The sequence below is a fragment of the Saccopteryx bilineata genome, chromosome 8 (genome assembly GCF_036850765.1).
Source record: "Saccopteryx bilineata isolate mSacBil1 chromosome 8, mSacBil1_pri_phased_curated, whole genome shotgun sequence".
NCBI lineage: Eukaryota > Metazoa > Chordata > Mammalia > Chiroptera > Emballonuridae > Saccopteryx > Saccopteryx bilineata.
In genome coordinates this window covers 95,059,069-95,131,157 of record NC_089497.1, presented here as the reverse complement: position 1 = coordinate 95,131,157, position 72,089 = coordinate 95,059,069, and the positions used below count along the sequence as shown (strand labels likewise).

The following is a 72,089-nucleotide window of genomic DNA, read 5'->3' as shown; positions in this document are numbered from 1 at the left end:
TACCTGGTCTCCCATGCAAAATTCACTGAAAAAAAGGATTTCTTAGATTGTATTTTTTTCTGTAAGCTATTTTATAAAGTTGGAGAAATATATTATTGTTCAGACAATTATTACTTGATGAAGATAAGTGATCCACAGGTATGTCCCAGCTTGTTATAATAATTAAGATGAAGCACAATTTATTTTTTCCAAATGTAGTTTTGACTGGCTCAGGCTTTTGAATGATGCAGACAACATATACATATAGTGGGTTCTCAGGTCACAACAGTCTCAACATATGACATTTTGAGTTCACGACACTCACTCCCATAAAAATTTTTAAAAATTGAGATATGAGTGTTTTGGCTTATACTGTTAACTTTACACTTATGGACTATGTGGGCAAACTAGTTTAGTTGTGCATGGTGGAAGAATACACAGTAATGTGGTGTGTGAGTGAGGGAGTTGGTGTCCCCAGCTTCCCTATGCCTTTTTTGAACTGTTAAAGGTGCAAGGGTTCCATTTGTGTTGCTTTGTTTGGTGATTTTTTGGCCCTTACCATGGCTCTTAAACAAAAGTCAGAGTCTTCAGATAGTGGTGCTTCAAAGAAGTGGAAAGCCATTATGATAGATATCACAGAGCTACTAGCATCACACAGAGGAAAGCTATCTGCTGAGGACTTCATTCAACCGGAGAAGCAGCTGATTGAAAAGAAAGAACTAGAAATCCTAGAACCCAAGTGATTGCTACCAAGAGTTTGGCAGAAAGTTTTCTATGGTACAAGATGGGTTGGCAAAATTCCAGACTGAGGACCTCAGCAATGACAGATTCAGTAAGGTTTACAGAACTGTTATAAATGCCTTGCAATGCTATAGGCAGATTTTGGAAGAGAAGAAGTCACCAAGTTTCCAGACTAGCCTGGAACAATTCTTTAAGAAGGTAGAGAGGTCTTCACAGATTATGTACCATCTATATTAGCTGCTTCTTGAGAAAAAACACCTGTAATACAGGTAGAATCATCTCCAGTGCCTCCAGTGTGTTCCTTAGGCAATCCTGATTCACATGACGGTCCTTCATGGGTTTATGGCCTGGCAGCATCTTCTCCTCTTCAGTGATAAAAGTCCTCTGGGGCATTTTTTTTAAAAAAACAATCCTATTTCATCACAGTTGAACACTTCTTGGGTGATGTAATCTTCCTTTGTGATAAACACAGCAAAACGTGCAATGTATTCCTCAGCTGTCTTAATGTCAGCACTCGCAGCTTAACCATGCCTCACCACCATGTAGATGTCAGACCTCTTCTTGAAATTTTCAAACCAGCCATGACTTGCCTTAAACGTATCTTCTGCTGCCTCTTTTGAAGTTGATGGTTCTTCTTCAAGTCACCGTAAATAACACTGGGGAACAAAATTTTTGTTGCATCCACAAAAACACTTGTTCTTACCTAATTCAAGTGTGCTGATTTCAGATGAAACATTAGTTTTTTCTCTGTAAGCTACAGGTTTTTTTGCAATTCAATATTTTAGGTTTTTATTGTATTGTATAATTTTCAATTTTATTTTATTTTATTTTTTTTCCATTTTTCTGAAGCTGGAAACAGGGAGAGACAGTCAGACAGACTCCCGCATGCGCCCGACCGGGATCCACCCGGCACGCCCACCAGGGGCTACGCTCTGCCCACCAGGGGGCGATGCTCTGCCCATCCTGGGCATCGCCATATTGCAACCAGAGCCACTCTAGCGCCTGAGGCAGAGGCCACAGAGCCATCCCCAGCGCCCGGGCCATCTTTGCTCCAATGGAGCCTTGGCTGCGGGAGGGGAAGAGAGAGACAGAGAGGAAAGCGCGGTGGAGGGGTGGAGAAGCAAATGGGCGCTTCTCCTGTGTGCCCTGGCCGGGAATCGAACCCGGGTCCTCTGCACGCTATAATTTTCAATTTTAGTTTAACATAATGAAGTAGAATGTCTTCTTGGGCATCATCTTTGTGAAAATTCAATAATTTATATAATGCAGTAAATATACTAATACACTAAAAAAAATAATTGCATCAGAATTTGTCTATAATTTTGAACCAGGACATATTAAAACACTTATTTTAATCATAAAATTTGCACAAAACTTATTTAAATTCTATTCAGGCAAAAATCTGCATTTGTAGCTCTTGCGTTTGTGTACTTGTTGAGTACAATCTCATTTGATGCTCTAGCAGTAGTCTGCTCATCACTAACAGCTCCAAGATTTTCAGGAAACTTATCAAGCTGACTGTTCAGGAAGTGAATCTTAATGCTCATGTTACATCCAATGTTGTGGGAAGCCAACATCACCTTTAAACCAGAAGTTCATAGTTTTCTGCTTTTTGGTTCCCAAAGAAGTTTGTTGTAACTGCCAAAAAAGACTGCCATGCTGCTTTTTCCTCCTTATTCATTTTCCTGGCAAATTCTTCATCACATATGAGGGTTTGAATTCAAGGTCCATTGAATACACCTGCTTTTATCTTCTTGAAAGACAAGGCAGAAAAAAGCAGAAATAATATGTTTTTTTTTAATACAGGGACAGAGAGAGTGTCAGAGAGAGGGATAGATAGGGACAGACAGACAGGAACAGAGACTGATGAGAGCATCAATCATCACTTTTTTGTTGTGATACTTTAGTTGTTCATTGATTGCTTTCTCATATGTGCAATGCCCTTTGTAAGGATCAGACAAAAATAACAGTCACTGCTGTGATCCTTAGGTTCACGCCAAACCATGGAAATACCAAAAGGCATCCCTTTGCATTTTTCTTTTGTCCAGTCACAAAGCATTTTCTCACAATTATGACACAAAATATGAGGAGCCCAATTCTTGTCTTGATTGGCAAGGGAAACTTGAAAATAGGCAATATATGCATGGGCCACAAATGATGAAATATTGTGCCTTTGACATTGAAGTGTGTAACAGTCACATATATAACAGAAGGTGTCAGGATTATTCTTATATTTATGCCTACTTGAAGAAGCCATGATTCAATCTTAAAACAAAATAAGAGGGTGTTTTTATTAGATAATAATTTTTTACATTTAAAAACAACTACAATTATGTAAAAGAGTCATTGCCCTTTAAATTCAATTTAAAAACCAATGCATGTCATTAACTGTAACAAAAAGAAATTAAAATTGCATAAAAACTAGAGCATGAACCAAAAATGGATTTTATATTTGGAATCAGCAATGCAGAAATATATATAAAAATGTTCTAAAACCTCATGCAACAGAAAATGAAAAAAAATTGTTCCCCAGTGTAATACATGCCTTTTCACATATTACAGTCTCCATCACTGTATCTCCTGCCAGCTCTTTCTCTTTCACCCACACCAGCAGAAGCTTCTCCATTTTTTCATGGATATTTGTCCTTAATTGGGACAGAATTGTAGTTCCTTTTGCTATATTTTCAGTTTTGATGGCATCTTTTATTTAAGGATGGTACAAATTGTAGATGTATTGTGGTTGTATACCCTTGTCAGTTCAATCACTTGTACACCACGCTCATGTTTTTCTATTAATTCTTGCTTTATTTCAATTGACATAATTCTCTTCTTCTTCTCACCACTGTCCTTTATACTTACTTTCTTTGGCCCCATGATAGCACACAAATAAAGTTAGTAAAAAATGCAAAAATGATGCAAGAACAAGTACATTGCACAAGATTCGACTTGATTCTGGTGGTAAATCGTGAGAAAGAACGAGATGCTGTCAATACTGGACCTGTGCACTAACACACCACCTAGTGGCAGATTCCAAAATTATGATTCTTATCTTAGAATTTCACTCAGATTTCAAACAAAACTACGGACCTAGTTGCAGCCCATATCATAAGAAAATTTGTATGTTGGTCTGCTTATATCTCAAGGTACCACTGTAGTTTTAACTATAGTTACTATGCTGTACATTACACCTTCAGACCTTATTCATCTTATAATTGAAAGTTTGTACCCTTAAACCAAAAAAAACCCCAAAACACAAGTACCCAAAGCTGTAACTATGTGCAAAGATGAATATGTTAATGTTATTGTGGTAATCATTTTGCATATAGAATAATTATTTTCCATATACATATATGAGGTAAGGCAAAGTACATTTATAATTGTGAGTATGCAAATCAGTTTATTCTTTTAATATTCTTTATTAGTTATATTATTTTCTATATGATTAACTGTAATTCTGCTTTTGTCCTACTTACTGTACATGAAATCACTATGCTATACACCCTAAACTTATACAATGTTGTGTCAATTATAACTCAATAAAGCATAAATAAAAAGAAAATATATATGTATATATATTTTTGAAAATTTAGATAGAAAGCTCAATGATTACTTTTTTTACAAGTGGCATTTGTCTCCCTACTTTTCCTCAAACATTCCCAACACTTTCCTTCCTCATGATCTTTACTCTTCTCTTCCATCCACCTGCCTTATGTTTCCCTCAGATGTTTACATGACTTGTTTTCATCTTCTTTTAGGTCTTCACTCAAATACCAACATATTAGTGGCACTTCTTTACTGACCACCTAAGAAACATCACCTCTCTCCCTGATGTCTTCATTTTTTCTCATGCTGTTACCAATGTCAAAATCTCCATCTCTGTTTACTGTTTATTTGCTTTCTCCATTTGAATGGTCAGTCTCCTCTCTTGCTGCCTCCCACCATCTAGAAAAATGTCTAGCATATGATGGATCTTAATAAATATTGATGAGCAAAAAATAAATTTTCTCTCTCTTTTTCTGTATTAAGTTAATTTGCTTAATTACCAGTGAGAGCATTATAAAATAAAGAAATAAAAGAGAAAAAATAGAGCAAGAGAAACAATATTTAGTAGTGTCTCATTTTCTTGTCAGTATGATTCAAAATATATGAAGACAGCAGAATATAGTAACATGACAAAAACAAATGTTTTAGTAGTCAATAACATAGATTGTAAACTTTAACTGACTACAAATTTTTATTGTACTCCATATGGGGTGAAGAATGGGCAAGTTTAAAATTTTTTCCAGTAATTGCTTACTGATCTGTAAAATAAAAATGACTTAGCACACTTAGCAGAATAGTGATAGATCACTAGTATCCACTGATAATTATATTACTTGCTAGAGATTTTTATTGCAGATGAAATATAATGTTATTCTCTTAACATTTTGATGTTATTCAAGACTATTATTTGTTGGCTATTGTAAATTTTATTTCTCTTACTTAATAATAGAATTCTTAGCTGTGACTTTGTTGCCTGACAGTAAATTATTCATTATCTCTCTGATCTATATGTGTCCATGGGACTATATCTCCACCCTATACCCTGACAAGAAGAGTAGGAGCTAAGAAAACTGTAGAATCTTTGGATCATATTCTTAGTGAAACTAAGAAATTAATACCTTTCCAGTTCCTCTACTTTCCTTCCTCCAGTGAAATGCAGTCATTATAAACCGTGAGTTGTTACCTAGATACAGCCTGGGTCTTCAATTGTTTTTATTATAAATGTTTTTATTACAATTTACAAAATCTTGCATTTTTTACCCAGAATTTTATGTTAGAATAATATATTCTTATCTTTAAATGTCACTAACTTGGGGGTGGTCTCTTTATTCCAACAGCTTAACATATATACAAATAAATAAAACTGCAAACAATTACATGGTTGGAAAGATTTTGGTTGAGAGTGAGAAGAGATGAGTTGCTCAGATTCTTCACATCTAAAATAACAACTGTCACAGCCTTTTTACCCCTAGTGAGTCTGTATTCAAAGAAACAATAGAAAAATGTTTTAAAACTATAAGGTAAAAGTAACCTGTATATCAAAGTACAGATGTGCAAGGTAGTGTTCAAAGAATTTGTGGTCTCTACAGTCAGAAAGACTAGGGTTTTAATCCAGTTTACATTAGAGCTCTGAGAAAGTTACCTAACCTCTTGAAGGCTCAAGTTTCTCATCTCAAAAAGAAAAAAAACAGACAGTAAGTATACCCTTCTCAATGGCGTTAAGATGGTGTGTGAAACAATATATATATCATGCTAATCATAGCACCCAGCATATGGTAAATTTTTCATACATATTAGCTGGTTTAATTATGGTCCCAGGCATTTTTCATGCCCAGAGCACTTTAATTCACTGTGAATATTCACCGAAGGATTTTCAAAGGTAACCACAGATTTCCCAAAAGCATGGGTTATGGAACATACACTGGCATTTTTTTATCAATATATATTTTGGTAATTTAATGATTATATTGTGTTCAAAATTAAAATAATTTCAAAGTCACATATTTTATTGCTATTCAGCTAATATTAGATTTTCAACATCTTAGAAGTGTTTGCCAATAATTCTATTGTTAAAAATCCTTATTCCAAACAGATGATAGAGCATAAATGTGTGAAATTACAGATAACTTTGTTTAGTTGAAACCCTAAAATAATTCATTTCAGAGCAATGTAAAAAAAAAAAGCAACATTGTCAAATGTTTTAGTTAAAATGAATGCGATGGTTTACTCACTACAAAGCAACCAAACACTTCAGAAAAAAACTAAAATTTGCAGTGACAATAAAATCAATTTTGTATCATATAACCTTTCAATATGCCTGTCTTACTTGGGTTTGTCAAAAAGACATAAGATGCTATTATATGAAATAGTAAAGCAAAGAGGAAGTTAAATATAGGTCATATTATATAATCAAAAATAATTAAAAAGAATAAGCTCCTTTATAAAAACAGATAACTTTTGATTCTGTTAGTTGTCATATTTTCTTGAAAAGCATTTAAATAAAATATAGTCCTGGAGGCTGAAAGTCTAAGGTGTTGGCATAAGGTGTTCTGCTGATGGCTGCCTTTCTGCTGTGCCCTTGTCTGTGTCCTAGTGTTATAAAGACATCAGTAATAGGGGTTTGAGGCCATTAAAAAAACTCTGTATAATTTATTTCACATAATATAATGTCTATTTATGTTATTGAAAATGACAGTATTTTCTTCTTACTCATTGCTGAATAATAGAATAAAATTTTATTGTCTGCATGTGTGTGTATAATCCTGGGGGTACAGATATCTCTCTAAGATACTGATTTAATTCTTTCAGATATATGTGGGATTGCTGGATTTCATGGTACTTCTATTTTTAATTCATTGAGCAATCTCCATGTTGTCTTACAAAATGTCTTGAAACAATTTATGTCCCACTAACAGTGTACAAGAATTCCCTTTTTTCCAAATTCTCTGAAGTACATGTTATCTATCTTTTTGATAATAGCTATTTTAACAAGTATAAAGTAATATCTCATTGCAGTTTTGATTTCCCTTACAATTTATGATGTTGAACACATTTTTATGTACCTGTTGATAGTTTGCATATATCCCTGGGAAAAATGTCTATTCAGGAAGTTTACTCATTTCTTAATTGAATTGTTATTTTTTCTTTTTTTGCTATTGAGTTGTACAAGTACTTTATCTATTTTGAATATTAACTCTTTGTCAGATACATAACTTGCAAATATTTTCTCTTGTTCTATAGTTGCCTTTCTCATTTTGCTGATTTTTCTTTCTGTGCAGACAGATTTCTTATAGTTCTATCTTTATCTTTCTTTTGTTACTTGTGTTTTGGTGTTATATCCAAAAAAATAATTGCCAAGACCCCTGATAGAGAGCTTTTTGCCTGTATTTTATTCTAGGAGCTCATTTCTGTTAGTGCTCTATGATAGGGGTTTCAATTTCATTATTTCATATATGAACATCCAGTATTACCAACACCATTTCTTGAAGAGGCTATTTTTTCCTCATTGAGTATTTTTGGCTTCCTAGTCAAATATTTGTTGAACATATGTTCATAAATTTATGTCTGGGCTCTCAACTATGCTTCATTGCTCTATGTGAATTTTTTAACCAATACCATACTGTTTTTATTATTACAGCTTTGCATAGTTTGAAATCTTGAATGGTGAGAACACTATTTTTTTCTTTTCCAGAATTGTTTTGGCTATTCAGAATCTTTGTGAATTTAATTTTTTTTAATTTCTGTAAAAAATGCCATAGTAAATAAGGATTGCATTAAATCTATAGTATTGCATTAAATCTATAGAAGGTTTTTGCTAATATGAACATTTCAATATTATTAATTCTTTCAACTAAAGAACAAAGATATGTTTTCATTTACTTGTCTATTCTTCAATTTTTCTTTTTTATCAATGTCTATAATTTTCAGTTTACAGATCTTTCATTTCCTTGGTTAAATTTATTTCTAAGTATTTTGTTGTTTTTGATCAAAGCTTTTTTAAGTGGGATTTTTTTTTCTCTTTCTGATAATTCACTATTAGTATGCAGAAAGGCAGTTGCTTTTTGTGTATTAATTTTATATCTTACAACTATACTTAGTTTATTAGCTCTAACATTTTTTAGTTGATTTATATATATAATATCATGTCTCTACAGAAAGAGATAATTTTGCTTTGTCTGTTTCCACTTAAAGGTCTTATTTTATTTTCTTGCCTGATTCTCTGGCTAGAACTTCCAGTATTATGTTGAATAAATGTGGTGAGAGTGGGCATCCTTTTTCTGATCATAGAGAGAAGACTTTCAGGTGTCTATTATTGAGTATGATGTTAGTTATCTGACTAGGAAGCCAAGAATACTCAATGAGGAAAAAATAGTCTCTATGCTCAATTTGTTGAGAGTTTTTATTTGTTTATTTGTTTTTTTTATCATGAATAAATATTGAGTTTTGTCAAATATATTTTCTGCATCTACTGATGAGATTTTATGTCATTTTTCAGGATCCTTATTTATGTGGGGACAGAGGCTAATTTCAAAAGTTCAGCAGGACTACAGGGTTGATTCCCTGCCTGAATCAGGTTGTAGCATGGGCTTTGCATCTGTCCAGGTAGTATGGCCAGGCTTCCCAAATGAGCAAGACTAATAGTTATCAATCAGAAGTTAAGAGGGGCTCTAAATTTGTTTATATACCTGGCTGGAACAGTAGAACAAGATACAGGGCCAAGATAATCTATTGACAAGGTACTTAAATCAAGCAGAATGTTCAATTGAGCCCCCTAGAAAGACAGAGCCACCAACTTTGCTCTGCTCATAGGCAGAGATGCTGAGGTTCTTCCTTTTGTACTCTTACAAACACAAAAACATCATTCAAGAACTGAGTGCTGGTTACTCTAAGTACTGTCACATTGGCCATCACTACTCTTTTATCCTCAATTGTCTAATCTACTCATTTCCCATGAAGCAAGACCTGACTAAGCCTCAAGGAAAGAATCCCACAATACTGGGGAAGCTGGATGTCCATAATGAGCTCTCTGTTCCCACTGGCAAAACCAATGGTCAATAGGGACTCGGTTCAGTGCTGTGCTAGCCTGATGTAAGGAAAATATGGTCAATGTTTAGCTTCCCCTCTTACCTTTTTAATTAGTCTTTCTTGGTCTCTGTTGTTCTATGATTTTCAAAATGGTCTTAATTATAGATAATTGCAGGTTGGTCTTCTAGTAATGGAGTTTGTACTGTAGAATAACCTATGTTGCACCTTGATGGCATCACCTTTACCACCTTCAGTCTTTCTTTGACAATAAGAAAAAAAATAAATTCCTATTTGGTTTAATACTTTATTAGTGGCTTTTACTGTAATTGTAGTCCTAACAAATACTTAACTAAAAAAATTAGAATAGCCTGACCAGGTGGTGGTGCAGTGGATAGAGCCTCGGACTGGGATGCGGAAAACCCAGGTTTGAGACCCCGAGGTCACCAGCTTGAATGTGGGCTCATCTGGTTTGAGCAAAAGCCCACCAGCTTGAACCAAGGTTGCTGGCTCCAGCAAAGGGTTACTCGGTCTGCTGAAGGCCCGCAGTCAAGGCACATATGAGAAAGCAATCAATGAACAACTAAGGTGTTGCAACGCGCAATGAAAAACTAATGATTGATGCTTCTCATCTCTCTCCATTCCTGTCTGTCTGTCCCTGTCTATCCCTCTCTCTGACTCACTCTCTGTCTCTGTAAAAAATGAATAAATAAATTAATTAATTTAAAAAATCAGAATAAAATGATTATGTATCTAATGATTACTAAGTATAAAGGAAATATTAATCTGTAAGACAAATTACATAAAGAACAACAAAATAATAAAAACTAGTTCTATAAAGTGACTCAATATGAAAAATAATTTTAGGCACAATGTTTTGAGGAAAAAACAGATAATATAAGGCAAATAATATTAGGAATGAAACAAGAAATTGGGAAAATATTAGGTATTACAAAATACAAATAAACTAAGCATTTTTTAATAAAAATATCAATCAATACTGGGCAATGGTAAAAGTTTAGGCTCTCCATTTATCCTCCAATGACATCACCATAGTGTGGAAGGGAGAGGTGCCTCATTTCTGCCAACAATATCTTAACTAAATTCTTCACTTGAACTGTGCTGTGTATGAGTTTTTCTTCCTGTATATTTTGCTAAAGTAGATAATATATTGTAAATAATTTATATATTGCTAGGCTGCTACTTTTATGGTTTTTTTGGCAAGAGAAAAATGATTTTGGGGGGACCTGTTTTGTTGGCACCAATTAAAACTCTGGTTGTAAGATTTTTCAGCAGTTAGAAATATACAACAGACACAATAACCTCAATAATCTCACTATATTGTACCTTGACTCATAGTATCCTTGCTTTTCTACTTTTTCAACAGTAGTCTTTTGGACAAATAGAAAAAAAATCATCTACTCCTTATTTTTCAGAACTGAAAAAGATATTAGGGTTTTTTGTTTTTTTTTTTTGGTTTTTTTTTTTTTTTTTACAGAGACAGAGTTAGAGAGAGGAATAGATATGGACAGACAAACAGAATGGAGAGAAATGAGAAGCATCAATCATCAGTTTTTCATTGTGACACCTTAGTTGTTCATGAATTGCTTTCTCATATGTGCCTTGACCATGGGCCTTCAGCAGACCGAGTCACCCCTTGCTCAAGCCAGTGACCTTGGGTCCAAGCTGCTGGGCTTTACTCAAACCAGATGAGCCCACGCTCAAGCTGGCAACCTCAGGGTCTCAAACCTGGGTCCTTCGCATCCCAGTCCGATGCTCTATTCACTGCGCCACTACCTGGTCAGGCACGAGATATTAGTTTTTTGATTGCCTGGCTATTGTAATGTCATCAAATAGTCATTTTTGGTTGGTTTCTGATTATCTGATTTATTAAAATAACTTATATGAAGGGAAGCTAGATGACAGCTAAAGAAAGATGAGAAGTGCTTCTGCATATAGAATCCTCAGGTGTTCTTATCAAGGTGCTGCCTCTTCAGATATGTAATGGCTAGGGTCTTCTGTTTTTGTTGTAAACCTTTTTAAAAATGTTAAATGAGAAGTTCAAAATCTGGCAATCAAATCATTTATCAATCTGGTTTTGACTCACAAATAAAATCCATTTAATTTTGGCTTAGAACTGGTCATGTTAAAAGAAAGCTGATATCACATTTGCTTCAAAATTTACATTTGTGCAATGCGTTGTGTTGTTATTCACTTATCAAAACCTGCAGAATTGAATTAGAGTCCAATATATTTTTAGAGGAAAGACTTGCCCTGGCCAGTTGGCTCTGTGATAGAATATCAGCCCAGCATGTGGATGTCCAGATTTGTTTACTGGTCAGGGCACAAAGGGTAAGTGCCCATCTACTTCTCCCCTCCCTCTCACTTCTCTCTCTCTCTCTATTTCTCCCTCCCTCTCTCCCTCTCCCTCCTTCAGTCATGGCTCAATTGGAGCGAGTTGGCCCTGGCAGCTGAGGATGGCTCCATGGCCTTGCTTCAGGTGCTAAGAAGAGCTTCCATGTTGAGCAACATAGCAATGCCCCAGATGGACAGAGCATTGCTCCCTAGTAAGTTTGCCAGGTGGGTCTTAGTTTGGGTGCATGCAGTAGTCTGTCTCTCTGCCTTCCTTCCTCTCTCACTAAAAAAAAAAAAAAAAAAAAAAAAGCAAAGAAACACTCTGGGTAAAGCCTTCAAAAGATGTTGCCCAATATCTAGGTTTACCTAAACTACCTCGTTTCTATGTAGTTTGAAATCTTTTAAATATAACTCTAAGAATCTTTCTATCTAATTTTATTCAAAATTTTTTACCTGAAGTTTTATAAGAATATGTTATTATTATAGATTGTAAATTGTTGAATTGTATAGTCTCAGAATTTTAAAAATTTTAGGTACTACTTCTTAGCAAACAAAAGGGACCTGGACTTAAATGGAAACATGAGGATTTTTCTTGTTTCAGAGGGAGATTAATTTTAGGAAGTAATTAAGCTATGGGTATTCCTGGCCTGAGAAAATGAGAGAAAAGTGGGTCATAAAGAGAAGTATGAAAAATGTTAATAAAAGTACATAGTACAGAGTAAGAAGGATACTCAAATAAAGGTCATTATATTTAAGTTGTGATTTGAATCAAGGGTACAAGGATATAAAGCTTTTATGTTTTTAATTTTCTTTGGACAAGGAATATTTTATCAAAACTATTCTAAATTTCTTTAGAAAGCTTTCAAATCTTAATCCAAAATGCCAACTATGCCAATTTTTAAATTCATAATTTTACAACCCCTTTCTTTTATAGATACATTTCAAATGAATATTTTGTTAATTTGAAAGTTTCTCAAATGACCAATTAATTCTCAATTATCCTTGATGAAATTTTGCCATTTTTAAAGATAAGGACACAAATTAGGCCATAGGTTGAATATCATAAGAAGAAGTAATCAGACACAGAGTTACACTACTTACCATAATATGGACCTATGAGGGTCTGAAAATTGTTTATTGACTATGTTGTTGTGTGTGTACATTCATTCTCAGGCCCTTAACACAATGGCTGACTCCCTCTGTTATACACCTGACAAATTATCAATTTGTGGCAGAGAGAATTTTTAGAGAGGAAATTGCTTTAACACCAGACCCTTTGTGATGAAACAAGATGAGATGAAAAATTTCTCACAGGATTTTGATATTAGAACAACAAAAAATTGTAAAGTCAATGCTCTGTTGTGTGGAAAAGTCATGATGGGGGTGAAAATTACAGAGACGCAAAGACCTGACTCCAGGGACCAGGTTCAGTGAAACAGATCCACTTTATTCAGGAAGTAAGCTAGCTTATATACACCAGTTCAGCCTATAGGATGTTAAAGCGTGTCCTTCATAGCCAATAGCTGAAAAGATCAGGGAGTTGCATGGTTGGCGCTAAGTCACTTCCTTATAGTGGGCGAGCTCCCTTCCTGGGTATGCCCAGGATGCTTCTGGGAGCTGGAGTATTCTCACAGCATTACATCAGCCGCAGCTGCTAGGAATGTACTCTGTGCTCCACCCGCATTTCCCCCTGTTTTTTTTAATTAAGGACAATTGGACTTGATGAATGACAGCTTGCTGTTGTTTTAGCCTCTGAATGCTATGCATTATGCTACGGAACCCTGGTAGAACTAAAACAACTATAATACCAATTATACTATATGCTAATAGAATAGCTGGACTAAACAATGAGGCAAGCTTCTGTAATGTTTGACCAGTTAGGAAATAGAATGGGGGTCTTAAACAGGAGATTTCTCCTAGGGGTCGGGATGTCATTTCCCTCCCATTGTGTTACAGAAACCTTCTAGGTGCCATTAAACACAGTTCCATTTTGGATGAAAAAAATGGACATAGGTCCATGCATGCCCCCTTCCCACAAAGGTCCCAGCATCCAGACACAGAACGAATGGCTTGCCGTGGGCTGCGTACTGCATTTGGTTGCAAGAAACATTACACAAATTACAACAACATGACAAATCATACAATTGCAACAATTACAAAGGTAACATTTCAACAGTCTCTGAGTACTTTGCCAAAAGCACCAAATGTCCTTGGCCTTCTTTTTAGCCGTGTGAAAAGCTTCCCAGGGCAGGTGAAGAGCTTCTAGCAAAGCCGCCCCCCAACCTCAGCAGGGTATTTCACATTGTCCAAAATCTGTAAGTCCATCCAACAAAGGAGCCAGTGCTCACTCAGGTTGTAGTCCATAAAATCAGTCCACACACATGAGGCCTCAGAAACCCACCTCATCCCTGTCTTCCTGGCAGGTCTTACACTGTCCCAAAGAGGAGCACATGGCAATGGCAGTCAGCATTATTATCTCTGCTCTGGAGAGCATGATGGCATTCACCTTTATGTCCCAAAATGTCAGCAAACCCACCAGCGGCTTAGCAGGCACTACCTGCCATTCCAGTGGCCACTTGGCAATGCAAGTCTGGCTTCCATTCATCTTCCTGCCGCAGCTGCTGCCATTTACCTTCTAGAGCAGTGTTTCCCAAACTTTTTTGTGGCATGTCCCACCTTAATCTTTCTAAAATTTTTATGTCCCCCCTGTGTAACGTACATAATTTTTAACATTAAAATTTTGATTTGTTCACTTAATAAACATAAATGATAGGTTCTAGGAAGAAATCACTATGAAATTGTTAACAAAACACAGTAAGTAAAATTTCAAAACATATAATGAAAAACAGAAATTTAAATTCCAAATAATTTTAATACTTATTTTTCTATATTAATTTATTATTTTAATTTAGTGTGATCCTTGTGCTTGATGCTTGCTGCACAGAGATTTTATATTAGGTTCCAATTTGGTTAGCTTTAGTCTCAAGTCTCCACGTTGTGTTATATCCAGCCAATTTCTTTTTTTTTACCAGTAAATCATTTACAGCACTAAATCCACATTCAGCTAAAAATGAAGATGGAAATGTTAGCAATAGTTTTCTTGCACATTTGGTTGAATTTGGGTATTTGATTTCTGTTTCCTCACAAAGCCATGCCATTGCTCCTTTGATATTAAATAAAGCTTTAACTGATTCAACATTTTGCAATTCTGCAAGTTCTTCTTGATACTGCATATTTGATATATCAGACAAATCCACTAATATTGGCTGCATCATCCATGTTGGGAAATCAATTTGTTTTAAATCAAAAAATCTTTCTTTTACATCAGCCGATAGAATATTCAAATGATTGACAATAACAAGTAAAGCAGTATCAGTTACTTCACATTTTTGGAGCCAATGAAACTGTTTAAAGTTTTTGTTGTTAATATATTTCTGACATAACTCAATATTGGTAATGAAACCAAATATCTTTGTTTTTGCATTGACAAGAGTTTTATTTGTTCCTTGAAGTTGCTTATTTAATATATTGAGTTTTTCAAAGATATCAGCTAAATAACTCACAAATGCTTTACCATCTATTGTTAACAGATACTTCATTTCGGGTTTGTCGCTTAAAAAATCACTAAGAGTATCAAACAGTTCCATAAATCTTTTCAAACAGTTTCCTTTAGATAGCCATCTTACTTCAGTATGAAGTAAAAGTCTCACGTGGTCTTCATTTTGTTCTTCACAAAATAGCTTGAAAAGATGCTCACATTTGGCACTAGCTTTAATAGCATTAGCACACTTTATTACTGTATGTAATACTTCATTCAGAACAGGCGAGATGTTTTTAGCTACCAAGTTTTCCCTATGAATAACACAATGCACAAGAATCATTTCTGGATTCGCATCTTTCATCAATTTTAAGCAGCCATTTTTCTTGCCCATCATATTGGGAGCACCATCTGCAGCACAAGATGTTATATTTTTCATTGGTATATCATTGACATCTAAGTAGTTTTTTAGCTTATTATATATATCTTTGGAGGCAGTGGTACTTTCTAATCTTTTACAGAACAACATTTCTTCAGCAAAATGTCCTTTATCAATATATCTTAAGTAAGTTATCAATACTGCCTCACTGTCTCTCAAAGTTGATTAATCCATTTGCAAGGAGAATTTTCTTGTTTTCAGCTTTTCAATAAGTTGTTTTTCAATATCCTCACTCATTTTGTCTAATCTTCTACTATCAGAATTGTTACTGAGTGGCATAGCTTTTACATCTTTGTCATCTTTGTCAAAAACCATTTTAAGAAATGCTGATATTGATGGTTTTATTAAATTCTCTCCTATAGTGTGATTTTCTCCAGTTTTAGCGATGAATAAAGAAATTTGATAACTAGCCTCAAGAATACGATTATTAGTTGAAGTATGAGCAGTAAATAGAGACTTTAATGTTTTTTTCAAAATTTTTCTTTAAAGTTTTAAAGTAACTCAAATCTGAATTAATATGAGCACTATGTTTCACCTTCAAATGTGCCTCAAGATGACCTCATTTCATTGATTCGTTGGTCAAGCATTGCTGGCATAAAAGACAGAAAGGAATCCGCTCATCGTGAACAGTGGGTATGAACCCAAATTTTAAATATTCCTCCGAATATTGATGAGTGTTTTTCTTGCATACACCACTCATTTTACTATGGGATATAAGAAATAAAAATAAGATCAATTAAAAACTAATATTAAAATATGTGTTAAAATGTATTCAATGTGACATAGAGTAAACATATACTAGAATTTCATATTTATTTAAATGTATATAACACATTTACTACACTACCACCGCAAATCAAAAGGTATCTATATTTTTTCCACTTGACAAAATTTTCTGGAAAGTTATGCTTCTAAAATTAAAATTGTCGTGCATGCACTATTATAGCCCCAATAATATTTATAAAATATTAGTGCTTTCTAGCCCCGATGCAAGAAGTACTTAATAAAGAGTTTAATATTGATAAAAATAAAATCAAATACTTACCAATTATATCTATACTATATATATATATGTATATTTATTAAATCAACGAGCTTTTACAACAGTTTTGACTGACACTTATTTCAAATTAACACCAACTGAATGATGTGAAACACTACAGAAGTTGCGATGGGCCAATTAGGTGAGAATAACTGCGTTGTTTAGCGAGTTTTTAAAACATCTGGGGTTCCCCGTGGCAGACGGCACGCTCCGTGGTGAACCTAGGACAAAGTTTACTTGACGACACCAATCACTCAGTTGATATTTTGGTCTCGTCAAACGAAATTATACTTAATAATTATTTACTGCAATTATTTAAGAATTGCATTTTTTGTTAAATTTGGCACCGACATCTAGCATTGCATTTAAATGGCCCAGGGCGAAAGAGTTAAAGTCGTGTCGAGTCCATTTTCAAATTGCCCCCCTTAACTATCAAATTTCCCCCGTGTGGCGTGTGCCCCACGTTGGGAAACACCGTTCTAGAGTCTGTCAATCGCAACTCTGGCCAATTCTCCTAATTCTCCAAAGATGAACTGAAAACACCAGCTCGCGCTGCCAGGCTCGAGCCCTGGGCTGCCACCACCTGCATCTGGGTGTTAGTGGTTACTATAGCACACATAAGCAAGAACAGAGCACCAGGGCCTGGGGGCTCATCAGGGGCATTTCTCTGGGCCCACCTCGCCAAAGCCTCCACATTCCCCCAGGTGATGGGCATGCACGCTGGCCATGAGGTCTTCTTCTGGAGCACTGAGGACTTCCTCCCCTCAGGCGTAGTCGGTGTGGAGAAGGCCAGGGCCGTGGCTTTGGATGGGTGAAGACTGAACCACTTAGTGTGTGCCCAAGAAATCCTGTCAAGAAGGTTGGGGGGTTCCTGGGATCCAAACTGGCTGAAAAACAGAAGCATAACCTATCCCTTTCATTAGAAGAGGGTGTGATCCCTGCCACTGTGCCATGGCTGGGTCCTTCCAGCATCATTTCAGAGAGAGGGCGAAGGAGAGAGAGACAGTGAGAGATACAGAAAAGTAGACAAGACAGACAGACAGAAAGAAAAAAAGACACATGGGGGAATATAGGCTGCCCCATGGGTCTGCAGTAGGAACACGTGTTGGAGAAAATGGTGTCTGAGAGGCTGGAATGGGGCATTGAGCCCAGGCAGGAAATGAGGAAGTAGCAACATCTACTTTTTCTGGTGGCAGAGCTGATGGCGCAGTTAGCAATTCAGTTAGTTTCATTTCTGCACACTCAGCCGCAAACTCGGAGGCTAAACTACTTTTCCTCTTCAATGTAGGAGGGGAAATAGGGAGGTATGGGCTCCTCTGAGAGAGGAGTAGCCTGTATGACCTTAGGGACCTGCAGAGGGTCCCCAGCAGAGCACCGGCCAAGCAGGCATGTATTGCCAATAAGGCAGGAGTGAGGCCGAGAGGTAAGACCCGTCCCTCATGTACCTTGGCCTAATGAACACGTTGGAGAGCTTGGGCCCAAGTATCCAGGTCCTATAGGGGCACATCCTCAATTCAGGGATTGAGACCCTAGAGACTCTCCCAGTAAGTACAGAGATCCTTTTCACAAACTCAACTCGCCTACTCTGCAATAGGGCATGCAGGGCTCGAGCCTACGGGGCTCGAGAGTGGGGGAGAAGGTTTCCCATTGCAGAGGGTCACTCACCCATCCCATGGATGCTGGTTAGGTTTCTGCTTGATGTTGGGCGCCAGTTGTGGACAAGTCCTGCTGGGGGTGAGGACAACAGAGACGCAATGACCCAACTGTGGGGACCAGGTTCAGTGATGCAGATCCACTTTATTCAGGAAGTAAGCTAGCTTATATATACCAGTTCAGCCTATAGGGTGTTACAGTGTGTCCTTCATAGCCAATGGCTGAAAAGATCAAAGAGCTGCATGGTTGGCGCTGAGTCACTTCCTTATAGCAAGCGAGCTTCCTTCCTGGGTATGTCCAGGAGGCATCTGGGAGCTGGAGTATTCTCACAGCATTGCATCAGCCATAGCTGCTGGGAATACGCTCTGCACTCTATCCACACTGTTGAAACCTAAGTTCATCAGTCATTACATCCACTTCAAAAAATGGCATTATTGGTCCTACATCCATCCTCTTCCTTATGACTGTACTCTTAATGATTCACAGCAAAATGACAGAAGATACAGTAGTATTTTTACTCAGCCTTGCCAGGATAAGAGGTTTGATATCTGAAAAGGAAATTTAAAGGATTCTTAAACATGCTGCTCATTTCTAAGAAAATATCTGGGATTCTGACAAAAAGAACTCAGAGTCAGACATACTGCCCTCTGATGTGTACTATTGTTTAAAAGTTGGGTGGCTTAGATAGAGTAGTGAAGATGTATTGACTAGATCTCACTGCGACTTCCAGGGTTGTCAATGGGCTTCTCCAGAGTACCACACAGGTAACTGATTACTCAAGCAAAATTAAGTTTATTAAAATTATTTTAGTAAGAAAGAACACCATCTTGACAGTCTTAATTTTTCTTGGAAGAAATTGGGTTACTCATCAAAATTATTTACACATTTTTGGGTCTGCACTCAAGTGACTTAAAAAGTTAAAGTAAGAAACTTAGCAGAATCAGGCCAAGTTGGTGACATGATAGTGTAGGATTGACTATGAAATGAAGATTGTGAAGTAAATCTTTTTATATATATATATAAAAGATATATATATAATTTTGTATTTTTCTGAAGCTGGAAATGGGGAGAGACAGTCAGACAGACTCCCGCATGCGCCCGACCGGGATCCACCCGGCACGCCCACCAGGGGCGACGCTCTGCCCACCAGGGGGCGATGCTCTGCCCTTCTGGGGCTTCACTCTGTCATGACCAGAACCACTCTAGCGCCTGAGGCAGAGGCCAAGGAGCCATCCCCAGTGCCCGGGCCATTCTTTGCTCCAATGGAGCCTTGGCTGCGGGACGGGAAGAGAGAGACAGAGAGGAAGGGGGGGTGGAGAAGCAAATGGGCGCTTCTTCTATGTGCCCTGGCCGGGAATCAAACCCGGGTCCCCCGCACGCCAGGCCGATGCTCTACCGCTGAGCCAACCGGCCAGGGCCTGTGAAGTAAATCTTGATAAGTAGATTATTATTTTATAGATGAGTTGTTTGCTCAGTTTAGCTTTCTGTTCTTGTAATAGGGAAGAGTTTGTCCAGGTACACAAATTGGTTTGCTGACAATCAAGTTATTTTTTGGTTTAAAGTCTAAGCTTTTTGGGCAAGAATTTCCTGAAACAAATAGTAGTTATGTTGATATACATTATTTTGATTCTTAATTCTGATAATCAAGTTGTGTGAATGTTAATAATCTTTATTATGAACATTAATTGCAATCTATGACAATAAATGCTGACATGTTTATATGGAATCATTTTTTATAAAATAAAAAGCCACCAAAAATAATTTAAAAGATAATCTTAACCTGTGGAAAGGTATTTGCAACAACTAACTAAATAAATAAATACTACCATATATAGGCATAACACTATGAGTCAGAAATTAAAACAATAAATAAGCAAAATATATCTAATAGAAGGAACCTTTATTTTATTAATCACTAATATATAAAAATATACTCAAGTTTTCTAGAATCTGAAAAAAATTAAAATAGTGGAGCACCTGTTAATGTCTATAAATTATAATAAATTCAAATTTTATAAAATTTTCATAAAATAAAATATTAAGAACTGTTAATAAAAATATACAGAAGCATGAAGTCTATTAACCAATAGTGGGACTGAAAATTGACTATCACTTAGGAGAACCTAAACATTCTATTTAATAAAACTGAACCTGAGTACTTCTATTTTAAAGCAATACTATTTTCAAGTCAATATACTGAAAACTCTCAAGTATGTGCAGAAGAACACATATTCAAGATAAATCAGTTGATAATTTTTTTAATGGTGAAAAATTTAAATAGACTACATGATCCTCATCAAATTAGTAGAAAATAAACTGTAAAATATTCTGAATTTGAATATCATGCAGCACTTATAAATTATTAACTTTATCTCTGCAAGTCTGCATGTATGACTAATCTGTGAAAAGTAACATTTAGAAGGATATTAAAGTAATTTATATAAATGTCAAAAATACAAATCATAACAATTTTGGACACATATGATATATCAGTGAAATGTGAAACATGACAAAGCCTGTGAACACAAGCTCCAGGGTTAGGGTTTTCCTGGTGGAGAGAAGAGATAACATTTTAAGTGAAAAATCTAACTCATTTACGAGATCTAAAAATATGGTTTAAGGCCCTATTGTTAAGTCTGGAGTTGAGGACATGGCTGTTATTACATTTTTCTCTTTAATTCTTTGTTTAGTTTAAATATGTTATGATTTAATAATAAGGGTCATTGATTTGGGATATAAGAAGTAAAGGAGAGCAAATTGTATAGTATTTGTATATATGTAAAGTTGTATGTCCAAAGATACTTCTTGCTATTTTGAAATAACTTTCTGAAACAACTCAAACATTTATCATCAAGAAAAGCAGGCAGCGGTCAGAGTAATGGCGGGGTAGGAAGCGATATCGATAAATCTCCCCCAAAACTCAACAAGATCTTAAACCAGAAACAGAAAAACCTATCCTTGGAGCCTCCAGATGTTTCGCAATACAGCCAAAGGTATGGTCGAGCGAAAAATTGGCTAAATATATAACCAAACACTGAAGGAAATAGGGAGTAAGAAATGCTCCGCCTTCCTCACTAACCTAAACAGGGTGGCTTTCTCTGGGAACTGTGAATAGAGAAACTGAGGTGGGCAAAGGGGGTGAATAGATCCAGGCCACGGCACAAACGGCTGAACCAGGCTGTGGCACGGAGATCCAAGCCGAGGAAAAACTGTTCCTGTGGCAACCCGGGCAATACAAGCTAACATTCGGGCCAAACCAAGACAAAGAAAGACAAGCGGGGCAGCCATTTTACCTGATCTCCTGGTCGGTGCACGCAGATAGTGGGCGAGAGATTTCTTCGAAAGCCTTCGGAGTGGGTGCCTGTGTTACCCCACAGAGAGGCAGAGTCAGAGGCCTTTGTGTGGGCTGAAAGCAGAATCTCTGGGCAGCCCCAGCACCTTGGGAAAGCCGCACACGGGAGGGAGCGAGAACTAATTCCAACGGTGAAACTATTCCATGCTGGTGGGGGATTCACTCAGAGGGAAACACGGCCGGCCTGATATCCTGGTCTACGTGCGCAGATGGTGAGATATTCCTCCGAGTGCCTCGGCAGTGCGCGCCCGTGTTATCGCACAGAGGGGCAGAGTCGGGCCATTGTGTGGGCCAAAGTAGAATCTCAGGCCGCCCCAGCGCCTAGTAAAAGCCATGCACGGGGACGGAGCGAGAGCCAATGCCAACGCTGGAACTTTTCCATGCGGTTGGGGGTTTCACTCAGAGCGTGAAACTACCGGCCGGATATCCTGGTCTGTGTGTGCAGATAGTGAGTGAGAGTTTCCTCCAAGCACCCCGGGAGTGGGCACCCGCCTGTGTTACCGGACAGAGTGGCAGAGCCAGAGGTCTTTGAGTGGGCAGAAACCCCGCCTGATTATGCTAGCAGCTCTGACTGACTGAGCCTTACCCAGAGCCCTGTGCTGAGTGGAAATAGAGTGGGGAGTTGCCAGCTCTTTAAGCCTCTTACTATCCAGGCAGAGGCAGCAGCAACCCCATAGCTGGATTATCAGGCTACTAATTGAGGAAGGAAAGACCAGGAGAAAGACTCAAGGAACACGGACTCTCTCACTGTCGGAGCCTATAAATGCTAATGAGCCTTGACTGCCAACGAGACTAAAGCACAATACATGACATTGCCATAGAGACTTATCAACTGCAAACCACTACCTGAGTGTGCTAAAGGGGCAGAACCCGGGGTGCAGAATCACCGACCAGGAAGAGGGAGAGAAAAGAAAAAGCAAAAAGATAACCTCTCAATATCAAGAATAATCTGCAGACTTTATAACCTATCCCATTTTATTATATGTGTTTGTTTGTTTCTCTTATCTTCATTCTTGATATTTTTTTTCCTCCTCCAATTTGGCCAATTAACTCTCTGCCGGTCTTACTCTCTCCTCTCCGTGAACTATACTACCCATAAGTGTTACATCTCCCATTATCTTTTCTTTCCTCTTCCTTTCTCTCTATGAGGGATGCACTCCAAAACCCTTAACTCTCTCTCTCTCTCTCTTCTTTTTTCTTCTTTTAGTGATTTCCTCTTTTTTTCTCTCTCTCTCTTTCTTTTCTCCCTCTATATTAGTTTCTTCCTTTCTCCTTTATATCTCCTCTCATTTAAACTTCAATAACAAACAAATTATCTTATCTGGGACTCAAACTTATGTTTGTGGCATTTTGGGGTTTTTCACTTCACCTTTTTAACTCACTAGCACTGCTCCCATCCCTGGCTCTCCACTTTATCTATTTCTTGTTCCAATAAATACAATAGTAATTTTTTAATTTGTCCACCCATTTTCCTGTTTCCCTCTTATTCCTCTCATCATAACGCTTAGTCAACCAAAACCTAAAAGCAAATCATTTTATTCTTGACAAAAAATATTTCCTTATTTGCTTTTTGTGGGTCTATACACCCTTTTTTTCTTTTTTTTTCTGCCCCTTTATTACTTTTCCCCAATTCAGCCCTCCATTACAAGCATTGTTTGTTATAATTCACAGTTCACCACAAGATTTTCTCAAGAAAGAGGGGAGAGGAGAGGAGAGGAAAAAAGGAGGGGGGGAATAATTTCCTTTTTTTTAAATTTAAATTTTATTTTATTTTTATTTCATTATTAATTTTTTTAAAAAAAGACCAACCCTTTTTGATTTTTGATTTTTTAACTTTTTATTCTTTATTAAATCTCATTAATACTATCAACAAAACCACCCTCAGTTGCCATTAAAGAAGAGAAAATCGAATATCATGGATACAAAAGAAAGAGAGGTAACACAGCTAGATGAGGAAAAATCTATGGAGAAAAAATTTAATATATTGGAAAACTTGGAGATAAATGACAGAGAATTCAAGATAGAAATCCTAAAAATCCTCCGAGATATACAAGAAAACAAAGAAAGGCAATTTAGGGAGCTCAGAAAACAACTCAATGAACACAAAGAATATATGTCCAAGGAAAATGAAACTATAAAAACAAATCAAACAGAGATGAAAAACTCAATTCACGAGCTGAAAAATGAAGTAACAAGCTTAGCTAATAGAACAGGTCAGATAGAAGAGAGGATTAGTGAAATAGAAGACAAGCAACTTGAGGCACAACAGAGAGAAGAAGAAAGAGACTCAAAAATTAAAAAAAAATGAGATAGCCCTACAAGAATTATCTGACTGCATCAGAAACAATAACCAGAAATAAGAATAATAGGTATATCAGAGGGAGAAGAGAGAGAAAATGGAATGGAGAACATACTCAAACAAATAATAGATGAGAACTTCCCAAGCCTGTGGAAAGAACTAAAGCCTCAGTTCAAGAAGCAAACAGAACTCTGAGTTTCCTTAAACCCAACAAACCTACTCCAAGGCATATCATAATAAAATTGGCACAAACCAACAGCAAAGAAAAAATTCTCAAGGCAGCCAGGGAAAAGAATACAACATATAAAGGAAGGCCCATTAGATTATCATCAGATTTCTCAGCAGAAACTCTACAAGCTAGAAGAGAGTGGACCCCAATATTTAAAGTCATGAAAGAGAGGAAATTTCAGCCACGAATACTTTACCCATCAAAAATATCCTTCAAATATGAAGGAGAAATAAAAACATTCACAGATACAGAAAAGATGAGGAAATTTATCATCAGAAAACACCCACTCCAGGAATTACTAAAGGGGGTTCTCCACTCAGATACAAAGAACAAAAAAAAAAACAGAGCCACAAGTAAAAGCTCCAAGAAGAACACAATAAAACCAAATTTAAACTGTGACAACAACAAAAATAAAGGGGGGGGGAGAAGATGGAGATTAACAGTAGCAAAGGACGATGGAGTGCAAAAGTACTCACAAAATAGTTTGCTACAATGAACAGGGTAGGGACCCTTTTCATTACTCAAAGGTAACCACCATTGAAAAAACCACCACAGAAGCACATGAGATAAAAAAGATAGCAACAGAGGAAAGATGTATGGAATACAACCAAATAAAAACAAAAGATAGAAAAATGAAAGAGAAGGATCAAACAAGACACAAAACTAACAGAAAGCAAGATATAAAAAGGCAATAGGGAACTCACAAGTGTCAATAATTACACTAAATGTAAACGGATTAAACTCACCAATAAAAAGGCACAAAGTAGCAGAATGGATTAAAAAAGAAAATCCAACTGTATGCTGCCTACAGGAAACTCATCTAAGTAACAAGGATAAAAACAAATTCAAAGTGAAAGGCTGGAAAACAACACTTCAAGCAAATAACATCCAAAAAAAAGCAGGCGTAGCAATACTCATATCTGACAATGCTGACTACAAGACAACAAAAGTACTCAGAGACAAAAATGGCCATTTCATAATGGCTAAGGGAACACTGAATCAAGAAGACATAACAATTCTTAATATATATGCACCAAACCAAGGAGCACCAAAATATATAAGACAGCTACTTCTTCACCTTAAAATAAAAACTGACAAAAATACAATCATATTTGGAGACCTCAATACACCGCTGATGGCTCTAGATCGGTCATCCAAACAGAGAATCAACAAAGACATAGTGGCCTTAAACAAAACAGAATAGCACCTGGATATGATAGAAATCTACAGGACATTTCATCCCAAAGTGACTGAGTATACATTTTTCTCCAGTGTACATGGATCATTCTCAAGAATTGACCATACGTTGGGCCACAAAAACAACATCAGCAAATTCAGAAAAATTGAAGTTGTACCAAGCATATTTTCTGATCATAAAGCCTTGAAACTAGAATTCAACTGCAAAAAAGAGGAAAAAATCCCACAAAAATGTGGAAACTAAACAACATACTTTTAAAAAATAAATGGGTCAAAGAAGAAATAAGTGCAGAGATCAAAAGATATATACAGACAAATGAAAATGACAATATGACATATCAGAATCTATGGAATGCAGCAAAGGCAGTGATAAGAGGGAAGTTCATATCACTTCAGGCATATATGAACAAACAAGAGAGAGCCCAAGTGAACCACTTAACTTCACACCTTAAGGAACTAGAAAAAGAAGAACAAAGACAACCCAAAACCAGCCGAAGAAAGGAGATAATAAAAATCAGAGCAGAAATAAATGAATTAGAGAACAGAAAAACTATAGAAAAAAAGTATAGAACAAAGAGCTGGTTCTTTGAAAAGATCAACAAAATTGACAAACCCTTGGCAAGATTTACCAAGGAAAAAGAGAAAGAACTCATATAAACAAAATCCAAAATGAAAGAGGAGAAATCATCACGGACACCGTAGATATACAAAGAATTATTATAGAATACTATGAAAAACTTTATGCCACTAAATTCAACAACCTAGAAGAAATGGATAAATTCCTAGAACAATACAACCTTTCTAGACTGAGTCAAGAAGAAGCAGAAAGCCTAAACAGACTGTTAATAGAGAAGAAATAGAAAAAACCATTAAAAACCTCCCCAAAAATAAAAGTTCCGGCCCTGACGGCTATACCAGCGAATTTTATCAAACATTCAAAGAAGACTTGGTTCCTCTTCTACTCAGTCTTCCAAAAAATTGAAGAAGAAGGAATACTTCCAAACACATTTTAGGAGGCCAACATAACCCTCATACCAAAACCAGGCAAGGATGGCACAAAAAAAGAAAACTACAGACCAATATCTCTAATGAATACAGATGCTAAAATACTAAGCAAAATACTAGCAAATTGAATACAACAACATATTAAAAAAAAATACATCATGATCAAGTGGGATTCATCCCAGAATCTCAAGGATGGTTCAACATACGCAAAACGGTTAACGTAATACACCATATCAACAAAAACCACATGATCTTATCAATAGACGCAGAAAAGGCTTTCGATAAAATACAACACAATTTTATGTTTAAGACCCTCAACAAAATGGGTATAGAAGGAAAATATCTCAACATGATAAAGGCCATATTTGATAAACCATCAGCTAACATCATATTAAATGGCACTAAACTGAAAGCTTTTGCCCTTAAATCAGGAACAAGACAGGGTTGTCCACTCTCTCCACTCTATTTTTTTTTTTTTTTCTGAGGCTGGAAACAGGGAGAGACAGTCAGACAGACTCCCGCATGCACCCAACCGGGATCCACCCGGCACGCGCACCAGGGGAGCCGCTCTGCCCACCAGGGGGCGATGCTCTGCCCATCCTAGGCGTCGCCATGTTGTGACCAGAGCCACTCTAGCCCCTGGGGCAGAGGCCACAGAGCCATCCCCAGCGCCCGGGCCATCTTTGCTCCAATGGAGCCTTGGCTGCGGGAGGGGAAGAGAGAGACAGAGAGGAAAGCGCGGCGGAGGGGTGGAGAAGCAAATGGGCGCTTCTCCTGTGTGCCCTGGCCGGGAATCGAACCCGGGTCCTCCGCACGCTAGGCCGATGCTCTACCGCTGAGCCAACCGGCCAGGGCTCTCCACTCTTTTTTAATGTGGTACTAGAGGTTCTAGCCAGAGCAATCAGACAAGACAAAAAAATAAAAGGCATCCATATCGGAAAAGAAGAAGTAAAGGTATCACTTTTTGCAGATGATATGATCTTATACATCGAAAACCCCAAAGAATCCACAAAAAGAATCCTAGAAACAATAAGCCAATACAGTAAGGTCACAGGATACAAAATTAACATACAGAAGTCAATAGCCTTTCTATATGCCAACAATGAAACAATTGAGAACGAACTCAAAAGAATAATCCCCTTCACGATTGCAACCAAAAAAATAAAATACTTAGGAATAAACATTACAAAGAATGTAAAGGACTTATATAATGAAAACTATACACCATTGTTAAGGGAAATTGAAAAAGATATAATGAGATAGAAGAATATACCTTGTTCTTGGTTAGGAAGAATAAATATAATCAAGATGGCTATATTACCCAAAGCAATATACAAATTTAATGCAATTCCCATCAAACTTCCAATGACATTTTTTAAAGAAATAGAGCAAAAAGTCATCAGATTTATATGGAATTATAAAAAACCCCGAATAGCCAAAGCAATCCTAAAGAAAAAGAATGAAGCTGGGGGCATAACAATACCTGACTTCAAACTCTATTATAAGGCCACGACAATCAAAACAGCATGGTATTGGCAGAAAAATAGACACTCAGACCAATGGAACAGAATAGAAAGTACAGAAATTAAACCACATATATATAGTCAAATAATTTTTGATAAAGGGGCCAACAACACACAATGGAGAAAAGAAAGCCTCTTCAATAAATGGTGCTGGGAAAACTGGAAAGCCACATGCAAAAGAATGAAACTGGACTACAGTTTGTCCCCATGTACTAAAATTAACTCAAAATGGATCAAAGATCTAAATATAAGACCTGAAACAATTAAGTACATAGAAGAAGACATAGGTACTCAACTCATGGACCTGGGTTTTAAAGAGCATTTTATGAATTTGACTCCACAGGCAAGAGAAGTGAAGGCAAAAATTAATGAATGGGTCTACATCAGACTAAGAAGTTTTTGCTCAGCAAGAGAAACTGATAACAAAATAAACAGAAAGCCAACTAAATGGGAAATGATATTTTCAAACAACAGCTCAGATAAGGGCCTAATATCCAAAATATACAAAGAACTCATAAAACTCAACAACGAACAAACAAACAATCCAATAAAAAAGTTGGAAGAGGATATGAACAGACACTTTTCCCAGGAAGAAATACAAATGGCCAACAGATATATGAAAAGATGCTCATCTTTTTTAGCTATTAGAGAAATGCAAATCAAAACGGCAATGAGATACCACCTCACACCTGTTCGATTAGCTATTATTAGCAAGACAGGTAATAGCAAATGTTGGAGAGGCTGTGGAGGAAAAGGAACCCTCATCCACTGTTGGTGGGAATGTAAAGTAGTACAACCATTATGGAAGAAAGTATGGTTGTTCCTCAAAAAACTGAAAATAGAACTACCTTATGACCCAGCAATCCTTCTACTGAGTATATACCCCCAAAACTCAGAAACATTGATATGTAAAGACACATGCAGCCCCATGTTTATTGCAGCATCGTTCACAGTGGCCAGGACATGGAAACAACCAAAAAGCCCATCAATAGATGACTGAATAAAGAAGATGTGGCACATATACACTATGGAATACTACTCAGCCATAAGAAATAATGACATCGGATCATTTACAGCAAAATGGTGGGATCTTGATAACATGATACGAAGCGAAATAAGTAAATATGAAAAAACCAGGAACTACATTATTCCATACGTAGGTGGGACATAAAAGTGAAACTAAGAGACATTATAAGAGTGTGTTGGTTACGTGGGGGGAGTGGGGAAAAGGAGAGGAAAAGGGGGAGGGGGAGGGGCACAAAGAAATCTAGATAGAAAGTGACAGAGGACAATCTGACTTTGGGTGATGGGTATGCAACATAATTGATCAACAAGATAACCTGGACTTGTTATCTCTGAATATATGTATCCTGATTTATTGATGCCATCCCATTAAAAAAATAAAATTATTTAAAAAAAAAGAAAAAGAAAAGCAGGCAGCAACACATATTGCCATATAAATATACACAAATATAATGTTATATATAGTCAAATGATCTGCAAGTATTATTAAGATCAATGTGGTGACTCTATGGCTAACAAGAAAATTGAACAAATTCCTCACAATATGCAATGTATTGTCCTATTTAGGTAAATTTAATATGTAATTATAATCAAATATTTATTGAAATATTGTTTTGTGAGGCTCTCATATGAAAATGTGTGTATATTTCTTTTAGCATTTATAAAGAATGCAAAAAGCTATTAACAATTTTAACTTTTAGAAAATGGGTAAATATCAGGATATAGAAAAGCAGTTATGTTTTATTCTTGTAATAATAATGAATAAAAAGTTTAAAAATAAATGAATACAGTAAAAGTGGAATGCGCATTTAGAAGTCAGCATAAGTAGGAATTTTAGGGTGTTTTTTTTTTACAGAAACAGAAACAGTCAGAGAGTGGACAAATAGGGACAGGTAGACAAAAAGGGAAAGAGATGAAAAGTATCAATTCTTTGTTGCAGCACCTTAGTTGTTCATTGACTGTTTTTTCATATAGGCCTTGACTGGGGGACTACAGCAGAGCAAGTAAACCCTTGCTCAAGCCAACAACCCTGGGCTCAAGTCAGCGACCTTGGGCTTCAAGCCAGTGACCTTCAGGCTCAAGCCAGCTACCATGGGGTCATGTCTATGATCCCACGCTCAAGCCAGTGATCCTGCTCTCAAGCCAGATGAGCCCATGCTCAAGCCAATGACCTCGGGGTTTCGAACCAGGGTCCTCTGTGTCCCAGTGTGATGCTCTATCTACCACACCACTGCCTGGTCAGGCAGATTTTATTTTGTTTTGTTTTGTTTTTAATTCTCATTTACAAGGACATTTCAAAGATGAGAAGGCTTTCAATTACTCTATCCATTAATTAATAATATGTTAAGAAGATAACTAATTCTGGACTTACATAGGCAAAATGACATAGAAGCATAAGTGAAGATTTTTATAGGACACATTGTCATGTCAAAATGCTGTCTATCAGCTTACAAACACATTCAGTTCAGAGTAAAGAAGCCCAATTATTGCCATACACCCAATTTAGACAGTTTTATGCAAAACTATTGAAGTTAATTTAATATAAATTGTCACATCTTAAAAGGAAGCAACCTTTTAGCTGTTACTATTATTAACTTGTACTTGCAGCTGTAAAATTTTTATTGTGGAAGTTATTTTATTTTTTACACCAGGACCTTCAGAGAAGGGTGTTGAGTAATTAGTTTATGATAGTTTGAAGTGCTGGATTGATTCTCAGGTCTTAGCCTCCTCTCCTGTGGGAAATTTTGATCATAAAATTCAAAAGCTGCTTTGGTCGTGATTTTATAAGTAATATACTGTATTTAATTCAACCTTCACAATCTACATTGAAAGAAGATGAAAGGATTAGCTGAAATTGAAAACTATGCCTACAGTCCAAAGAAAAGAGAAAAAAGTTAAACTTTCAGAGTCATAAATTATACATGAGAAAATATATGCTAATAGTATAATCTTAAATCACCAGAATTTCTGCATTATGTGAAAGTGTAGGTATTTGGTTAGCTGAATGATAATAACCGCTCTATAAAGACAGTGGAAACCTAGGTAGAAAAAGTATTTTCTTGACTTTACAATTATTTACTGTACAAAATAGTTTCAAATTGTCCATTAAATGATAATTATAATTTGCAGAGTTTTAAATCCTATTTAAATTATTTTGGTTCATCTGTGCAAGTACAATAAACATCATATTGTCTTTGTAACAAACTTTGTAATTGTTGCAAAAGTATTTATATATGTATAAAAATCATTATAAGAAACATTTACCAATTATTTCTATTGTTTAAAGAAAGTATTCTTGGCATCAATTAACTGTCTTTTAACTTATTTTTTTAAAAAATGTTTATTTACATTAAAAGATTGCCTGACTTACTCTCATTCACTGTTATGGAACATTTAAGATATAGATTTATAAAGTGTGTGATGATAACTGGATATTTTTTAAAAGTTATAAAAATAAAGACATCATACAGTATATATTGCACTATTGGCAAAACATCTTTATGATTTATCAAGAAAGATATTTGATATAATCTGAAGGAAGATTTTTTGTCATCTTTGGGCTTCAAGTACAAGGCTTCTGCTATTCTTTAGGTTGTATTACCATTGATCAATGGCTTCATGCCTTAAGTACTCATTATAAAAATTGTTTCCTTTGAGAAACAGTGAAAGGATATTATCTGCATGCCACATCCCACCTCTCTTCTAAGTGCATTTCTGTCCAGAACTATGGCTATGTGATGCCAACAATTGATGCTGAAACATGAAAATATGTTTTACTTTATTATTTATTTTAAAATCTACTCTTTTTTAATTTAAAATATATCCTTCACTTTTAAAATGTTTTGGATTTTTGAGTATGCACAATGGTCATGGGACAGAATAGTGTCCCATGAGAATGACAGTGCTGCAAAAATTACACTTCCATTCTCCAATATTTGGATGTAGAGGAAACCAGAATCACAAAAACTAAAGTGTCTAGAATCCAAATAAAAAAATATCAAAGTCAATTTTACTATGAACAATCAATGGATTTTGATTGATTTCATACCATGCTCTTCAGGTTTTAGAAATGTCTATCATGGTGACAGAATAATTTTGTAAAATCAGCTGTTCTCTGTTCATTGGCACTGGGTATTTATTTATCAAGTCCAAGAGAATCAAGATGTACATGTGTTCGCTTGTTTCATTGCCTGTCATATTTCAAACCTGAAGGAATAAATTGAATATAATTTTCTCCAACTTTCAACTTCCTTCCAGATTTCTCTTATTGAAAGCCAGTAACTGGCCCTGTCTGGGTTGCTCAGTGGATGGAGTGTCGTCCTTGTGTGCCAAGGTCATGGATTCGACCACCAGTCAGGTCATGTACAAGAAGCAATCAGTGCATACACTACTAAATAATTAACTATGTAGAACAATGATTGATGCTTCTTTCTCTCTCTTTTCTTTTTCCTTTCTCTTCCTTTACTTCTCTCTCTTGCTCACATAATGGAAATATTTTCTTAAAGAGCCTATGACTGACTATTCATTAAATCAACAAAATTAATGAGTGCTAATTAATTTCTAAACCTGACTTATATAAGCAAAAAACCAAAAACTTAAGACAAATATAAAATAAAAATTCAGGTTGTAAATTACTATGAATAATTAAGAAATTGTTTTCACATATAATATACAACTCTCATTTCATATCAAATATTAGTGGCAATGATTATAGTAATTGTTAATATGTATTATTTTACTGTGTCATGCCCTGGACAATATAATTTATACATATTATCTATGTAATGCTCATAATAATACTATGATTATTCTAAATGTACAGCTGAGCTAAAACTGAACTTTAAGAAGTTCAGTAATTCAAAATTAAGTGACAAACCAAAATTTTAATTTAAGATCTGCCTCTTCTCAGGAAGAGTCAAAACTAATTACTGAGCTATTTATATATGTATATAAACATAATCAGACAGATTAAAGAAAAAAAAATCAGTGTTAGTACAACAAAACAGAACTGCTCTAATTTTAGTAAGTTTTTAGTTTGTGTAAAGAAAAAAATAGGATATTCTCAGAGGGAGAGGTGAGAGAAATTAGAACTTTAAGTCTAAAGTGCAAAAGTGGCTTCAGATGAGGTTGTTTTTTAGAGATTTTTTCCAAGACTGAGAAGTTCATGTGAGAACAGATCTATAATCAGACATGTTGTGGTGCCCCAAGAACTTACTGAGAATCAGGTTTAATACAGTTAAGGAGTTAAAGGCAAAGATACCTGACAAAATATGTGTTTGACCTAACTATCCATTTAACCAAAAATAAGAGGAGTCATATTAAAGAATGAATACTTAGAAAATGGGTATGATGTAAACCCCATAACATGGCTCTCTCTTTATATGTATGTAATGGTATAAAACTCCTGAAAATATCACCTACCCTTGATAGTGGAGGAGAAATTCCCCTTCAGGACAGACATTGAATTTTTTTAGTAGAATCATTTAAATTCTATTCCAGCTTAGTGAAATGATTTAAATTTTATTTCAAAATGTAAAAGAAATGTATTTTTACTTTTGAGTGAAGGGGTAAAATTTATACTTTCTAATATGGAAGCTTTATTATCAAATGATGGGTTGCTATCCTTATGTAGTAAATATTTTCATAAAGACTAAATTATATTCCTAATAGAAGATCATTAATTTTGAGATAATGGCCATGACCTTGATAGAGAATTTATATGTAGAAATTTTAATAATTTTTTTTTTTGTATTTTTCTGAAGCTGGAAATGGGGAGAGACAGTCAGACAGACTCCCGCATGCGCCCGACCGGGATCCACCTGGCACGCCCACCAGGGGCGACGCTCTGCCCACCAGGGGGTGATGCTCTGCCCCTCCAGGGGGTCACTCTGCTGTGACTAGAGCCTCTCTAGCACCTGGGGCAGAGGCCAAGGAGCCATCCCCAGCACCCGGGCCATCTTTGCTCCAATGGAGCCTTGGCTGGGGGAGCGGAAGAGAGAGACAGAGAGGAAGGAGGAGGTGGGGGTGGAGAAGCAAATGGGCGTGTCTCCTATGTGCCCTGGCCGGGAATCAAACCCGGGTCCCCCGCATGCCAGGCCGACGCTCTACCACTGAGCCAACCAGCCAGGGCTTAATAACTTTTTTTTAAGACAGATCTTTTTTCCTTTTTGTTTTTTTAAGATTTTATTTATTCAATTTTCAGAGAGGAAAGGAAAAAGGGGGGGAGAGAGAGAGAGAGAGAGAGGAGGAGGAAGCATCAACTCTCACATGTGCCTTGACCAGGCAAGCCCAGGGTTTTGAACCAGCTACCTCAGTGTTCCAGGTCAACACTTTATCCCACTGTGCCACCACAGGTAAGGCAAAATTTTATAACTTTTAATGACTGGAAGAACATCAGTGAAATATAAAAAGAAAAATTTTGAACCTTTATTTCATAATACTTTACAAGCCATAATGTACATAGTCTGATGATCAGAATCTGTACAGGAATGCAAAAATGGTATGTGGTCTTTTTTTTTTCTCAGAGAAAAAATATTTCATTTAAGGTTGAGACAGCCAGCATATACACCCAACGTCTATGTCTTTTTTTTAATCTATGCCCTTTTCTTTTTGAATTTATTAGGGTGACACTAATTAACACAATTATATAAATTTTAGGTGACTGATATTACAAAACATCTCTGTACACCTTATTGTGTGTTTATTCCCCCAAGTCAAGTCTTTTAAGTCCTTGTCCACAACTGTTTATGCCCCACTATGTCCTCTACCTTCTTCCTCCAGCAGTCACCACACTATTGTCCTGGTCCATGAGCTTTTTGTTTAGTTTTGTTTTTGCCCTCCATTGCTTTATCTCTTCATCTCCCTTACCCAACATCCCCCTTCAAATGTAGCCTTTTACAGTTATCTGATGATATATAATTTGTGATTCTAGGTATATTGTCAAGAAAAAAGGGATAAGAAAGATACATTTTAAGTTTTCTCAAAGAGACTAAATTTAGAAACAAACAAACATAAAAACCAACTCCTTTCTGCAGGAAATATAAGGACACTCTAGAAATGTCACTTACTTTTTCTCCATGGGAAATACCACCCAAAACAAGGCTCATGTGTTGAGACAGGTTGGGAAAATCACCAGGCTAATGAAGGAAATAAAATACCAGAACTGGTGGTGTTTTACAAGGATAAAATTCCTTTCCTTAAATGATAGATATTTCCATTTTTATTGTGGTATTCTGTTATGATTCTATAATATTGGAACACTTCCAAAAAGTATTGTCTTAGCTGTTGTGTCATGGCAAAAGTGTGTGTGGCCAAGGAGAAATGACAATTTAATGAGATATTTTTAGAGGTATAGTTTTAAATTTGTAACCTAGATACAAGTACTCAATATATAAAAATATTCAACAAAGTTACTTAATATCAAAACACTTTAAAATAAACTTTTTTAATGTATGATAAATCTGGGAAAGCTTCAAGATAATTTTCTAAATTTTATCAGAAGCTGGAGAAAATGTGATTATGTTTATTAGATAAGGACTTATGGCAGGCACTGGACTGAGAGTTTTAGACTCAAGAATATCAATCACACATAGAGTATGTGTGTCTTGGGATATTTTTGAGAACAACAATCCTCTGTGAGTTACATTTTTTTGAAAGGCTATCATCTGCTTCTTCCAGCTGCTGGAAATGGTGCAGAAAAAAATAATAATAACAGCACTTCTCTATGTAAGGAAACCTCTGAGAACTGTAGGCACCAGAAAACAGTGTTAAGAAGACTAGTCACAAAAGTTAGAGTTTGAAGGCATTATAACCCATCAAAATCCAACTGCTTAGCTGAATGGATCCTGGCACCTTAACAAATAGTTAAACACTCAAAAGTTTGAGGCAAAAAAGCCTGATTTTGATGAGGAGCGCTGAAACATCACTATGTGACTTCTAAAAATCAGCCATGTGAAGTTTAAAGAAATTTGTGTACTTCTCCTTATTGAGGGAAAATAGACATTTTATGGTAACACGCATCTATAAGAGAGCCCACTTTTAGGAAGGGATTAAATGTAGTTGGTGGTGTCAGGGAGATACATATATTTAAGAACAGTGGTGGGAAGACAGAAAGGATAAAAGGGGATCAAATGTAAGGTGATGAGTGGAGACTAGATTTCAAAAGGTAAGAACACAGTAGAGTATATAGATATTGTACCATAAAGTTGTATTCCTGATATTTATATAATGTTATTAAGCAATGTTACCCCAATAAATTTAATTAAAAAAAGAATAAAGAAATAGAGACCAGAGCACTCTTAAGGGGTTAAGGTCCTTCAGACATGATTTTTATTATGCCCCAGATAGCAAGAACTCAGAAAGTAGAGAAAAAAACCTGTGACGCCTTCTACTAATAGAAGGGACAGACTAAACCTTGAAAACAGTAACCATCATTCCTCTATGCTTTATAGTACTGATCTAGACAAGGTCCATGTACTTTATGCAGGATTTAGGGTGGGAAGAAGAATCCTAACAGTGATTCCAATTGATTTCCTACCAACATGTTTATAGAATCTCAGAATAGACTATATTTCAGTTAGAGAAATGAAAAAAGGTAATATTACATCCATTTGTTGTTAGTGGCAGAATTTACATTAGCTACATCAGTTAAATTGATTTGTATGATGATTGTGTCTTTCAGTTATTCCATAAGTATTCTGTTTATTTATGGCAATAAAAGATTTATGTTGACAATAAAAATGTTATCCATCAATATTTAAGAATCATCTATAAAATAACATACCAAAATAAATTCAAGACAATAGATTTAAGAATGACAATAATATTAAGAAAATTTTAACAATGCAAATTATTTTTATCACTTGTTACTATTTTTGCAATAAAAATATAATCTGAATAAATTTTTGATAAAATAAGTACTTTCATACATAGCTACTGTCAATTTAGTTGGATATTGTTCAATATTTCAAGATTCTTAAAATACTTGGCCCAATAAATTAATTTTGGAAAATTAAGAAGGTAATAATTTCCATTGGCAATCATTAAAAAGCTAAATGCTCATAATAGAATTATCAAGTGAATAATGACTACCTAGTTGTTAGCATATTACATAACTAGTAAAGATATTTTAATAGCATAATAATTTCAATATATATTTAATTAACAAATACAAAAATGGACGTATTTTTTTCTTACAGTATAAAAACATGCAAATTAAAAAAGTAAAATGCTTCAAATGGCAGTCACTTGCTTTAGATCATCCTAATATGGATGATTTTCATCTTCTTATGCATGTTTTTTCCTTTAATATTTTATCAGTAATTATATATTTCTGTTAATTTGAAAGTATTTTTATTTAAAAATACGAGAGAGAGAAAAAAGATGGCAACGGAGTAGGCGGATGCACAGATGCCCTGCTCTCCCCACCAAACTGGAATACAAATCAATTTAGGAAAAATCAGCATGAAAAACCAACTCTGAACTGCAAGAACGGCTCTCAAAAACCAAGGAGCAAAGAGGAAATCGCAGAAGTCCTGGTAGGGAGCCCCTGAACCTCCTCTGCTTGCCAAAATGGAGGGGGGGTGGGGCTGAGAGCCCAGAGAGGATCTCGGAGGGAGGGGAGCAGAAACTACTGCTCACAGCCACTTCCCTGGCAACCAGGGAGTGAGGTGCGTTGAAAGGACCAGCTTATCTCCCTGGTGGAGAAGACAGGGAGAGGGACAAACTGTGAGGGGAAAAGGAATGCAGGAGAGAAGCTAAAAGGGCTGACTCATCCATGCTGGAGGTGGCAATAGCTGGGGGAAGGACTGAACCTTTCACAAAACAGAGCTGAAGTGCTTCCGGATCAGAGACCTCCGGACATCTCTCCAGCTCCAATCAGTGCAACAAGACACAGCTGAAAACAAGAAGTGGGGAGGAGGGGCAGTAACTCAGGTCTCCATGGAGATCTGAGATACACCTCCCCCTACTGAAGCTGAGAAAACACCCTGCCCCCAGTGAGTCTAGCTGGCTAAAGAGGCCTTCAGAGTCTCAGGTTACACCCACCGCATTCCTGGATACAGTTTCAAGGAAGCCCCCTGCTGAGATCACTAAACAAGACTATCACTTGTTAAGAAAACAAACAAATAAAGACTTCAAAGCTGCCCAAATCCGAAAGTGGATTACAGATAACAGCTGATACCAACCCAAGAAGATCTAGAAATAACACAACTGAAAACTGGAGGCAGACAACACCAAGCCTAGACTCAACCAACTCTACAAATAAAACAAAAAAAAAAGAGGATGAAAAGACAAAGGAGTGCAATCCAAATGAAACCACAAGAGACACCTTCGAGAGATGAACTGAGTGATATGGAAATAATCAAACTTCCAGATGCGGAGTTCAAAATAATGATTGTAAGGATGCTTAGGGATCTTAGAACAACAATGGAGGGGCAGTTTGAAAACCTAAATAAAGAAATAGCAAGTATAAAAAAGAATCAGTTGGAGATGACAAATACAATATCAGAAATAAAGACCACAATGGAAGGAATTAAAAACAGGATAGATAGAGCTGAGGATCAAATCAACAAGTTGGAGGACAACTGGAATGAAGGCATGAAAGCAGAGAAGAAAAGAGACTCAAAAAGTCAGAGGAAACTCTTAGAGAGCTCTGTGACAACATGAAGAGAAATAACATCCGCATCATAGGGGTTCCTGAAGAAGAAGAAAAAGAACAAGGGATAGAGACTTTGTTCAATCATATCATAGCTGAAAACTTCCCTAAATTAATGCAAGAGAAACTCTCACAAATCCAAGAAGCACAGAGGACTCCATTAAAGAGAAACCCAAAGAAACCTACACCAAGACACATCATAATTAAAATACCAAAGTTTAGCGATAAAGAGAAAATATTAAAAGCTACAAGAGAAAAAAAAAGTTATCACCTATGAAAGAGCCCCCATAAGGATGACATCTGACTTCTCAACAGAAACACTTGAGGCCAGAGGGGAATGGCAAGAAATATTCAAAGTAATGCAGAACAAGAACCTACAACCAAGACTACTTTATGCAGCAAGGCTATCGTTTAAAATCGAAGGAGAAATAAAAAGCTTCCCAGACAAAAAACAACTCAAGGAATACATTACAACCAAACCAATGCTGCAGGAAATGTTAAGGGGCCTGTTGTAAACAGATCAAAGTGGGAAAAGAATACAGAAAAAAAAAAAGAAAAAGGAATACACCTTTAAAGAAGAAAATGGCAATAAACAACTACATATCAATAATAACCTTAAATGTAAATGGATTAAATGATCCAATCAAAAGACATAGGGTAGCTGCGTGGATAAGAAAACAGGACCCATACATATGTCTACAAGAGACACACCTTAGAACAAAAGACACACATAGACTGAAGGTAAAAGGATGGAAAAAAACATTTCATGCAAACGGAAATGAAAAAAAAGCTGGGGTAGAAATACTTATATCAGACAAATTGGACTTTAAAACAAAAGATATAGTAAGAGATAAAGAAGGCCACTACATAATGATAAAGAAAGTAATCCAACAGGAAGATATAACTATTATAGATATCTATGCACCTAATATAGGAGCACCTAAATATATAAAGCAGACTTTGATGAATTTAAAGGGCGAGATCAACAGTAATACTATAATAGTAGGGGATTTCAATACCCCACTAACATCACTAGACAGATCCTCAAGAAAGAAAATTAACAAAGAAACAGCAGACTTATTGGAAACACTAGATCAACTCGATTTAATAGATATCTTCAGAACCTTTCACCCTAAAGCAGCAGAATATACATTCTTTTCAAGTGCTCATGGTACATTCTCTAGGATAGACCACATGTTAGGGCACAAAAGTGCTCTCAACAAATTTAAGAAGACTGAAATCATATCAAGCACTTTCTCTGATCACAACAGCATGAAACTAGAAATGAATCACAACAGAAAAGCTCAAAAATTCTCTAACACATGGAAACTAAATAGCAGATTGTTAAATAATGAATGGATTAAGAATGAGATCAAAGAAGAAATAAAAAAATTCCTAGAAACGAATGACAATGAGCATACAACAACTCAAAATTTATGGGACACAGCAAAAGCAGTGCTGAGAAGGAAGTTCATAGCACTACAAGCACACTTTCCGACCTGGGCTGGTTCACCCCTCCTTAGGCAACCTGGTGGTCCCCCGCTCCCGGGAGATCACCATATTGATGCCAAACTTAGTGCGGACACCCGATCGGCATAGCGCACTACAGCCCAGAACTCCTGGGCTCAAGCGATCCTCCTGCCTCAGCCTCCCGAGTAGCTGGGACTACAGGCGCGCGCCACCACGCCCGGCTACAAGCACACTTTCAGAAGCTAGAAAAAGCTCAAATAAACAACTTAACCCTGCATCTAAAAGAACTAGAAAAAAAACAGCAAGTAAAGCCCAAATGTAGTAGAAGGAAGAAAATAATAAAGATCAGAGCAGAAATAAATGACATAGAGGCTAAAGAAACAATACAGAAGATCAATGAAACTAGGAGCTGGTTCTTTGAAAAGGTAAACAAGATTGATGAACCTTTAACTAGAGTCACCAAGTAAAAGAGAGAGAGGACTCAAATAAATAAAATTAGAAATGAGAGAGGAGAAATAACAACTGACATAACAGAAATACAAAATATTATAAGAAAATACTATGAAAAACTGTATGCCAAAAAACTAGACAACCTAGATGTCCGATTCAAGGACACATTCCTTGAAACATACAATCTTCCAAAAATCAATATGGAAGAATCAGAAAACCTAAACAGACCGATTACAACAAAGCAGATTGAAACAGTTATCAAAAAACAACCAACAAAGAAAATTCCAGGGCCCGATGGCTTCACAACAAAATTCTACCAAATATTCAAAGAAGAACTAACTCCTATCCTTCTCAAACTATTTCAAAAAATTCAAGAGGAAGGAAGACTTCCAAGCTCCTTTTATGAGGTGAGCATAATTCTGATTCCAAAACCAGGCAAAGACAACACAAAGAAAGAAAATTATAGGCCAATATCTCTGATGAATATAGATGCTAAAATTTTCAACAAAATATTAGCAAACCGGATCCAACAATATATGGAAAAAATCATACACCATGATCAAGTGGGATTTATTCTGGGGAGGCAAGGATGGTACAATATTCACAAATCAATCAATGTGATTCATCACATAAACAAAAAGAAGGAGAAAAACCATATGATAATTTCAATAGATGCAGAAAAGCATTTGATAAAATCCAGCACCCATTCATGATCAAAACTCTCAGCAAAGTGGGAATACAGGGAACATACCTCAACATGATAAAAGCCATCTATGAGAAACCCACAGCCAACATCATACTCAATGGGCAAAAATTAAAAGCAATACCCTTAAGATCAGGAACAAGGCAGGGGTGCCCCCTTTCACCACTCTTATTTAACATAGTCCTGGAAGTCCTAGCCACAGCTATCAGACAAGAAGAAGAAATAAAAGGAATTCAAGTGGGAAAAGAAGAAGTAAAACTATCATTATTTGCAGATGATATGATATTGTATATAGAAAACCCTAAAGTCTCAGTCAAAAAGCTACTGGGCCTGATAAATGAATTCAGCAAAGTGGCAGGATATAAAATCAATACTCAGAAATCAGAGGCATTTTTATACACCAACAATGAACAGTCAGAAAGAGAAATTAAGGAAACAATCCCCTTCACAATTACAACCAAAAAAATAAAGTACCTAAGAATAAACTTAACCAAGAAGACTAAAGACTTGTTCTCGGAAAATTACAAAGCATTGATTAAAGAAATCAAGGAAAATACAAACAAGTGGAAGCATATACCGTGCTCATGGTTAGGAAGAATAAACATCATTAAAATGTCTATATTACCCAAAGCAATCTATAAATTCAATGCAATACCAATTAAAATACCAATGACATACTTCAAAGATATAGACCACATATTCCAAAAATTTATATGGAACCAAAAGAGAACATGAATAGCCTGAGCAATCTTTAAAAAGAAGAATAAAGTGGGAGGTATCACACTTCCTGATATCAAGTTATACTACCAGGCCATTGTACTCAAAACAGCCTGGTACTGGCATAAGAACAGGCATATAGATCAATGGAACAGAACAGAGAACCCAGAAATAAACCCACAGTTCTATGGACAACTGATATTTGACAAAGGAGGTAAGGAAATACAATGGAGTAAAGACAGCCTCTTTAACAAATGGTGTTGGGAAAATTGGACAGCTACCTGCAAAAAAATGAAACTAGATCACCAGCTTACACCACTCACAAAAATAAACTCAAAATGGATAAAAGACTTAAATGTAGGCCGTGAAACCATAAGCATCTTAGAAGAAAACATAGTCAGTAAGCTCTTCGACATCTCTCGGAGCAATATATTTGCTGATTTATCTCCATGGGGAAGTGAAATAAAAGACAGGATAAACAAATGGGACTATATCAAACTAAAAATCTTTTGCACAGCTAAAGACAACAAGAACAGAATAAAAAGACAAACTACACAATGGGAGAACATATTTGACAATACATCTGATAAGGGGTTAATAACCAAAATTTATAAAGAACTCGTAAATCTCAACACCAGGAAGACAAACAATCCAATCTAAAAATGAGCAAAAGAGATGAATAGACACTTCTCCAAAGAGGACATACAGATGGACAACAGGCATATGAAAAAATGCTCAACATCACTAATCATTAGAGAAATGCAAATTAAAACCACAATGAGATATCACCTCACACCAGTCAGAATGGCGCTCATCAACAAAACAACACAGAATAAGTGCTGGCGAGGATGTGGAGAAAAGGGAACCCTCCTGCACTGCTGGTGGGAATGCAGACTGGTGCAGCCTCTGTGGAAAACAGTATGGAGATTCCTCAAAAAACTGAAAATCAAACTGCCTTTTGACCCAGCTATCCCACTTTTAGGAATATACCCCAAGGACACCATAGAACGGCTCGAAAAGGAGAAATGCACCCCCATGTTTGTGGCAGCATTGTTCACAATAGCGAAGATCTGGAAACAACCCAAGTGTCCGTCAGAAGACGAGTGGATTAAAAAGCTTTGGTACATATATACTATGGAGTACTACTCAGCCATAAGAAATGATGACATCGGATCCTTTACAACAACATGGATGGACCTTGATAACATTATATGAAGTGAAATAAGTAAATCAGAAAAAAAAACTAAGAACTACATGAATCCATACATAGAAGGGACATAAAAATGAGACTCAGAGACATGAACAAGAATGTGATGGCAACAGGGGTGGGGGGTGGGGGGTGGAGGGAGGGGGGGATGGGGTGAAGAAGGAGAGAGGGGTTGGGGGAGGGGAGGGGCACAAAGAAAACCAGATAGAAGGTGACAGAAGACAATTTAACTTTGGGGGAGGGGTATACAGCACAATCAAATGTCAAAATAATCTGGAGATGTTTTCTCTCAACATATGTACCCTGATTTATCAATGTCACTGCATTAAATTTAATAAATAAATTTAAAAAAATACGAGAATTAGTCATTTCAGAGCACATTTAAACAACTTGTTTGGACTAGGATTTTGAGAGTATTTCAAGAAGGGAAGGGAGTCAAAAAGCCTTGCAATTTAGCATTAACACAAAAGTAATAATTTTTGCCATAACAGAGACAAACTGTACATTAGGATTTAGGGTGATTTATTTATATTGTAAAATATTATTGTAGCCAACAAAAGAGGTGTTTTGAATATTTAGAGGTAATTTGAATTATTGTTACACCTTTACTGAGTTTCTCTATGGAACTAAATGAAAGTGACAATGATAAATGCAAAGTGAAATGTTTGTTTATTGGTTTCTAGTTGAGTGTAATCAATCCCAAAGCAGAGACTTAGTTTGGTCAGAATATGAACTTTGTCCCTACAGCCCCCACCCAGTAATTTTTGTTGATCAGAAGTCCCTATCTAGCCATATAAATAGATGAGCGTGCTTTTGTACACAAGAAGACTTAAAAGGAGGTTTGCTTATCATTATACCTGAAAACAAGGGTAGAAAGAGGAAGGTTGATTTGAATGACAAATTGGAATTTTAAAATAATCTTAATAAATGCTGTCTTAAAAAAATAACATTGTGACATTACAGAACAATCAAGAATTAGTCTTTTTTTTCTATTCAGAAAAAATACAACCAGCACTGGGATATTAAAGTAGAATAAGAATAGATACTATATTTGATCTTAGCCAAAAGACCAAGATGCTATAAAGCTGGTGTATTTTCAGGTAGTTGACTTTATTTGAAATTTCTTTAGACATTCTCAATTATGTATTTTTAAAAATATGTCTTAACAGTTTGACAATTTATTACTTTCGTTCATAACTTACAATAATTTTTATAAAATATTTGCTAGTGTACCAAACAGTAATACAGTAAAAGATTGTAAATGTATTGGCATAAATAAACCATTACTTCAAAACAATATCAATAATAATGTGTTTATAAAATAAGTAAGATTCTATACATCATAAATTTGATATGAGAAAGTCCTTAATGGGAGAAACCACTTTATCTCACTTGCTCACACAAAATTAGAAGAGAAATATAAATTAAGGATAACTAAGTGACTTCATTAGAGGCCCCAAAATTCTTAATAGACAAATAATACTTTTTGAACTACTGGTTCATAACAGCTATTTTAGTTATATAGGGTGGGAAGAACATACAAATATATATTTCATATATATATTTGAAATATATATTTATACACTTCATATATATAATGTTTATTTTATTGATTTTAGAGAGAGATGAAGGCGGAGAAAAAGAGACAGTAACATAAATCTCTCTGTACCCTGATGGGGGATAGAACCAATAATTTTTGTTCTTCCAGACAATGCTCTAACCAACCAAGCTCTCTGGCCAGAAATATTTTAGTTATGTAGTTACGTTCTAATAGTACTTCTCTGCTTAATATGTACTATAAAAATATTTTTTTTATTTATTCATTTATTTGCCAAAACTGTTTTAAGAGCTTAGATACAGTTTTCAACAGGACAGACAGAGTCTCTGTCCATACAAATATTGAGAAGACATTTTCTCAATCTTCCAATAAATATATTCCATGAGATAATACCATAGAGTTATGAGATAAAATAGGATTGGGGCAAATTCAGATAAGATTGTCAGATGTTTCCTCTATAAGGTGACATGTATGTACATTTTGGATGAGCAATAATGATAGAGAACTCTGTTTAATTATTTTCATATATCATTCCATTTATCATGAGAACAAGTTAGACTTTATTATTCTAATTTTCAGAGAGGTAAATTTAATTTACTTGCTCATAAACAAAATCCAACATAAAATAAGGAAAAATATACACCCAGGTGAGGAGATTGGGGCAAAAAGTTAAACTGGTGTCCAACTAAGTAGACAAATTTAGAAATTTTGTTGGGAGAAACAGGATTTCATAAAAGAAACTTTTGACTTATCAGTTGTCTGGTTGATAGTGCCATATTTTACGAAGAGAAAGTCAAGGAAAAGATAAGGTTTAGGTACCTGAAAGCTTGGTTGGCCTGTTATTTTAAAATCATTTAAAATCAATTCAATGGATATTTATTTGCAAAGGCTATTGTATAAAGAATGCTACAGCTCAGAGGAAAAACAATGTTGAACTATAATCTTGTGAAGCATTAGCATAAGTAATATTAATTGAGAATGACTAGAGAGTACATGAAAACAGCATCTTCAGTGTTCTTAAACAGGTCAACTTTGATTTCTCACTAATAGGAATAGATTTTTAGCCACTGTGGGCCATCATCCTTCAGGACTGCAGAATCCCCCTGTCATTTCTCTTGCAGGATTTTTTTTCAATGCTCATCACACTTTTGCCCATCCTGTTGTTACCAAAATTTTAGGTTTATTTTTATTTATGTTTTTCTATGGACGGTTGGCTTCCAAGATAACCTGAACAGAAATCCTAGGTACTAGAAATCTGCTAATCAGGCCCCACCATGACATTTTATTTGGTTATATTTGCAAGGAATTTGAACTTAATGGAAATGTAAAAGTGATCAGAACTCATAATCTGTTCTTGTGTATTGATCATCATAGTGGCTAATCAGGAAGTGAATGTTCCTCAAATCACTACAAACTCCAGGTCTGATACTGATTCTATGCTATACAAACTGCAGAGGCCAATGAGAGTCTGATCAATTTTACCCTAGATATCATTCAATCATGTCCTTGCTGAGGCATCTAGGGAAAGCTACACAACCATTTCAAGGAAAAATGTGCCTTTCAACAACTGAATCAGAATCACTTAGAATTATACTCAGTGGGCATACCTAAACAGCAAAAACATGGACAATGACCTACTGACTTCTTTTCTACTTTTGTTGCCTAAAATTTTAGTTATAAGTTTAGGGTGAGTCCTTTGCATTTTCATACTTGTCCTTTTTTATTTTGTTACATAACTCTTTATCCATCTTAGTCAGTGCTTTGATTGAGATAATTGAGGTGTATAGATCTAGTCCCCAACCCCTATTTGATCATTTCTTTCTGTGAAATCAGAACTCTACTACATATTACATACTGTCCATATCATTCTTAGTAGAACTGGTAAACTTATAAATTTAAATGTAACAATGACACTGTTTTAGAAGGATTGATTGCAGACCAAGAAAGTCAATATTTAATTTTTGTATTAATAAACATTGAAATGTAGCATACCTTTTTGTCTTATGTTTTACGATAAAATTTAAGTTTTATATGCTTTTAAAATATTTTTAGTCTTACCTGTGGACTTTCTCATTCTTCAGACTTGCTCTTGCATTAAGAATGATTTGCAATCTCTTCGGCTGCTGTACAAAAAAAAATCTGATCTTAGATTATAAAGTAGCTAATTCAGCAGGATTTTCAATAAAGGAAGAATGTCATCTACTTGGATCTAGAGTTCAGCCTGTTCCATCAGACTGATAATACTTCCCCAATTTTTCAGTCTGAAATATGTCCTCCTTTTGGTGCTCATCATCATCCCCTGCAGTGATGCCTTTTCAAGCCCATTGGCCTCCAGCATTCAGTATCTCAGTGCTGTAAGGGCATCATTATCATCTCTGTCAATGAGCACACAAGCATCTGACTCCAGAACCTCTCTGAGTTCACTCCCTCCTAGGGATTTTGACAGAAAAAAATGTGTATATGTCTGTATCTATAAAAACATACTTTTCCCCATTAAACTATATTTCTTTTTCTCACATAAACTATTGATATAATAATACATAGTTAAGTTTTTATATGTGTCTGTGTATGTATTATATATATATATGAAATAATGTAATTTAAATTTTTATGTTATTTTCCAAAGAAAGTAAAAATAATTAGAAACAACATTTTTCAAAAAGGCACATTTTTCTGACTTTTACTTTTTGTATTAAATTTTATGGACACCATGCAATTCAGTAGAAAATAAAATAAGCCTATCTTTGGAGACATAAACAATCCTGTTTTTGTTTTCTGTTTTAAATTTAATTTTTTTTTATTTTTTTTTTTAATAAATTTTTATTAATGGTAATGGGATGACATTAATAAATCAGGGTACATATATTCAAAGAAAACATGTCTAGGTTATTTTGTCATCAAATTATGTTGCAAACCCCTCGCCCAAAGTCAGATTGTCCTCCGCCACCCTCTATCTAGTTCTCTGTGCCCCTCCCCCTCCCCCTAACTCTCTCCCTCCCTCCCTCCCATGTCCTCCCTCCCCCCCCACCCTTGGTAACCACCACACTCTTGTCCATGTCTCTTAGTCTCATTTTTATGTTCCACCAATGTATGAAATCATGTAGTTCTTGTTTTTTTCTGATTTGCTTATTTCACTCCTTATGTTATCAAGATCCCACCATTTTGCTGTAAATGATCTGATGTCATCATTTCCTATGGCTGAGTAGTATTCCATAGTGTATATGTGCCACATCTTCTTTATCCAGTCTTCTATTGAAGGGCTTTTTGGTTGTTTCCATGTCTTGGCCACTGTGAACAGTGCTGCAATGAACATGGGGCTACATGTGTCTTCACGTATCAATGTTTCTGAGGTTTTGGGGTATATACCCAGTAGAGGGATTGCTGGGTCATAAGGTAGTTCTATTTGCAGTTTTTTGAGGAACCACCATACTTTCCTCCATAATGGTTGTACTACTTTACAGCCTTTCTATATGCCAACAATGAAATATTAGAAAATGAACTCAAAAAAATAATCCCCTTCACGATTGCAACAAAAAAAAATAAAATACCTAGGAATAAACATAACAAAGAACGTAAAGGACCTATATAATGAAAATTACAAAGCATTGTTAAGGGAAATCGAAAAAGATACAAGGAGATGGAAAAATATTCCTTGTTCTTGGATAGGAAGAATAAATATAATCAAAATGGCCATATTACCCAAAGCAATATACAAATTTAATGCAATTCTGTTTTAAATTTTAAATAAGATATAAAAAGAGGTCTCTTAATGATATTTCCTAAAAGAGTAAAATGTTATGTCTATAAAAAGTATAAAAAATTTAATGGCTTTTTAGTAGCATCTGCGTAAAGGAGAAGACAGATTGTGATGGTACATAATTAAATTTATAGATGCAGGAATAACTGAAAATTTAAAAAGTGGAAAACTTGTTGATATTTCCAATGGTAAAAAACAGACAAACAAACAAAACATATTGCTTATGATTCTTTAGCACTTAACTCAAATAAATGCTACTTTGAACCAAAGAATAGAATATGAACTAAGAATTTTAATACTATTTTTCAAGACAAAAATCTTTAAAGTGTAAGGCTTAGAGATTATAATTCATTATGTCAGTATCTTATTTTTATGATATTAAATCATAAAGTGACTATATATACATACACTCTAACAAGGTAATATTTAAATAAGTCTATTATGATTTCAAAAAGAATTAAATAAATATTAGCACTACCTATGAAAATATCTTTAAAAGAGTTAGAGACATTTTAAAAGGTCCAAGGAAAATAAATAATAAAAGGAGCTAATGGTGGCCCTGGCCAATTGGCTCAGTAGTAGAGTGTCAGCTGGGTGTGTGAATGTCTCTGGTTTAATTCTGGTCAGGGCACGCAAGAGACGTGCCATCTGCTTCATCACCTCATCTCATTTATCTCTCTCTCTCTCTCTTCCCCTCCTGCAGCCATGACTTTATTAGAGTGAGTTGGCCCTGGGCACTGAGAATGGCTCCATGGCCTCTGCCTCAGGCACTAAGAGCTCTGTTGCTGAGAAATGGAGAAACCTCTAGATGGGCTAGCATCACCCCCTTGGGCTTGCCGGGTGGATCTTAGTTGGAATGCATGTGGAATCTGTCTCTGCCTCCCACCTCTCACTGAATAAAAACATTTTTTTTAATGGTGCTAATGTTTAAAACATCTTACTTTTTTATATTTTTATATAGCTCTAGATATAAGTATATGTTTTAAATATGCTGCAAAGCTGTCTTTTAGAGTAATGACTGTGTGGTAAAATATTTCTCAGCTATAAAAATCAGTTTCCATGATTATATATAAAAAGATATTACCTCTCTCATGTGAGGAATTTAACATTTATTAGAATCTCATTTTATACAAAGTATTCTCAAAATAAAAAATCAATTATGATTTTTTTTTGAGAGACAGACAGTGAAAGGGAGAGGGAGAGAGATGAGAAACAACGAATCATAGTTGTGTCACTTTAGTTGTTCATTGATTGCTTTTCATACATGCCTTGACCAGGGTGCTCCAGCTGAGCTAGAGACCTTTGCTCAAACCAGTGATCTTGGGCTCAAGCTAACAACCTTTTGAGCTCAAGTCAGCAACCATAGGGTCATGTTGATGATCCCACATTTAAGCAGGTGACCTCAGTGTTTCGAACCTGGGAAATGCTTTATCCACTGCTCAACCATCGATCTGGGAAGAGTCAATTATAATTTAAAGTCAATTTTGCAGTGAACAGTTATCCCTTTGTGTATCATCATTCATTTCTGCCTTTCCTGAAAGAAATATTTTAATTCTGCTTTGGGAAATTATTTTCTTCTATTACATTAAAAAATACATTTTATGGGTTCTCTTGCAAGTAAAGCTTAATAAAATCACATTAGAAGTAACTAAAAAACAAATGCATGGATTTATTCTTGGTTATAAAATGTCTCTAAAGCAGACATTAGCTGATATCCTAAGAACACCTATATGAAAATCAATTGATGAACAGATAATATGGAGTTGGAAAAAATATAAATAAAAACACAGTCTGAAATTCTTTACAGAAGAAAATATTTTATTCTTTGCTTGAAATTTATGTGGATAAATTTGATTAAAAAAATCAAAACTTAATTCTGACATCTGGTTTTTGTCCCACCTACCAGTATTTTAAAAAAAATAATAATTTTAAGACCTCCTTTCACGTAAGAAACATTATGTAAATTTTTTTCCATTTTAATGTATTTAAATATAATTTTCTCATAAGTTTCTGGTTATTCTTACCTTCATATAAAAAGTCTTATTGCCAAAGAAGATAGAGGGAAGAAGAAAAAGAGGTGGAGGGAAGAAGAGAGAGGTAGAGGAGGGTATGGGAGGGTAATTGATGATGAATGGAGACTTGATGTGGGTGAAGAACACCCAACATAGAGTACAAATAATGTGTTGTAGAACTTTGCACCTGAAACTTATATAATTTTGTTAACCTGTATAACCCCAATAAATTCAATAAAAAGAAAATGTTAAAAATAAATTAGTAAATAAATAAGTCTTTTCAATTTTAGTATACCTTGGCATCTCTTTTGCATAGAATTCAATTAATAGGCTTTACGTAACAGAAATTCTAAAATGTTAATGATTCAGAATATATATACAGCTGTTTCTCTCTCATGTAAATGTACTCTGGAAATAAGCAATTCAAGCCTGGCAAGATAGTTCCACAATTTTCAAGGATTAAAAGCCCAATTGTTTCTACCGCTTCAACAAATGGATTTCATGTTTATTGTTTTCTATATCTATACAAAATTAACATTAACTTTAACTCATTTTATGTTATAATATTTTATTTAATAAATTAATATGAGTGAGCTTACTTTTGTGTGTTCTGTTCTATAAGTTTTAAATATGTATGGATTTATGTAACCACAACAATGAGGATATGGAACAGTTTATCACTCTAAAATCTCTTCCATGCTTTCTATTTTTGTCACAGCCTATCTCATCCAGACATTTAACAATTATAGATCTGTTTTCTAATACTTCAGTTTTGTTTTTTAGAATATTACATAAATGGGATCACATAGCAAGAAACTTTTGAATCTGGCTCTTGTTGTTCAGCCAAATGGTTTTAAGATTCATCCACTGTACATATTTTTATCAGGTTTTTAAAATATATTGTTATCACTGAGTAGTCGTACTTGTCAGGGTTCTCCAGAGAAACAAAGTCAGTAGGAGATAAAAATATTATTTGCACATATATAATCATATCAAACCATATTATAACTCCTTAAGGGACTAAATGATGCCCACTCACATTGGGGAAGCATATATGCTTTATTAAATCCACAAAGTTAAATGCTAATCTCTTATCTGGAAACACTCACACAGATGCACTCAGAAATAATGTTTAGCTAAATATCTGGGTACCTTGTAACACAGTCTAGTTAACATATACAATTAACCAACACAGAAAAAGTCTTTTGGGTGATATAAGAAAATTGGTTTATCTAGTCACCAAATGAACAACATTTGGGTTGTTTCAAGTTTTTGGTGATTATAAGTAAAGCTCCTGTGATTGTTTTCCTACAGATTTTTTGTTAACTGAATATAAGACTTTTTGTTTGTTTGTTTTTTGTTTTGTTTTTCTAGTGAGAAAACTTAAGAATGAATTTCTGAGTCCTGTGGTAAATATGTTTATTTGATACTGCCTACATGTTTTCCAGAGCAAATATAATATTTTGCATTCCTACCAGCAATATTTGATAATTCCAGATACTTTGAAAATTCATTAATACCTGGATAGTATCAGTATTTTTATTTTAGCTATTCTATGAGTTGTTGGTTTGGATTGAATTGTGTCCTCTCAAAATTCTTTTTTAGAAACTTTAACTCCCAATGTGAATATATTTGAAGATAGGGCCTTTAAGGGAGTAATTAAGGTTAAATGAAGTTATAAATGTAGGGCCCTTATCCAGAGAGACCTGGTGTCCTTTTAAGAATAAGAAGAGATGCCAGAAATGTTTTCCTCTGTGCACTCATGAAGAGTTAACAGAGGAAAGGATACAGTGAGAACATAAGCCAGAAAGAGAGCCCTCACCAGAAACCAGATCAACTAGCACCTTCATTTGGAACTTCCAACCTCCAGAATTGTGAAGAAAAAAAAAATGTGTGTTGTTCTTAGGCTACCTACTCTATGGCATTTTGTATGACAGCCCAGCTGACTAATACAGTTGCAGATAGTGAGATTTTCTCATAACTTTAATTTAATATACCTAATGGCTAATGGTGTTAATATCTACTCTCCTGTGTTTTATCTGCCTTCCATGCAACCTCTTTAATGGAGAAACCATATCATTCCCAAAGTGAGGCAATAGATAATTTATTATGCTTTCTTTATCTGTTGTAGAGGTACCTAAACCTTGCTGTTGTTAAAGAGCTACAGAAAGACTGATCATTTTTGATATGCTTAAATTCAATGGTTCTGTAAAAATGAAAAATTAAAGCTTACCTTACATGAGCATAAAATAAATGTTAGTTGGGTTAAGTCACAGAGAGAGTAACATATATATTTTTTTAACCATAGCATAACTTATAGAAATCTAACTGATATTCTGTCATTTAATTAATTTTTTAATTCTAATAAATTATTAGCACCTTATGTCATGGTATATGCTCCCACATTCCTGTGTTCCCTTTTATAGTAAAATGTCTCTAGATACTTCTCTGAACTTGCTATTTCTAGTTACTCTCATTTCTTTGAGTGAAAAAAAAAAACAGGACCCAACTATTTGTTGTATATATGAAAACCAATTCATTTATTTTTAATTATGTTCATTAAATTTCACATATAAGTAAAATCATATGATATTTTTTTCTCTGACTGGTTTATTTCACTTAGCTTAATACTCTCAAATAAAATGGGACTGCCTTATTAACCATCAATTCCACTTTTAGTAATATATTCATAGAAACTTGGAACATTAATTTGAAAAAATATATCCACCCTGATATTTATTGCAGGAGTATTACAAATAACCAAGATTTAGAAGCAGCCAAAGCTCTCATCAGTAGATGAACAGATAAAAAAGCTATGGTACATATACACAATGAAATACTCAGCATAAAGAATCAATCTTACCTTTAGCAACAGAGTGGATGTACCTGAAAACTATTATAAATATAAAGAATTGGTTAGATATATTTAAAAAAAAGTGATGGAGAAAAATATACTCACACTAATCAAATGAGAATTTTAGTTAACTATATTAATTTTAAACACTTAAGAATAGGTAAACTCACCATGTATAAAAAAGGACATTTCCTAATGATAAAAGGGGCAGTTCTACAAGACATAATAATATCTGTAGACCCAACAACAATGTCAAAATGTTTGAGGCAAAACTGATAAAACTGCAAGAAGGAAAGACAATCCTTGATGTTAGAAGACATCAACATTTTTTTTTCAGTAATTGATAAAGTAGGCAGGAAAACAGTATGAATATAGTTAACCTTCATAGAATTATCAATCAACTTGAACTAACTGACATTTATAGAATACTGTATCCTACAACAGCAGAACACACATGCTTTTCAAACACACATGGACCATTTACCAGGAAACACCACATTCTGAATCATAAAACATATTTAAGCCAATCTAAAGTTATAAAATTCAGAATAAAAATGGAATTAAGAAAGAAATCAGTAACATAAAAATAGCTTAAAAATTCCAAAACATTTTGAGATTAAGCAATACACTTCCAAATAAAACATTCATCAGTGAAGATATTTCAAAAGAAAATTTAAAATATATTAAAATAAAAATATAAGTGATCAAAATTTGTGGTATATTGTAAAAACAATGTGTTTATATAAATTTAGAACTTTACATGCCTATATTAAAAATAAACAAGATATAAAATAAATACTCTTAGCTTACAGCTTTTAAGCTAGAGAAACAAAATTAAAATATGTCTATAACAGGAAGAAGAAAAGTAATAATAAAATTTAGAGACAAAATTAAAGAAATTGAAAATGGAAAATGATAGAGAAAATCACAAAGCTGATTCTCTGAAATAAAATCAATAAAATCAAACATACTAAAAAAAAACACAAAATGTCAATAGCAGAAGTGAAAGAGGGTTTATCATTACTGATCCTAGAAACACAAAAATAATAATGGAATACTCTAAAGAAATCTATGACCTCAAATTAAATATCTTATATAACAGGGGTTGGGGAAACTTTTTGGCTGAGAGAGCCATGAACACCACATATTTAAAAATGTAATTCCTTGATAGCCATACAATGAGCAGTGTACGTTATGCATTATCCAATAAAAATTTGGTGTTGTCCCAAACAGCTGTGATTCGCTCCAGACACCTGCAACCATGAACATGAGCAGTAGGAAATGAATAGATTGTAATACATGAGAATGTTTTATATTTTTAACATTATTATTTTTTTATTAAAGATTTGTCTGCGAGCCAGATACAGCCATCAAAAGAGCCACATCTGGCTCGGGAGCCATAGGTTCCAGACCACTGTTATATAAAATGGACCAAATGAACTGTAAAAACATCACAAAAAGAACTGATCCATTAAATCAGCCTATATTAATAATAAACATTGAATTTATTATTAATAGCCTTCCAACAAAAAAAACACCAGGCCTAGCTTTTTTCACTGGTGAAGTCTATGAAATGTATGTTGACACAGAACCCTGCACAAGAATGTTTATAGTAATTTTGTTCATAACTGCTTCAAATTGGAGTCAACAAAATACACTAAAGTAGGTACATGAATAAACAAATGTAGTACATCCATAAAAAGCAATGAGCTATCAAGTCACAGAAAGACATAGAAGACATAAGTGCTTCTTGTTAAGAAAGATGCCAGTAAAAAAGTCTACATATTGTGTAATTCTACTTATATATTATCTGGAAAAGGAAATACAGCAACAAGAATAAGATCAGTAGTTGCTAAGAATTTGGAGGAGAAGGAGAAGGAGAAATCAGTAAAACACAGGACATTTTTAAATTGGTGAAACTATTTTGTATGATATTATAATGGTGGATATATAAAATTATGTATTTGTTCAAATATGTAGAATTTTATAATACAAACAGTAAACATTAATGTAAATTTAAAAAGAAATTAAGTAGACAGGGTATCCTAGGGTAGAATGCAGCCTGTGATAAAAGAATCCAGTAATGTCAAAATGTATGAAATCACCTAATTTAAGGGATAAGGTAAAGAGGTAGATTTAAGTAACTTTGTAAATGAATTCACATAAGACTGATAATTTATCACAGCTCCATAGAGTCTATGGAGACATGACCAGTAAATGCAACATTGTATACTGAATGAGCATCTGGAATAGTAAAAGGACATATTAGGACACAATGCTATAATTGATGGATATATCATCTATGAGTGTAGGAGTTAACAGTAAAACTGGTGTAAACCATGTGGTTGTTATTCTTAAATTAGAACCATTGTTTGGAACCTGGCCAAGGCTTTGTAGATATAGGAATAATAGTGGCTTTCTTTTACAAGAAAAAGAAAGGATACTTAACTTTTGCTTTCTTATTTAATATAGACTATCCTCACTCTATATAAGTATTTGATGGTCACATATATCAAAAACTCCAAACTGATGAATCTTAGTTTTTAACCAGTAGGGGAGAGAACTACAATAATTCAAAGTACTAATTCGAGTGGTTTTTCTACAAACTGTGTAGGTGGCTGAGTGGTAAGCACACACATGATTCTGAGTATATTGGCCCTGACACTGATTTTTATTCATCTTTACTAGTGGTTCTATTTGATTACATTGACAAGAAAAATGGCCAAAACACCACATGAACTATTTTTTTAATTATTATTTTTTTATCATAGAAGAATATTTCATCTACAGAATCAATGGGTCTGTTGATGATATTATAATTTATTTCTCCTTGACAGAGTAAACCTAAAACTGAAATAAGAAAGATTGTAAAATGTTTGACTATTTTATTTATTTGAAATTTTCTTTCTTATTACTGTTCAAATTTAGAGATGACCTAATCTATAATGCATGTTAATTTATACTTATACCTCAAAATTTTAATAATCTCAATTACAATAGAGTAAAAGTATCCATTTTTAAAATATCAATATACTAATGGGTTTATTTATATTATTGCCTCCCTCATTCTGGCTCACTTATTAAATATTTTATGTTATTAAATTCAATTATTTTTAATTCAGAGGCCCTGGCTGGTTGGCTCAGCAGCAGAGCATTGGCCCAGTATGTGAATGTCCTGGGTTCAATAGCCAGTTGGGGCACACAGGAGAAGTGCCCATCTGCTTCCCCACCTTTCCCTCTCTCCTTTCCCTGTCTCTCTCTTCCCCTCCCGCAGCAAAGACTTCATTGGAGCAAAGTTGGCCCATGGATGGCTCCATGGCCTCTGCCTCAGGCACTAGAATGACTCCGATTGCAGTGGAGTAATGCCAAATTGGCAGAGCATCTCCCCCTAGTGGGCTTTCCAGGTGGATCCTAGTTGGAAGCATGCAGGAGTCTATCTGTCTGTCTCCCTGCTTCTCACTTCAAAAAAATATGAAAAAAAATACTTAGAAACAATAAAATAAGGTACTGAGAAGATGGCAACAGAGTAGTCGAATGTTACAACTCCCACCTCCCAGAACCAAAGTGGATTACAACTTAACTTGGGAGAAATCATTTGAAAAACCAACTTTGGACTAAACTAAGAGGAATCTATAACCAAGCATCACCAAAGGAATCACACGGAGCTGGTAGGAATGGTGGAAACACGGAAAGGGCTGCCCCATTCCCAGGAGTGATCACAGCCCAGAGTGTCTCTCACAGCAGGGTGGGTTGCCTGGAGAGTTGTAGATCCTCAGCCTCAGGACTGGAGCCTCAACCTGGAGTCCAAGAGATTAGAGGAGATATATGAACAATATTTAGCTGAGGAAAGAGCCACATTACGGTTTCAAGAGGGAGACAGAACTCTCAGACCCAGGTTCTGTTTTAAAAGGACCATGCAAAAAACCTCATTCACAGCCAATTACCCAGGGCTCTGGGAGCGGGAAGCCCAAGAGGACTGGACTTGTGAGTAGAGAGTGTAGTCTTGGTGGCACAGGGAGAGACTATAGAGGACAGCCACCTTGACTCCAGTGCTGAGTCACACCCCAAATCTAAAGTGGCCATGTTTCCTGGGAGAAGTAACACCAGCAATGGAAAGAAATTACCACGCACACCAGAGGCTTTCTTACTCCAATCAAAGCAAAGAGTCGCTTAGAAGCAGGGGTTGCATCAAGGACACAGGTTTTGAGTGCTGAGGTCTTGGATATACCACCCCCCCACACACTGCTGAGTACCCTCTGAAGGGCAGGCAGAACCGACTGTAGCAGTGGCTGCATGCTCATGGCAGCAGGAGCAGCATGCAGCAAGGTGGCCAGCACAGTGGTGGGGAGGAGCTGGATTGAGAGGCCTGCATGCCCACATACCCACAGGGGTGGAGCGCCTGTGGCAGCAGGCAAGGCAACCTGCAAGCCTGCATGCTGGGTGGTGTTGATGCTAGAGCGCATGAGGAGGTGGTGGCAGTGGTGGGCTGGCAGACAGACCATACCTTTGAAATACAGAGGCCAAACCTACAGGCCAAGGGTAGATAAAAGCCAGTGTAGGAGTGTAGCTGATATTTACAATGACACCTGGGCCCAGCAGAGGCAGCCACAAATTCTGGATTGCATGTTGCTCCAAGAAGGTTGCTAAGGGCCAGTCATAAGCAGTGACCCCCACTGGTTTTAGCTAGGAAGGTCAAGGGCTGGCATATCTAGGGGCCAGATAGAGAGAGCATCAGCTCAGGACCTAACAACCCTAATTAGAGTGGTATCTTAAGGAAGGGCTCTTCACACCTGACCCAGGTAAAGCATAGAAAATGCAGGCACAAATAGAAAAAGAGGAGTAGCAGCAGACAAGAAGCCCAAAGCAGATTACAAACGACAGCTGAGGTCAACCCAAGAAGATCTAAAAACAACACAAATGGAAACTGGAGGCAGAAAACACCAAACCTGTACTCAGCTTGTTATACAAACAGCTGTCTATACACAGACAAAATAGGAAGACAGAGAAATAAAATACAAATGAATCAACAAGAGAAGTCCCCAGAAAAGAAGTGAATGAGATGAAAATAAACAAGATACTAGATGCAGAGTTTCAAATAATGATTGTTAGAATGCTCAAGGATCTTAGAGAAACAATGCAAGGCCATAATGAGCACCCAAATAAAGAGATAACAAGCATCAAAAAGGACATTGAAATTATAAAAAAGAATTAGACAGAAGTGACAAATACAATATCAGAAATGAAGATTACACTAGAGAAAATTAAAAGCGGGCTGAATGAAGCAGAAGATTGAATCAGCGATTTAGAGGACAAGATAAATGAAAACACAGAAGCAGAACAACAAATAGAAAAGAGGATCAAAAAGTCTGAGGAAACTAAAAGAACTCTGTGACAACACAAAGAGAAACAACATTTGCATAATAGGGGTTTCTGAAGGAGAAGAGACAGAACAAAGGATAGAAAACCTGACTGAATAAATCATAGCTGAAAACTTTCATAAATTGATAAAGAAAAAGTCTCACAAGTTCAAGAAGCACAGAGAGTTTCATTAAAGAGGAACTCAAATACACCAAGACACAGCATAATTAAAATACCAAAGTTAAGAGATAAAGAAAGAACATTAAAAGATGCAAGAGAAAAACAGTCAATCACCTACTAAGGATCCTGCATAAGATGACATCCAATTTTTCAATAGAAACACTTGAAACTAGAAGGAAATGGCAAGAAATATTCAAAATAATGCAAAACAAGAGCCTACAACCAAGACTTCTTCATCCAGCAGAATATCACTTAAAATTGAAGGAGAAATAAAAAGCTTCACAGATAAGACAAAACAAAACAAAACTCAAGAAGTTCATTACAACCAATGATGCAAAAAAATGTTAAGGGGCCTTTTGTAGACAGAACAAAGAGGGAAAATCTAAAAAAAGAAGAATGTATATTTAAAGAATAAAATGGTGATAAACAACTACATATTAATAATAAGTTTAAATGTAAATGGATTAAATGCTCCAATCAAAAGACATAGGGTAGCTGGGTGGATATGAAAACAGGACCCATACATATGCTATCTACAAGAGACACACCTCAAAACAAAAAATACACATAGACTGAAAGTGAAAAACTGAAAAGAAATATTTCATGCAAATGGAAATGAAAAAAAAAAAGCAGGGGTAACAATACTTATATCTGACAAAACAGACTTTAAAACAAAGGCTACAGTAAGGGAAAGAAAAGGTCACTATCTAATGATAAAGGGAGCAACCCAACAGAAAGATATAACTATTATAAATATCTATGCACCTAATATAGGAGCACCTAAATATATAAAGCAGATTTTGATAAACATAAAAGGTGAGATCAACAAGAATACTATAATAATAGGAGATTTTAATACCCCACTAACATCAATGGATAGATCCTCAAAAAATAAAATTAACAAAGAAACAATAGCCTTAAAGGACACACTAGATCAACTGGATTTAACAGACATCTTCAGAAACTTTCACCCCAAAGCAGCCAAATATTCCTTTTTTTAAGTGCTCATAGTACATTCTCTAGGATAGAACACACATTAGGATACAAAACAAGTCTCAATACATTTAAGATAATTTAAATCATATCAAGCATATTCTCTGATCACAACAGCATGGATCTAGAAATCAACTACAACTATAAACTTATACTTAGAAGAAAAAAAGTAAAAAACAAATAAAGGCCAAAGTCAGAAAGAAGGAAATAATAAAGGTAAGGGTGAAAAAATATGAAATAGAAAAACAGAAATGATAAATAAAATTAAGATCTGATTCCTTAAAAAATAAGCAAAATTAATAAACCTTTAGTCAACTCATCAAGGAAAAAAGGGAGAGGGCCCAGATAAATAAAATCCAAAATGAACAGTAGGAGAAGTTACAACTGATACCATAGAAATACAAAGGATCATAAAAGAATACTATAAAAAATATGACAACAAATTGGACAAATTAGAAGGGATAGATAAATTCTTATAACCATACAGTCTTCTGAGACTGAATCAGGAAGAAATAAAATTTGTAACTCTTATTTATTTCACTTTATCCCCAATAGTAATACATTCCAAAGTAGGAACTGAGAAAAAATTATTTCATTTCTGCCTTTCAAAAAAAAAAGAACTTCTTAAAATTATTATTATATTATATATATTACTAGTGAATTTTGATATATTCCTTTTCTATCAATATCTTTTTATTCTCTTTTATTGAGAATAATTGCTATATATGTGTGTTGAATTTTATTAAGAATGTCTTTTCAGTATCTTTCTTGATTTATATTTGATTTTTTAATCAAAAATATGTTAAATTGCATGTTGATCTACTACTATACTGAATCATTTTAATTGATTCTTGGGAATGAGTCAAGTTTTTGTTCATTCAATAATAATTACATATTTATAAGGTATTTTTGATGAGTGAATTTAGTTTAACAATATTTTATTTAAGATTTCTACATGTATGTGTATAAGATTATTTAACATTTTGTACTTTCTCTCAATTTTAATATAAAAATATAATAGCCTTATAAAATGATTGATGGTAAAATATTTCCTATATTTTTTATTCTTGAGATCAGTTTGTAATGAATATATATAATCTTCCTTGAATGTTCTCTGAATTTTTCAATATGCCATCTGAGTTGGTGTTTTCATATTAGTTATTTGTAGAAGATTTTAACTATATTTCTATCTTTCTAAATAGTTTTTAGTTATATTTCCCTGTTTTTACACATAAAATATAAAAAGTGTTTACATTGTTTTTATATAATATACTTGTATAGGTTTGGGTGTGAATCCTTAAGTTGTTGTAAGTAACTTACATATTTTTGTAGAAAATTTTCACTTTCATTACATTTAACTTTATATTTATTCTTAATTTATTTAAAGGTATATATATTTGTACATAATTATGAACTTAATTATATATATTCATAATTCATTTTATTTATGAACATTTTATATGTATGGTTCATATATTGCTTCTAAACTTTATAATCTATTCTCTCAATTTTATCTTTAAACTAGAGAGTCAAATCTAAAGAGGCAATGTATTAAACTTTGGTCTCCAAACTCTTAGAACATTTATCTGGGATCAAATTTATTTCTACCACTTACCTGAGGTATGACCTTATATTGAACACGTCTGTGTCAGACTTTTTTATTTTTTATCTACTTAGTAAGTATAATTTATGGATAATTAGTTGGAATTAAATAAAATAATTCTAAATAAGCTCTTGTTAGGCTTTCTGTTACAAAGGAAGCATTTAATAATTATTTATTAGAATTATTTTAACCAATAATGTTTATAATTCTCTCACAAAACAAAGATGTTGTCTGCTTTATGTCAAATAAGAGAGGTGGTCAGTATATTGATATAGGATTCTGAAGTTTTGGCTTTATTTATAGCTGTACAAATTTAAGCTATTTGATATAAATATATTTGATGTCATCACACTAGGTTTTCTTTTCTAAATCCAAAAATAGCAGGGTTAGACTAAATCAGGAGTCAGAAAATTACTGTACATGAGCTTAATATGGGTTACTGCTGTTTGTGTAAATAACTTTCTTTAAATTTTAATTTATTGTGTTTATATAGATTTAAGTGTCCCCCCAAATGCATCCTCCCTTCCCCTGTGTTCCCCACAACATCCCTTTTTTACCCTTTTTTTGCAACACCTTTCCCCTTTACTTCTAGTTTAGATTTTCTGCTCTCTATAATGTTGTGTTATGTGTATATAATTTCACTAATCTCTTTTCCTTTTCTGATTCCTTCTTATCATCCCCTTTCCCTCTGTCTTCTTTCCCTCTGGACCCACTGATCCTGCCTCTGTCTCTATTCTGTTCCTCAGTTCATATTGTTCATTGGATTCCTCAAATTAGTGAGTTCATATGATTTTTTTTTCTCTGCTTGGCTTATTTCACTTAACATAATAGTTTCCAGGTCCATCCATGTTGTCACAAAAGGTAAGATTTCCTTCTTTTTCATGGCCCCATAGTATTCCATTGTGTGTATTACCACTGCTTTTTAATCCACTTGTCCACTGACAGACACTTGAGCTGTTTACAGATCTTGGCTACTGACAGACACTTGAGCTGTTTACAGATCTATGCTGTCATAAACATGAAGGTACATTTCTTCTTTTGAATCATTGAGGTGGTGTTATTGGGATATAATCTTAAAAGTGGGATGGCTGAGTCGAAAGGCAGTTCATTTTAAATTTTTTGAGGAATCTCCATACTGTTTTCCACAGTGGCTGCACCAGTCTGCATTCCCACCAGCAGTGCAGGAGGGTTCCCTTTTCTCCACATCCTCGCCAGCACTTACTATGACTAGTGTGAGGTGATATATCATTGTGGTTTTAATTTGAATTTCTCAAATGATTAGTGATGTTGAGCATTTTTTCATCTGCCTATTGGCCTATGTCCTCTTTGGAGAAGTGTCTATTCATTTCTTTTGCCCATTTTTTGATTGGATTGTTTATCTTCCTGGTGTTAGTTTTACAAGTTCTTTATAAATATTGGTTATTAATCCCTTATGGGACGTATTGTTGAATACATTTTCCCATTGTGTGGTTTGTCTTTTTATTCTGTTCATATTGTCTTTAGCTGTGCAAAAGTTTTTTTAATTTGATATAGTCCCATTTGTTTATCCTGTCCTTTCTTTCCCTTGCCCTTGGAGATACATTAGCAAATATATTGCTGTGAGGGATGTCAGAGAGCTTATTGCCTATACTTTCTTCTAGGATGCTTATGGTTTTTACTACTTACATTTAAGTCTTTTATTTATTTTGAGTTTATTTTTGTGAATGGTGTAAGTTGTTGGTCTAGTTTCATTTTTTTGCAGGTAGCTGTCAAATTTTCCTAACATGATTTGTTAGAAACTGTATTTACTCCACTGTATGTTATTACCTCCTTTGTCAAATATCAATTGCCCATAAATAACTTTTAGTGGAATACAAACACGCTTATTTTTTTTACATGGTCTATAACTGCTTTTGCACTACAATAAAAAGTTGTAGTTGTCCTTGAAGCATAAAATGCTGTCACTTCTTTTATCTCTTTTTTTTTCTTAGTCTTTTCCAAGTGAGAAGAGGAAGAGAGATAGAGAAACAGACTCTGACATGCTCCCTGACCAGGATCCACCCAGCAACCCTTGTCTGGGGCCCATGCTCTGCCCACCTGGGGCCATTCTCACAACTGAGCTATTTTTAGCACGTGAGGCACAAGTTTCATGGATTCATCCTCAATGCCCAAGGCCAAGTCTCTAAAACCAATCAAGCCATGGCTGTGTGAGATGAAAAAAAAATACAGAATGAGAGAAAGAGAAGGAGGAGGAGGAGGTGTAGAGAAGTAGATAGGTGCTTCTCCTGTGTGTCCTGACTGGAAATTAAACCCATGACATCCACATGCTGGGCTGACACTCTACTGCTGAGCCAACCAGTCAGAGCCTATATTTTATTAGAGTTATACATAGGCATCTTATTGTTGGGAGCTACTAAAGTAATGTTATTCATAATAAATTTCATATTCTACTTGTTTATTTTAGTATATAGAAAAATACCTGACATTTATATGTTAATCTTATATCCTGTAACCTTGTTGTCATCCACATGCTGGTCAGATGTTCTACCACTGAGCCAACTGGCCATGCCTTTCTTTTTTTCTAAATTGTTCACCAGATTATATTAAGGTCCTTCTGTTCTGATAGTCTATGATCTATATATAATCATTATTTTTAAATAAGCCAATCTGTTTAGAAAGAAGAAACAATGGAAATGTAGTACAATTATATCTTCCTGTGCATTTGGAACCCAACTCAACAGGTTCTTACTGAGAAATCAAAATCTTCAGAACTCTGTGTTTCATTTTAATCAATTACTTACAAGTTATAGTGATAGGTAACTAGTGACAGATAATGTGTTTTTCTAGTCCTCTGCCCTATGCTTGAAGCACTACTTTGATCAAGCTTACCATCCACTGCCACTGTAGCCCCTGTCAGTTCTACCTCTTATTTGAACAGCACTGATGCTAGATCCTCGACTAGATAAAATAGAATTATCATATCTATATTATAAATATTACATTGTATACCTGAGTACTATGTCAAACCCACAATAGTAACTATTCAATTTGAGGTTAGGATTATATCATATTTTAGATTTATAATTTCATTTTTAAATCACTTCTCTCCTAAAACTAGGTATCACTGATTAAAATTCAAGACACCCTACTTCTCCCAGTCAAACTGAAATTGGCCCTCCTTGATCATCTTCAACCTCCCAACAAAATTGCTTTATTTTTCATCTATTTTGTCCTCTCCTCATTCTCATTCTATAAAGTCGTTGGTGGCTTGAAAATGATTATTGGCAGGTGTGTAAATGATTTCAGCTTATCTTGGACAGAGTTTGTTATACATTGGAATAGGGCTTAAGCAGGCCTTTTCTATTCCCTTAAGATTGTTCTAAATATCATCCGATCATATTTCTCAAGTTAGTTTTTGAAGTATTATAAACCAAGTTAAATTTTGGGGAAGTTTGTGTTGCTGAAAGCACAGATTTCAGAATCTGATTAATTAGTGTTCAAATAACAATTCTATTTCTCGTGTCAATTATTTTACTAAATTTCAGCCTACCTCCTCCACTTTTAAATTGAAATAACAGGAATTATTATAAGTACTGTTACAATAATTAAAATGGGTGATTTTTATAATGTGCTTAGCACAGTGGCTAGAATTTTAAACATTCACTAAGTAGTGGTTATAATTTTAGTATTTTTCAGTTGTTCAGGAATTGGCAGATTGAGTTATTCTAGTAGCACCTTTCTAGAATTCTTAGTAGTTCTTCATTAAATAACATGGCTTTCTGTGATAATTGGCTGACATAGATATATATCTATAAAAATAAAAAATCTTTTGTTTCTAATAAAAAATAAAATAATAAATTCACAGTCATTTAAAAACACATAATAGATAAGAATTATAAGTTTTTCCTACAATATAATCAGTGTTAACCATATTTTATCTACATTGCTATGTTTGAGACTGAGCTCTAAAATAATTAAAAGATAAATATAATTCAAAAATGTTATAGCAAAATAGTAAGGTTTATAAATAGCTGATGCAAATAAGGCCATGGAACAAGTTTCAAAATAAAAATAATAAAATAAGAAATGAGGTTGAGTCTTATGATAAGTTTTCTAGTTTATAAAGGATATTACTTAATGGATAATAAACTATTTCTCTTTTATAACTTAGAATGGAAGAAGATAAAAAGAATTAAATTGCAGCATGGAGGGTATAAGCTATATATAGTAAAGGATTTCCTCATAGTTAAGGATTTTAAAAATAGGATACCGAAGGAAGGAAGTCCTTTTCAAAGAAAGAGATTTTTATCATCCAAAGTAGTTTGTGTGGTCTTGCCTGAAGGTCAGAAAATGGACTTTGTAGTTTCTCAAGTTCCATGCAGCCCTGTGATTCTTTGAAGTAATATTTGAGTAAATGTTATTATATTTTTACAGTGGAAGGGTTTTGTGCTTTCAGGAAGTATTACTAGCCATATTTTAACATTATCTTCACAAATTCACTTTTATGGTACACCCCTGAAGAGATATTCACATCCTTTTACAAGTGAGTTTCCTATAGAGACTCTAAATGTAAGCAAACCCGGCTTCATATTGCCTTTATCTGGATTTGATGCTGAGCTCAGTAGGTGTTAAAGTTTTTAAATGAATACATTTCAGAAGCATTGAGAAATTACTTTATATGGCTTCTACTGCTCGTAAAACCTCCAGCCTTTAGAGTACATATACCAGTGCATTCCAAACGAATACTATTTAATATTTTTTAAACTCTATAAAATAAAATGTTAGAAAGTAAGGTTTTATTTGTGATAATAGGGAATACAAACATGAAATGTGGGTGGAAAAAAAGACCTCTGTGATAATTGACTGGAACTACAGGTATCAATATAAAATTATGAATATATATGTATGTATATGTCAGTGTATATTTATATATTTATATGTCAACATATGTGTGTGTGCGATTTATAGCTCTACCAACTGAAATTGCCTATAGCAATGAGGTAGCAGTATCAATAAGAAAACAGATTCTCATAAATATTAATAATTCCAGTATTGAGCCAGGAAAAATACACAACTTACTTGAAACATCTTATTGTATCAGAAAGTGCTCAAGCTGGGCCTATTGGCTCAGTGGTACAGTGTTGGCCCAGCATGTGGAAGTCCCGGGTTTGATTCCTGGCCAGGGCACACAGGAGAAGTGCCCATCTGCTTCTCCACCCTTCTCCTTCCCTACTCTCTCCTGCTCTTCCCCTCCTGCAGCCAAGGCTCCATTGGAGCAAAGTTGGCCAAAGGCTGAGGATGGCTCTATGGCCTCCACCTCAGGTGCTAGAATGGCTCCAGTTGCAACAGAGCAACACTCCAGATGGGCATCACCTCCTAATGGGCATGCCGGGGGGATACTGGTCGGGTACATGGGGGAGTTTTTCTGTCTCCAGCTTTTTGCTTCAGGAAAAAAAGAAAATAGAAAGTGCTCAAAAACAGATAGGATTTAAAAGCTGCTAAGGTAACCCTGATCAAGGGGGGAAAAGTTCTCAAAGATAGGGAAAACCACAAATAGAAGTGAGCTAATATTTTACACATGCTATTTTAAGCAGGGTTTTTTGCTTCTCTAGGATACAGAGACTGAGGATATATGTAAAGAACTGAGGCAGAAATTTGTCCAAAAAGAAATGGAATCACCAGAGTTTTGGGAGTCTCATGCACAGGAAGAAAACACCAATTACAAATTTGCCAGTGTCCATTGAAAAGGATGGGATGAGCACTTAGACCCGAATCTGTGATACATTTCCTTTCAAATTTTGCCAAATGCAAAAACTGAACATTTCAGTAGAGGAAGAAGCAAAGCAGAAAGCCTTTGAAAAAAAGATTACAATTTAGGCCAAAGAAAGATAAGAAACAGATTTTGAATTTGCCTGGGGAAGTAGCCCATCTCACCGTCTGCCAGTTCACTTCTGATTGAGATGAGCAGCCCATATAGGAGCACAGGGGACTAAACTACTAGAGAAAATCATATAGAGCCTATACATTTTTTCAGTAATCATAATTACAGCATTTAATCATAGGTAATCAATCAGAAATAAATAATTAATGAGATAACCAAGACCAATACAAATACACAAACATCACACAAATACACATTAGAAACAGATGTACAGATGTCCCAGATATAAAAGTTAACCATAATTTTAATACTGGTATAAATAATGTTTTAAAAAAAATGCAAGTAAAGATGTAGAGTTCTTCCAACAGTTGTGACTCTAAGTCAAATTAGAATAGAGAGATACAATAAGTGAAACTTAATGACTGCAGCATTTTTCAAAATACCATACTTGGTCTTACTCTGGACAATGGTAGCTTCGCAATCATCACTTTGCTTTCACTCTTGCCAACCTGCTCCCGATGAGTCAAAATTTTGGACAAGTCTTGACGGGGGTAAGGATGACGGAGACGCAAAGACCCGACTCTGGGGACCAGGTTCAGTAACACAGATCCACTTTATTCAGGAAGTAAGCTAGCTTATTACACAGGTTCAGCCTATAGGGTGTTACAGTGTGTCCTTCATAGCCAATGGCTGAAAAGATCAGGGAGCTGCGTGGTTGGCGCTAAGTCACTTCCTTATATCAGGAGAGCTTCCTTCCTGGGTATGCCCAGGAGGCTTCTGGGAACTGGAATATTCTCAAAGCATTGCATCAGCCACAGCTGCTAGGAATGCACTCTGCACTCCACCCACATCTCTCCCTTATCTTTTAATTAAGGCAAATTGGACTTGATGGATGACAGCTTGCTGTTGTAGCTTCTGAATGCTACTCATTATGCAATGGAACTCTAGTAGAACTAAAACAACTATAATACCTATTATACTATATGCTAATAGATTAGCTGGATTAAACAATGAAGCAAGCTTCTGTAATGTTTAACTAGTTAGAAAATAGAACAGAGGGTCTTAAACAGGGGTTCTTCCTAGGGGTTGGTATGTCATTTTCCTTCCATTGTGTTACAGAGACCTTCTAGGTGCCGTTAAACACAGTTCCATTTTGATTGTAAAAAATGAATGTAGGTCCATGCATGCCCCCTTCCCACAAAGGTCCCAGCATCCAAACACAGAACGAATGGCTTGCCATGGGCTGCATACTGCATATGGTTGCAAGGCACATTGCACAAATTACAACAACATGACAAATCATACAATTTCAACAATTACAAAGGTACACCTCACCAGTCTCTCAGTACTTTGCCAAAGCATAAAATGTCCTCAGCCTTCTTTCTAGCCATGGGAAAAACTTCCCGGGGCAGGAGAAGGGCCTCCAGCAGAGCCGTCTCCCACCCCCATCAGGATATTTCACATTATCCAAAATCCGTAAGTCTATCCAACAAAGGAGCCAATGCCCACTCCAGTCATAGTACAGGAAATCAGTCCATGCACATGAGATGTCAGCCACCCCCCTCATCCCTGCCATCTTGGCAGGTCTTACACTGTCTCAAAGAGGAGCACGTGGCAATGGCAGTCAGCATTTTCATCTCTGCTCCAGAGAGCATGATATCATCCATCCCTTTGTCCCAAAATGTCAGTGAACCCATCAGTGGCTTAGCAGGCACTCACTGCCATTCCAGCAGCCACTTGGCAATGCAAGCCTGGTGTAAAGCCAGGAGCTGCCATCATGGCCATTCACATGCAGGTTCACATTGGATTCGGACAGTCAGTAAAGAAACAGCAGAGTCAAATACTGGTGGGCCATCATCTTTAATCCTAGTTTTCACCCAGTGGGCAAGTAAAAACACACACTGGGCTCCAAAACCCACTCACATTCAATGCTCACAAAGCTACTGACTTATCTGAGTTTCTTAGAATCAAAGGTTTCTAGCTCACCAGACTTATTCACCTCTGTTCCCCATCTCCTTCCTTCTCCCTCCACAAACTCTGCACTAACCGGCTTCTCACTCAGCACTCCACCATCTTGGCTGCTTCTCCTGGTCTGCTCCACATGGCCTGTCTCTGCTCTCTGGTCTCTGCTGCTAATCTCAGAAAACGAGAGAGCAAGCTCTTGTTCTGCCCCCATTTTATAGTGTAGAAATCCAAACTTTTATCCAATATACAAAATAGGGAAGTCTCTAATACAAAGTCACTTATCTGAGGCATGATGAGATTGTACCAATCCACATCAAAAAGGGTGGGAAAGGCTTAGTCCTAAAACCAAGCCCCAGGCTACAAGGATCTTGCCTGCCCACAGCCTGCCCCCAATATACATTAACATCACCTGGTCAACAGGCTTCCATGTGGGCAGCACCATCTTTAACAAAGTGAGCATAATATATTTTATCTGCCCAACACCTGGCTTCTGTTCAACCTCTCCATGCAGCTGCTGCCGTTTACCTTCTGGAGTCTGTGAATCGCAACTCTGGCCCAATTTTCCTCATCCTCCAAATATGAGCTAAAAACACCATCTCGTGTTGCCAGGCTCGAGCCCTGGGCTGCCACTGCCTGTGTCTGGGAGACAGCGGTTACTATAGCACACAGAAGCAAGAACAGAGCACCAGGGCCTGGGGGCCCATCAGGGGCAATTCTCTGGGCTGCCCCACCAAAGCCTCCACATCCCCCCAGGTGATGGGCTGCAAGGTTTTCTTCTTGAATCCTCCCCTCAGGCGTAGTGGGTGTGGAAAAGGCCAGGGCTGTGGTTTTGAATGGGTGAAGACTGAACCACTTAGCGGGTGCCCAAGAAACCCTATCAAGAAGGTTGGGGGGTTCCTGGGATCCAAATTGGCTGAAAAACACAAGCATAACCTCTCCCTTGCATTAGAAGAAGGTGCAGTCCTCGCCACTGTGCCATGGCTGGGTCCTTCTAGCATCATTTCAGAGAGAGGGGCGGGGGAGAGAGAGAGGGAGAGATACAAGACAGACAGAAAGAAAAAAGACACATGGGGGCAGGTTGGAGAAAATGGCATCTGAGAGGCTGGGGTGGAGCACTGAGCCCTGGCAGGAAATGTAGAAGTAGCGACTTCTGCTTTTTCCAGCGGCAGAGCTGATGGCACAGTTAGCAGTTGGTTAGTTTCATTTCTGTGCACTCAGCTGCAAACTCAGAGGCTAAACTACCTTCCTCTTCAGTGGAGGGGGGTGGATAGGGAGGTAGGGGCTCCTCTGAAAGAGGAGTAGCCTGCAGGACCCCAGGGACCGGCGGAAGGTCCCCAGCAGGAGCACCGGTCAAGCGGGCGTGTATTGCCAATAAGGCAGGAGTGAGGGCAAGAGGGAAGGCCCGTCCCTCATGTATCTCAGCCGAACAAACATGTCGGAGAACTTGAGCCCAAGTATCTGGGTCCCAGAAAGGCATGTCCTCAATCCAGGGATTGAGACCAGAGAGAATCTCCCTGTAAGTACAGAGATCCTTTTCACAAACTTCAGTCACCTACTCTGCCATAGGGCGTGCAAGGCTCAAGCCTGTGGGGCTCAAGAGTGGGGGAGAAGGTTTCCCAGTGCAGAGGGTCACTCACCCGTCCCTTAGATGCCAGTTAGGTCCCTGCCCCACATTCGGGTGGCAGTTGCAAACAAGTCCTGCCGGGGGTGAGGATGACGAAGATGCAAAGACCTGATTCCAGGGACCAGGTTCACTGATGCAGACCCACTTATTCAGGAAGTAAGCTAGCTTATATACATGGGTTCAGCCAATATGATGTTACAGAGTGTCCTTCATAGCCAATGGCTGAAAATATCAGGGAGCTGCATAGTTGGCACTGAGTCACTTCCTTATAGTGTGTGGGGTAGAGCTTCCTTCTTGGGTTTGCTGAGGAGGGTTCTGGGAGCTGGAGTATTCTCACAGCATTGCATCAGCCGCAGCTGCTAGGAATGTGCTCTGCACTCCACCCACACAAAATAAACTTATTTTTAACAATTTTGAATTTATTAGGATGACATTAGTTTGCAAAACCATATAGGTTTCAAGGGCACAATTCAATTTAACATCATCTGCACACCACAATGTGCTCTCTCCATTCAAGCAGAGTCTCTTTCCATCTCCATTTCCCCCCTTTGCCCACCTGCACCTATTCCACCTTTCCCTCTGGCTATTGCCACCTGTTGTCTGTGTGCATGTCTTATGTATATACTGTAAGAAAATTTTTGTTTCAGAATTTTTCTACTTGAAATTCTAAAAAAGATGTGTTTTTAATATATATTTACTTGTGTTAGTGAGCACAAACTCACCACTTACACTTGATTTGTTTGGGTCTCTCTCATTTAGACTTTCTTAGCCTCTCTGCCCCTCCTTCCAGAACCTGTTCTTGTTCACTCTGCTCCAGACACTTTGACTGCTTTTCTATTTCTTATAAATGATAATTCTGCACTTAGAGACTTACCCCCAGACTCTAGTTCTCCTAATATTTACATAATTAAATTAATCTTGCCTCAGCATATATGTGGACCACTCGAATGATGGTCATATTTTAGTATCTGTTACTATATATAAATATATATAATATATGTTGTGTGTGTTTATATGTGTGTATACACATAAACATGTACATAGGTATATACATATATATGTACCTATACATATATATATATATATATATATATATATATACACATACACACACTGAGGTTCTTTCTATCCTGTAATTCTGCTATCTCAAAGAATATCAATTTTGTTCAATTGGAAGGAAAAA

The 72,089-nt window shown here is 35.7% G+C and overlaps 1 protein-coding gene across 1 annotated transcript; it reads right to left on the bottom strand.

The window, feature by feature from the left end:
* Positions 1–15,173: 15,173 nt before the first annotated feature.
* LOC136311728 (uncharacterized) lies at positions 15,174–69,878 on the bottom strand. The gene is made up of 7 exons (XM_066240825.1): positions 69,808–69,878; positions 67,776–67,899; positions 53,333–53,362; positions 46,759–46,823; positions 18,325–18,387; positions 17,337–17,546; positions 15,174–16,321 (listed from the first exon to the last, which is right to left on the bottom strand). Exons 1-7 carry the CDS (start codon positions 69,876–69,878, stop codon positions 16,177–16,179), a joined length of 708 nt encoding a protein of 235 aa, XP_066096922.1. The 3' UTR covers positions 15,174–16,176.
* Positions 69,879–72,089: the final 2,211 nt, after the last annotated feature.

Bases quoted from the DNA above. Each gene is read 5' to 3' on its own strand.
- LOC136311728 (XM_066240825.1), bottom strand. From the start codon at position 69,878: ATGGTGTTTTTAGCTCATATTTGGAGGATGAGGAAAATTGGGCCAGAG. The intron at 67,900-69,807 runs GTAAACGGCAGC...CCTGGTCCCCAG, and splicing joins CGATTCACAGACTCCAGAAG to AGTCGGGTCTTTGCGTCTCC. The intron at 18,388-46,758 runs GTAAGACTAAAA...CCTCACCCCCAG, and splicing joins AAGAATGAGAAAGTCCACAG to CAGGACTTGTCCACAACTGG.